The 65,106-nt window shown below is 29.9% G+C and overlaps 6 protein-coding genes and 1 long non-coding RNA gene across 7 annotated transcripts; 3 read left to right on the top strand and 4 right to left on the bottom strand.

Moving 5' to 3' along the window:
* Positions 1-8,631: 8,631 nt before the first annotated feature.
* Positions 8,632-11,105, bottom strand: LOC112689376 (trimethylguanosine synthase-like). Its single transcript, XM_025563069.1, has 8 exons — positions 11,027-11,105; positions 10,817-10,951; positions 10,442-10,698; positions 10,279-10,377; positions 10,096-10,162; positions 9,871-10,002; positions 8,789-8,857; positions 8,632-8,713 (listed from the first exon to the last, which is right to left on the bottom strand). The coding sequence occupies exons 1-8, from the start codon at positions 11,037-11,039 to the stop codon at positions 8,661-8,663; spliced, it is 825 nt and encodes a 274-aa protein (XP_025418854.1). The 5' UTR covers positions 11,040-11,105; the 3' UTR covers positions 8,632-8,660.
* Positions 11,106-24,729: 13,624 nt separating this feature from the next.
* On the bottom strand, positions 24,730-31,316 carry LOC112688969. The gene is made up of 7 exons (XM_025562432.1): positions 30,392-31,316; positions 30,111-30,327; positions 28,916-29,346; positions 28,372-28,564; positions 27,984-28,283; positions 26,675-27,095; positions 24,730-24,860 (listed from the first exon to the last, which is right to left on the bottom strand). The coding sequence occupies exons 1-7, from the start codon at positions 30,856-30,858 to the stop codon at positions 24,730-24,732; spliced, it is 2,160 nt and encodes a 719-aa protein (XP_025418217.1). The 5' UTR covers positions 30,859-31,316.
* A 2,104-nt stretch (positions 31,317-33,420) lies between these two features.
* On the top strand, positions 33,421-35,712 carry LOC112688974. Its single transcript, XM_025562444.1, has 3 exons — positions 33,421-33,607; positions 35,347-35,562; positions 35,626-35,712. Exons 1-3 carry the CDS (start codon positions 33,421-33,423, stop codon positions 35,640-35,642), a joined length of 420 nt encoding a protein of 139 aa, XP_025418229.1. The 3' UTR covers positions 35,643-35,712.
* Positions 35,713-37,168: 1,456 nt separating this feature from the next.
* On the bottom strand, positions 37,169-37,671 carry LOC112689349. Its single transcript, XR_003149120.1, has 3 exons — positions 37,534-37,671; positions 37,364-37,464; positions 37,169-37,302 (listed from the first exon to the last, which is right to left on the bottom strand). It is a non-coding gene; the product is annotated as an uncharacterized LOC112689349 (long non-coding RNA).
* Positions 37,672-47,588: 9,917 nt separating this feature from the next.
* Positions 47,589-49,558, bottom strand: LOC112688983. Its single transcript, XM_025562456.1, has 3 exons — positions 49,079-49,558; positions 48,675-49,009; positions 47,589-47,949 (listed from the first exon to the last, which is right to left on the bottom strand). Exons 1-3 carry the CDS (start codon positions 49,115-49,117, stop codon positions 47,589-47,591), a joined length of 735 nt encoding a protein of 244 aa, XP_025418241.1. The 5' UTR covers positions 49,118-49,558.
* Positions 49,559-54,656: 5,098 nt separating this feature from the next.
* LOC112688990 lies at positions 54,657-55,064 on the top strand. The gene has a single exon (XM_025562469.1). The coding sequence runs from the start codon at positions 54,657-54,659 to the stop codon at positions 55,062-55,064; it is 408 nt and encodes a 135-aa protein (XP_025418254.1).
* A 672-nt stretch (positions 55,065-55,736) lies between these two features.
* On the top strand, positions 55,737-56,549 carry LOC112688998 (ATP-dependent DNA helicase pif1-like). Its single transcript, XM_025562481.1, has one exon. It carries the CDS (start codon positions 55,737-55,739, stop codon positions 56,547-56,549), a length of 813 nt encoding a protein of 270 aa, XP_025418266.1.
* The last annotated feature ends 8,557 nt before the right edge of the window (positions 56,550-65,106 follow it).

Below are 65,106 nucleotides of genomic sequence, written 5' to 3' on the forward strand. Positions count from 1 at the left end.
AAATAAATGATTACCTTTCCAATTTCTGTTAGCAGTTTAGTATTCTTCTGTTCGTTCGTTTTTTGTAGAATGTTTGTCTAATATAATCGATACAATCGTAAATAACTATAACTATATGAAAAAAAATGACTTTTTACCATTAACATTGCCGGCGTTGTAAGTGGTATGAATTGGCTGTTTGCAAGTTTTCCCGTATTCTGTACAGTTTTTGTACTGTTAAACTGCTCTTTGGGACGGGCATTTCTGGGTACCCAATTATTTTCTTTAAGTTCAATAATGTCTTGAATCATGAACCGTATTCTAGTCGGTATCTTAGTTTTATACACTACAGACACATACTCGTTTAGCTTCTTAAAAGTGGCTTTCTGTAATTTTTATTGAACCAAAAATATTACAATATTTGATTTCTATTGCATTTCTACAATCGAACACATGTATTTTAAAAGTGATAAACACAGAATTATCTTACGTGACTTAACGTTTCCCCCGTGTTTTTCAGTATGTTACACGCACATTCAAGTGTTTCTTCTTTTGGCGTTTTTAAAAGATGTTTGATACACGTTTCTAAAGTCTTTTTCGTTAATATTTCTGTCTTATAAAGTTCGCACATAAATCTGAAAATCAACGAATATGTTGTATACAGCCTAAATTTTATTCCTATTTGACATGTTCGTACCTGCAATTTCCAACTGATCTTTTTCTATAGACCCTTTCGTCCTGGTCGTATTTGGTCTGCAGTTGCACTTTAACATTCTGTAATGTTTTATTCGCATTATATTTACCGGTGGACAATATAAGAGATTTTAACGAGATATTTACTTGATCCGGGCAATCGTCTATTGCTTTAAGACTTTTCCCTAATGTCTCTTCGTGGACATGCATTTCATACAACCTGTCTTGGCAGCACTTAGTCAATAGATTTTTGAACGACGTTTCTGACCTCTTGTCGTTCGGCTTGACTTCTTTCTTGTGCATTGCCATGCATATATACGCGTATTGCGGTGTAAAGTTCGGTTCATCTATGGCCTAGAGAGCATTCGAAAATGGTTTAAACTACTAATAATATTCATTTCCAGAAACTGGCGTGTATTGAAATGGTTCGCACGAGGTTAAATCATAAATCAAATGTCTCAGCATGTACATGTACGTCGTACAGTTGATAATTCAACATACTTTTTGAAACAGGAGTTCTATGACTTTTTTCAAGCAATCATCCGTCTTAATTGGTAATGACATAATGGTATCCGTCAACAAAACCATGTTTTCTGGTGTTATTTTGTTGAGGATAGACATGAATTTTTTTCTTATTTCCTAGATTAACATAAAAAAAATTCATAGTTAATCGTGTATACAGTTGTGCAATCAAAATAAAATATCTTGCACGAATAGCAATCCATCTTGAGCTTTGCTAGAAGTGATATTGTTATCGGTTCTTTTATTCTATAAAATTATTATTTACTTCTATCTGCGCGTCTTCCCTGCTTAGTGGCGCGTCTCTCGCTCTCAGACAAGACGGAACCCATGGGTTTTTGCAGGTTTGAAGTTGCGTTGCACCTCCTCTTGATAAGGAATAATGAAACACTTTGCGTTTCATTGGTTCCATACTTGGACCCACTCGGCTAAATGGCGGTGTCTTCGTCTAAAGTAATCGTTTAGAATTAATAATTTCTTTAGTTCAAAGACGCATAACGTGTATATTGACACTATAATACCGTCATCGGTGTTCCTAGCTGAGCCGGTTCAAGTGTTTGCGATTGATTCAAATATTGATCCCGCCACATCGGACGTCCATTGACGGTTCTTTGGGTACCGAATACCTCCCTATGCATGTTTACAGCTCCGCCGTTGTTCAAAGCTTTAGTTGCTGGATTTAAGTTGTACATGAATATTTATTACGTTCATTTTAGCACTCTAATATTGGTGCTTAAAATACTTACCGTTGATTTCCACAAATTGACTCATCTTTTCAGTTTTATTTATTCTTACGAAATAATAAAACTTATATTGATGATATGTTAATCCAACTCAAGTTAATTACTTTGAAAAATTATATGATCAGACAAGAAAAAAATCAAAGTTATTAATTCGTGGCGATTGGACTATAGAAAATTAGATAACTAAAATATTTTTCAAATTACTTATACGAATCGCTTAATTTTTTTATGTCGCATGGTAACCGAAAAAGTAGCAGTTACAACGATATCAGCCAACATTTTTATTCCTTTGTCCTGCCATAACTTACTAGTTCTTAAATTCCTTCAAGGATGTTTTGTACATCGAATATTGGTGGATTAAATAATAATTATCATAAGTTGTACAATGCATTTACATCAAACGTTTAATATATGTAAGTTATTGTCAATACATTTTTTTTTGTATGAATTTCATAAAAGCTATTTTTTGTTACTAAAATACCTACTAAATTTTGCATAGGTGGAAATTAAGAAAATATATCCTTAAAAATATTTTAAAGATTTTTGTAAACACCACATACAATTTGATAAGGTAGTGTAATTAAATGTTGTTTAAAAATTACAATTGTAGTATTGTATTGTGTTTTATATTACCCAATCCATAGTTCAACTTTATATGTACAATATGCTTAATGTTTAAAATGTAAGTACCTAACTTAAAAAGTTTATGGAAATAAAATATTTAGCTTACATAAAGAGATTTGAAATAAAAACGTCATTGCTAAAAGTCATTGGACGGATAATTATTTTACTTATCAGTAATTATCGTTTAACATGACTACTTTGTTTGAATTAAAATATTTTATATTAAATTTAGTTATAAAAATATTGATATTAAAAAGTAAAGAGAAAACAATAAAAAAAACACAGAGTAATTTAGGAAGTTAGACAGATTTAGAGTTAAACACGTATTATTAATATTTAATTTACAGGAGACTGTAATAATATTTCGGATGTAGCATTTACCATATACGATATAGCAGTACCGCATTTAGATATTTTGCGCCCCGGCGCAAAAAAAAATTGGCGCCCCTCTAAGGAGCCTACCCACGGAAAATTTTTAGTGAATTTTTCGTTGAAATCCTCTATAAGCTTTACTCCCCTTTCAGTTGTATCATTAACGATTTGTAACGAATCTATTGTCGTTTTTGCCGACTGGTATGCAAGATTATCATTCCACTTAGTTAGGTCCATTTTTAGGTACTCCGAAGAAATTCCGAATCTTTTAAATATTTTATATGACTTATAACTTAACAAATGTACAGGTAGTTCTTTATTTAAAAATGTATCCACGTCTTCTTACTTCAAACATAATTTTTTCATCCTGACATCCTGATAAAAATTCGTCTTCCACTCCCAGTGTTAATTCTATTTGTTCTTGGTACTTAAGCAATTTATCAGCCATTTTTTTTTTCTGACATCAAATTAAATCCTCTCATCAAATAAAGCAAATACAGTACATTCATCATTTAGATACCATAATTTTGACATCCACCTTGCCTGATGACATGCGCCTGGTTGACGCATTTTCATACCACAAAGTGGAGTTTCTTCAAGTATAATAATGACTAGTTCAATTAATTCTTTGTAATCGTCTCTAGGATGGTCTTCAGTAATTTTTTTTAAACAAAATGAAACAATTTCTTGACGAATTGGGGAAATTATTTTTCAAAATGTTTGTATTCCAAACTAATATTTTTGTTTTATCAATTTTTTTCCATAAATTTTGAAAGCGTTTAAAAATAGGTATAATTGGTCCAGACGATACGTATAATTTCGCCTCGTTAAATTCAGCCTGGATAATCAATTCCAAAACATGATGCCTACAAGCAAAATAAATAATGTCTCTGTTCAATTTATGCTCCAAAAGTGTAGACGACCCATTTAGCCTGCCGGTATTTGATGCAGTAGTATCAAATACAAAACCTTGTACCTTATCAAGCAAAGACCATTTTTCTAAACAATAATATACGTCTGATGATATGTCACTTCCTGTTCCTGATGAGATTTCTGGAACGCTAAGAAGTTGTTCTCCATTTGGCGTTGAGACAATTACTGGAAGACGATCAACTTTTTCTTGATTGGTTAAGCCAGGAAGTAATTTTATATCTCAATGTACAAAAACAAAATCTACATTTAAGCTAACAAAATATGAACTTTTTGAATCTAACTTTTTCTGCGTTTTTTTTTTTTTTTTTTTTAATACTTTCTCGGCTATTTCTAATAGATGTTCTATTAATAATGTATTTAGCCGGATTTAAGAAAAGACTTTCAATACACGCTGTTAATAAATGTACTGCGTCTCTATCACTGACCTTGCACTTATCTAAAGCCGCGGAAAGCCTTGGTGTCATAATTAATTTTTTTACTCTTTGAACTCTAGATGAACAGGGTATATCTTCAATTTCTTCATATTCTGAATTTATACTACATTCTGTGTCCTCCACTTCCTCGGAACTAGTGAATGCCGGTGTTTCAACTATAATATAATAATGTATAATATGATCAATGAATAGAAAGCTACAATAGGTAGTTGAATGTTTTCAGTATTAAAATTGTATTAAAATTATCTAGCTCAATATTTGAAAATTCAGCTTCATACTTTTGTCGTTTGGTTGCCTCTTTATTTTTTCTAATAATTTGTCTTTTTTCTTTTATATATGTTACATGTCAACTCCTAGCAAACAACCTGGGCGATTTGGAATTCTTTGTGAACGTAAAAAATCTTTATCAATTTCGATTTTCATTTTGTCAAATGCATTTGCATGTGCTATGTCAAATAAGTTGTCTAATTTTTTTTTTCAAACTCTTTATTCTGAGATTTGTATGTTTCGCTTTTCCGTTCTTTATGTTTTTCAAGATATCACCATAATTCATACGACTTTTTTAATTTCTTCATACAATCTGCTCGATCTTTTATTGGAATACGTGCTTTTCTCCAAAATATGATACATTCATCAATAACTAAATATGCGCTTTTTCGTTTGATTGGCAGAGTTTACTTATTGCTAATGATGTAGACATATTGGTAGAGAAATTTAACTATAAAATAACTGAATTAATTACTAGTGCTGCTAAAGTTACTACTATTTCAAAAAGTAAATTAAAAAAACCAATAAAATCAAAATATGGATAACTAATGGTCTTCTTATATCAATTAAAAATAGACAAAAACTTTATAAAAAAAAACTTAAATTACCTTTTGATTTAAAACTTAAACAATATTATATCAAATATAGAAATCTTTTGAACCTATTAATTAAAAAGCTTGTTGTTTATATTATAGTGATCTAATACTTTTATCTAAAAACAATATGAAAACCACATGGAAATTAATAAATTAATTCTCATATAGTTCTAAGAAAAAAGAACCTCCAATAAACTGCCCATAGAGTAACGTTTCGAATATTCCTTTAACTAACAAATCTGGTATATTGAATGAATTTAATAATTATTATATTAATGTTGGAAAAAATATTTCTGATGAGATAAGTACTAGTAATTATAATAAATTAAATTGGAATGAATTAAATAAAAATTGCCATATCAATGATTCTATTTATATTGATCCAATATACCCTTTTGAAATTTAAAATTTTGTTCAAAATTCTTCTTATTTTACAAATGATTTGTCTAATTTTATTCTTAAAAAAACGGCTGACACAATTTCAATCCCATTATCTATCATTTTTAATTTTTCAATGGTCTTTGGCAAATATCCTTCTACATATAAAGATAGTATAATTCTGCTTCTTTTTAAATCAGGTGACAAAAAACTATGTAGTAACTATAGACCCATTGCATTAACTTTAACTATATCTAAAATTTTTGAAAAATGTATTAAAAAAAGACTTATTAATTTTCTTAATAAAAATTCATTTTTTCGCCAAATCACTATGGTTTTCGTCCAAATATCTCAATCGCGGACCCATTAGTTAAAACTTCCCACATTATTCATGATAATTTGGTTAAAAAATTCAAAGTTTTGGGTATTTTTCTTGATTTTAAAAAAGCGTTTGACAGTGTGAATCATGAGTTATTAATAAACAAACTTGATTTCTGTGGTATAAGAAGTAGTGCTCTAAACTTAATTAAATATTTTATTTCAAATAGATCCCAACAAGGTAGAATTGAAAGAACACCGATTGATATAAATACCAATAGTTTTTCGGTGCCACAAGGTACTGTTCTTGGCTCAATATTATTTATCATTTTTATTAATGGACTTTTAAATTTAAACCTGAATGCTGATATTTTGTGCTATGCTGATGATATAGTGGATATATATACTCATCCGCATTCAAACTTATTTTCTTATAGGATGAGTTGCAACTATTTTAAATATTTATTGTATATTTAACTTGTTAAATTGATATTGTTGCAATAAACTTTATTATCATTGTTATTTATTATATTTTTCCTAAATTAACTGTAGAAAAAAAGCTAGTTGAAGTTTACAAATTTATCAACCCGATTGAATGCGTAATTCCTTTAAAATATAGAAAATTAACTCCCATAAAGCTTGAATTATTCTGATAAAGTTACACATTTTCAAATAACTTTAGTGGTGTCCAAATCAAGAACTAAAATGACTAAAGATAGATTAAATTAATACTTTTAACTATAGGACAAGGATTGACAATACATTTAAATCCTGAGGATATTATTAATAATTTTTCTTGAGTTTATTTAATTGTTTGTTATTATATGATAAGGTTTTTGTTAAAATTTTATTTTAATCTTTTTTTCAAGTTTTTATTAACAATACACAATCTGTACATTTTTTTTAAATAAGCCATAAGCAGTGATGGGACTTATCTAGATAGATTTTTTGTCATCTTTTATCTTATCTATATAAATAACGCTAAGTTATCTAATTACTTATTTGGATAATTGTCTGAATTCTTGCCAAGATTAGAGTTATATTTATTTTTGTACGGAGACAAATCCAATAAATCAGATATCAAAATCGGTCCAGCCGTCCTTGAATTATAAATTCTGTAACTAACCAGATATTTTTTTTATATATATAGATTTTGTATTCATAATTATAATTCGTGTATTATTAAGTAATTATTATTTCTTGGTATGACATTTTTTTTGTATTTTCATGTCGGTAAAATTTTTTTGGTGTTTTTAAACTTAATTTCTTACTTTTCCATGGAAGTTCCAAATATAGTAGGTATTTGATTTTAGTATACATACATAACTTATACGTTGAATAGTCAATACTTCACTCTTGGAACCCGTAAAATCATAACTACTTATAAAATAATGAAAATCATCAAATTAAGATTATATGGAAAACAATATTGTTAACTTAAAATAATCTCTTCTGTATTCTGTATTCATCATGATACTTACTAAGCAATTTTAATTGTTTTTTTTTTTTTTTGTATGACATTTTTAGTGATTAACTATCATTAAATATTGTCATTTTATATAAATATTGCTTAATTATACACTACATTACTACAATAAACATTAAACACTTAGGTACCTATTGATAATAATGATTATAATTGAGTCTTCGTAGATATTATTATAAATATGAAATATTGACCAAAAAATAACATTTTTTGAAAATATATTTTTTTTTATCTAGATAAATTTTGCATTATCTATTCCCAACACTGGCCATAAGTATAAGTGTATAGAATTGTTGATATACAAATATTGACTGTTAAAAGAAGCCACCCACCACTTTTAAACTTGATTAATTAATATTGTAAGTTAATTTTGATTTATGAGATTGTTTAAACGGTTTTAAAGTTAATTTACTAAAATATCTACGATTTTAATAAGATAAAAATGCATAGTAATCTTTTAAAAGATCCAAAATGTGTCACGAGGCAATCAGGATATAAGAAGAATATCGATTAAGCCTGAGTTCCTGAAATTATTATTGTGTTTATCCTCGCATGTAAATTTCTTATAATTTATATACATTTACTTTTATATACTTTTATAGGGATCAAAATATCTTTATTTATATTTTATATTTTATTCAATACCCAAGATTTGCTAGTGAAGAAACCACTCGCAGTGACCATACTTCCATTAAAGTTATTATTAATTTCATTAGAGTACACGAGCACCAGTTAAATATAAAAAATAATCATAAAAATATAATTTATAATATAAAAAAAAATATAAACATAGGCACAATTTAGGGGGGGGGGGCTTGAGTATGCTTAGCACCCCCATTTTTGAAATTAGACATTAACCTATGCCTACATTAGGCGGAATTCACTGTATTTTAATTGCTTCTTATAAATATTTATATTCAATTGAAAACAAAGATATAGGAACTTATTCAGTTACACTCTGTCTTGAATATTATATGAATTTTCCTCCATGTAAAAATAAAATTACACCCATTATAGTTATTATATTTTATAGTTTTGTAAATTCATCATAATATCAGTTTTTCTTAATCTTAAATATGTTACCTACATTATTAATTATGCATTTTATCATGTATGCGACGATATAAATAAGAAATCAATAAAGAGAAATATACAATAATATAATCATATTATATATTGCAAGAAAAAATATATAAATATTATGTGAACAAAATGTAAAATGTTTTTAAAGTAATGAAATAAATATAGAAAAAATTTTTAAGAAATTAAACATTTATATAATATTTTAAGTCATCTTCAATATCGTTGATTATGTAATTCATCTTCGGTGAGTTGGCGTTAACTTCTTCATTTTGATGTATTTTATTGAATCTATAAAATATTAAAACAGATAAATTTTATTTTATAATAAGAATTCAAAAATATTAATATTTATCCTAAAAATACCATTATCTTTGACAAGTGGTTTGCTTTCAAAAGAAGCTTTTAATCTGATTTGAATGTTTTCAAACAATGCTGCAAGAGTTATCGATAAAACAAAATTAGTTTGATTGTTTTTCAATAAACATATTATAATAGAGGATAACAGTTGAAGAATATATTGTAAATATTAAGATTAAATTATATTTATTTTATGTTGGAATTTAAAATAGGAAACAAAATTGGAGAAAAAAAATTCGTTTACTACTTCTAAATTAATTATTTAATTTAATATTAAATATTAATTCATTAAAATAAATTAAATTATAAATTTTATAATTCTATCGTGATTAAATATTTCGAAATTATAAATCAAAATGTCGATCGAAAATATCGATCGACATCCTCCGTATAAGATAAGTGTATATGTTATATGTATAATATTGTTAATATTACCTATATGTAATAATTATTGTTGCTCGATACGGGTGCTCGTTGAAAATTTAATATTTATATTCAATAAACGGGTCATTAGCAAAATTAAAACAGAATAATCCTAAAAATATTCATACTTCACTTATTGAAACTGTTCTATTTTAAGGAACAGAGGAGTTTATAGAATTATCCCTTTAGAACTCAGAGCTAAATAAAATAAAACATAAAATGAAGTACTTGGAGGTATCCGTTATTTGTTTTAAAAATAGTTATTTTTCTATTATTCCACCTATATCATATATTTATACAATTTTCTTAAATAATATTTTTATTTTTCAGTAAATTATTTTAAGTCATTATTTTGATTACAAACTTGGTCTCATACTGGTTACATATAAAACTACCGAACGATGCTCTTACAAAAATTGTTCATTGTATATTTCATGTAGAAATATAAAAATGTTAAACGATTATCTATTTAATATAATACTTTTATATCTTTAGAACGTTTTTTTCATAAAATTGAGACTGCTTATAATTATTAGTTCTTATAAATAATTTATGAAAATTGAAATGTTCCTTATCTGAAATATGTCCTTATCTATACAATTTATAATTGATTATAATTTATAAATAATATTTACTAACATATATCAATTGTATCATATTCTTACGGTTGTGTTGAGGAATCGTCTGTCGGTTGAGATTTTGGCTCTTCAAGAATTCTTCAACGTTTTTGAGGTAATCGTCGTATGCAAAAAGATTATAACCTCTTATCCAATGCACACGACATTTAACAGATATTCCTATGGAAATTAAAAATAATGTTATCATTGGTATCAAGATCTTCTAAAAAACACTATTTCATCTATATACATCGTACACTTTTTACAACTTACCATCAGAAAACAAAAGCACTTTCTTTTGTATCCTATTCACGTTTCTGTTATAATTATTCGTATTCGTCTAAAACAGATTATTAACATACAAAATTAACTTGCAAGTGTGAATTGGACAATGAACCGATGATTATAGTTATGTCTAATTATTGTAAACGTTTAATGATATAAAAAAATACGTACTCCGGGACCTAGGAAAGCCAAAATTGAATTTGACTCCCTGTCAATACATATTTGTTCTGTATTAATTTTATTAAATATTTTATTCTCTAATTGGTACAGCTATAAAAAAAAAATAAACATTATATGGGTATTGATGCTCTCATAACACGATCTGTGGACTTACATCTGACAATTCATGGTCCTTCGTTAACCTCATTAAGACTTTCGGCGCCACTCTACTTGCCAATTTGGTTAACTTCACCATTTCCTCTTTAGTCATGTTCACTGGTGGTGACGTGACGATGTCGTCTGCCCTCTGCATCGAGTGAGCATTCACAAAGAAGTCACCCGCCAGGAAGGCGATTCGGTCTTCGACCCCGTACACACAAACATTGTTCCGGGCGAACGCGATTTTGACCGGGTCACTGTCCATCGCAATGACTACATTAAAAACGTGAACCGTTACGAGTCCAATGTTAGTATACATTACGATTTAATATACAATTAACGTGTTAAATAATATGATAATAATTGTATTTTCATGTTGTCAGCAATATACCTTTGCGGCAGACCATGGCCAGTTGGATCGCAATCGCACCGGAACCGCAAAACGGATCTATCACAGTACCCAGCGACTTACACCGGGAAGCCATCAGTTTTGCCAAAACTTCTGAAGGTCCGGAGTAAAGGGTCACTGTAAAATCGTAAAATGATGAAAATACAAACGAAGTTGATACTATAAATAAAGACGTTCATCTGTCTAACATACCTGGGTCTGCCATGATGCAGTCGTTGAATTTCGAAAATCGTGCAAACCGATTTTCCCATAATTTATAGGTGACGTTCAATTCCTGGGATAGTACGTCGTGATTAGTAAACATTGGAGAGTTCATTCAGATAATTAGATATATTAGGAGATATATTAGATATATTAGATAATATCCTGTTGATTAGTATCATGTAGTATGTATATGTTCGTTTGGTGTTACCAGGGCTGGGCAGTATCTTAGATACTAGTATTTAAGATACGTATCTGAGATACAATTGTATCTTGTATCTGGTATCGTGGATTTAAATACTTTTTAAACTTGTATCTAGTATCTTTTTATGATTAAAGACTAGATACAATCTATTGTTATGTAATAATAATTATTAATAATTTAGATTAAAGTTTTTTACGTCAAAGGCATTCACTTGATAAATGAACAATATATACAATATTTGCTCATAATAAAGATTATATTTTATATAATATTTATTATGAGAAAATTTTGTAATCAGTAAGTTATATAAATCCAGTTTATCGGCAGAATGTTTTCTTAATTTTATCGCGCTAAGCATTTATTTTAGACTGTGTGATTGTGCGATGATCGGTTCATATTTTCTGTCTACGCAGTATTTGTGTAGTGTCGTCCGATTTTAAGTATCTATTACTAAAAACATAGATAATAATGTAATCGATAATATTCCAAAATCCTTATATGGAACATTCTATACAATATTAAATGTTGATGAAATAATAAATGTAAATTGAAAATTTAAATTATTTACTATTAATAATTATAAATATTTATTAATAATTATTAGGCTTAGGGACTTATAGCTCTAAAAAATACACAAATATGCATGCAAATATGCTTCTAAAATCATTTTAATATGCATTTATATGCATTAAAAAAAAAAATGACCACATAGTACACAAAATAAAACGTGTTTAACGGATGTAAATGTATCTTTAAACTCCGAAACAAAGCTTTGTAGTCGGCTACAAGTAGACTGTTGTACTTTCGGCATTACACAATATTATAAAATATACACGTACGACGTTTTACGTATGATTCGACGTTGTGTGGTTGCGAGATGCAAAAACAACGACAAATATTTTCTTGAGATGAGTTGATGTTGTTGATGGTATTGATAAGTTTACACTTGAGATACCTTGACGCAAAATCGTTCTGCTGTTACGCAAGGCAATGTCGAATGTTATCGTAATCAGTTATTCAACAGTTATTTATTTATTTATTCAAAAGTTGCAATATATTTGCCGGGTAACGTTTAAAGTAGGTTACGTAATCCATATCGTAAATGGCCAGTGCAGAAAAAATACACTACTTGAAATCAAATTTATTAGTTAAATAATAATAAATAAAATGTTCTTCTTTCTGCATATAATACTAATGTATCTATGGAATCTCGTGATCGGAATCACAAAGATATACTAGATGTGTTTGTAAAACAGGATGCAAAAATAATAGATGTACTTATAAAAATATTAATATTTTATGCAATTCAAATTGGCACGGTATAATAATACAATGTTATGTATAATTATTACGAACCTAATTTTAATATTTCGCTAAACAATAATATCTACATTACATATCAGTATTAAATATTAATAATATAAGGTAATTTCCTATTCATAGTTGTAAATGTGCCAACAAAATATTCAATTTTTACAACATTCCCTATGTTGTCAATTAATGCCTAGGGCATTGATGATATCATCTATTAATGTTAAGCATTTAAAATATTAGCTAAACATTTTTGTTATTACCTAATTTACATCTTTTACGATAACATATATAATATATATATACTCAGTATATATTAAATATTAATTGTAGTGTATTATTTTATTTCAACTATTTTGCACAGAGCCCCGCAATTTGTAGCGCCGGTCCTGAATTATCTCTCTAGAAATTATTAGTATCGCTAAACATAAATTCAACAAATCTGGCCAGAGAAATGTAGTCCACATTTTTAATAAAACTGCAGAAACACCAAACCGTGTTAGTAAAATTAAAAAAAATACTAAATAATTCTAAGACTTTAAAACCTATACCGTATAATAATAATAAAAATATTATAGTATAATAAAAATAAAGCTAACGCTTCGTTAGCCTTTTTTATTGAAAATAATTCAACTAAACAACAATATGTTAATATTAGATTGTCCGCAAAAGCACAAATATTATCACTATCAACTTTCGATTTTCAAATGGTAATACCTATTTTCGATAACGATAATTTATAAACATATTGAAAAAATAATTTTAACGTTCTCAGAATTTAATTTCAGTAATCCGTTTGTGACTTATTACCGTTTAAATATTCGTTCAATTGACTGCTACTGGGCCATTTATCAAACTCAACAGTAAAAACCAGAAGTCAAAACGGAATGATATCTCAATTTAACAATACCCATAACGGTTTTAATCGATAATAACTTTTAAGTACTTAATAAGATAGATAAACAATACTGCTAGAAAAAAAAATGTCCTATCAACACTCCCACCAGCAAGGCCTTAACTGGGGGGGGGTCCAGGGGTCCGGACCCTCCCGAAATTTTCAAAAGTAGAAACATTTTAACGGTGAATATAATTTATATATAAAATTATATTGAATAATAATGTTAGACTCCTCCCCACCGAAATATTTTTCCAGTTTAACCTAACGGCCTTGCCCACCAGAACACCGTGTGTCAGTGAGCGACTAGCCTACAGCAACACGGCTGAATCAGCTATAAAGTATAAAAATAATATATTACAATTTACCACCATGGTTACATAATATACCACTGGTTACTGATTCCTGATATACGATCTTATCACGTATTATCTTAGTAGATAAACGATAATAAATGCCGGTTAGCGAAATTTTAAAACATGTCACGGCGAATTTAACCTACAGATATCTATATTATACTAGATAACGAACTACCGATGTTTTCCATTGGGAGAAGTGAAGACCGGGGACGCAAGATTATCATACGTCCGCCATGTTTTCGGTTGGCAAAACAATATTACTTTGCACTATATAAAATAGTTGAACACACTAAATTATTAATTAAACATTTTTCATTACGTTTAATCAAAATTAAATTTCATTACAGAATTGAGAATATTAATTTAAAATTGCACTATTGATTATTTATATAATGTATATAATATATATTGATTATACTCGTAATCAATGAGTATACAATAAATAAAATTACTTATTTAAATACACAAAACCAAATCACTATACTTGCTATATTTGGTTTTAACTATTATATATATATTAAATAAAATATATAAAATATATGTTTATGTACTGATATACTGTAGTAGGGTTTGTTTTCCAAGTTTGGTTACTAACCTTAGCGCAATCGATTGAAAAGCCTGGATCGGCCTGATGTTCGAGAGCTTTGCTGGACCCCAGATTGCTATTCCATAAGACCAGACTGGTCTTATGATTGACTTATATATAATAAGTTTGTTTTGGAGTGTTATTTTGGAGTTTAGGAGTGGTCGGAGGAGGTGAAGTCTTCTGTTCGATGATTTTCTTTTTTCTTTTTGGTGGAGGCCCCAGGTTAGTCTTTTATCAAGCGTTATGCCTAAGTACTTGATTTTGGTTTGGACAGGGATATGGGCGTTGTTCATAATTAATTTAGGGCACTCACAGAGAGATTGTTTTAACGTAAAAGTAACTTGCACAGACTTTTTCGTATTAATTTTTATTTTCCATTTTTTGGCCCATTCTTCAATTTTATTAGCATGATCCTGGAGTTCAGCTGAAGCTAGGATAGGATTTGTACTGGAGGAAAGAATAGCTGTGTCATTAGCGTATGTTGCTAGAATGGTGTTACTAGATTGAGGGATGTCTGCTGTGAATACATTATATAGATCAGGTGATAGATCACTACCCAGTGGAACTCCAACATATACTGGGTGAGTAGATGAAATATTGTTACCCTGTCGTACGACAAACGAACGATTTTGTAGGTAAGATTTGATAATAAGATAGTAGGGAGCTGGCATGAAAAGTTTTAATTTGTATAGTAAGCCATCGTGCCAGACTTTATCGAATGCTTGAGCAATATCTAAAAAAAGTCGAAAACAGTATTCTTTATTTTCGAGAGCAGTTGAGATTTCATCAGTAAGACGATAAACTTGATGGATTGTTGAGTGCCTGTTTCGAAAACCAAATTGATTATTCGGTATGATATGGTTTTTTTGAATGATGGAACGTAATCTTTTCAGGAGGGCCTTTTCGAAAAGTTTACCAATGACTGGAAGTAAACTTATGGGACGGTATGACGAAAATAAATGTTTAGGTTTATTTGGTTTGTGTACAAGTATAAATGACAGCAAATTTCCAAATTTTAGAGAAGTGGGACAATCTTAGTATAGAATTATATATGTGGGTGAGCAATGATAAAGTTTTGAGAGACAGATTTTTCAGAATTTTGTTTGTAATGAGGTCATTTCCAGGTGCCTTGCCGGGAGGTAATTTTTTAATTATATACTGAATTTCACCAGGAGAGAAGGGTGTTTGCGCCGCAAACAGATTTTAAATGTGTTATATTCCCGCCGTTTTGTTAATGTTGTATTCGTTGGTTTTGGTGTACGTAACGTTTGGTATCGTGCGTTTGCTGCGGTGCTGTCAACAACAGCATCAGCTGATTGTGTGCTGACGGCCCGGCGCGTGCGTTCCACCGTTACGTAATTTGTTTTAGTTATCTCGAATCGCGTGTGTGCGTTCGAAATATTGTCAGTTATGTTTTGTAAAAGTTTCAAATCATGCTCTCAGTGCCACAAAGTTCATTAATTTCGAGTGTTTTTCTATTTTGTGTGGTGGCACTGGGGCATTTTATCTTCATTGTGGTGTCCGGCGGCCTTAGCCTTCGTGGTGAATGTCGTCGGCCCCATCTCGCTCTCTTCCGTGTGTCTTCGTGGTGTGCACATCAACATTCGGTTTGTCAAGGTTTTTTTCGTACGTCTGCAGCCATTTTTACTAAACCACGTTGTCTTGTGTTGTTCCTGTTTATTGACCGTCTGCGATCATTGTGAATAAAGTGGTTTCGAATTGTGTTGTGTTTTGGCTGCAGTGTGAATTCGTCGTTCGTCTGTGACTGTGTTTGGGTGGTCGCACGCAGCGGGGACTGTGCTTTTTGAGTTTTGTTATTTTTCTTAGTATATTGTATAAGCACATTCCTCGTTGTGATCGCGTGGGATGCAATCCACCATTCAACGCAATCACACTTGTGAGTATTGGTCGACCACATTCGTTTAATAGTGTAAGGGCCGACGGGCCTTAGCCGACATAGGCACATTATTCACATTATATTGTTATTTTGTATTATTTTGCATTGGCCGACATAGGCATCTATCACATTGTATTTATTCATTATTTATATTATTATTAGTGTGCGCCATGTGGGCCACACATTATTTATATTATTATTAGTGTGCGCCGTGTGGGCCACACATTATTGAATTATTTATTTTGTTGTTTTGATTATAATTGCATATACCACATATTTGGTTTTTATTATTTTTTTGATAGTGTTATAGGTCGGTAAAGCTGCACGTTTGGTGGCCTACTGCCCTGTCGTAAAGGCACCCTTATTTATTTTTATATAAGCGCTGAGCGCGACAAAGGGTTTTGCAGGTAGCGAAGCTGATAGAAATTGTTGAATTTCAATAATTGTGTCGTTTTCGGGATCGGTGCACGAATGAGACTGGACTGTTTCAGCTAATTGAGAATATACAGATACAGAGAATGTACAGAATATACGTTGCAATTAAAAATGTAAATGTTAAGGTGTTTTTAAATCATATTATCTATACATCATACGTACCGAAAAAAATGAATTGAGGAACTACTTTTAAAGCGATTTGAACAACCGTATGCAACACAAGAAACAGGCATATTTAATAAATTTAGTTACTAAATAGTGTATAATTCAGTGGTTCCCAAACTTTTTCCCATCGAGGCACATTATTATAAGTTTTTATAAGTCACGGCACACTTTAGATAAATATTATCTACTTATCGAATAATAGGTATATAATGATCGTTATTAGGTAATAATATCATTATCTCTCGATACCGTTTTCTCGATTACGTTCAAACCACACCATGACAAGCCTAAATTTTATTGAATTTTTGCGACGTTTGTTTTATAATAACTATGGATAAGTTTTTAAATATAAAAAGAAAACTTAACGATTACGATGAAAATAATGGCGATAACAAAAAAAAGAAAACGACAGTTACCGAAACCATCAAATCTGGTACACAATCTTCTAGTGCAAGCCATAAGTACCATGATAATTATTTAAATTTTGGTTTCACTTTCTGTGGATCAGAAACTATTCCTATTTCTCAGTGTTTGGTATGTGGAGAAAAACTTAGGAACGAATGTATGGCAAGTAGTAAATTAAAAAGGCATTTTACTACTAAACACGGTCATTTATTAAATAAAGACAAAACTTATTTTAGCCGCTTATTATCATCAAATGTAAAACAATCAAAACAATTGGAAAAATTTATAAATATATCCGATAAAGCTCAAATTGCTAGTTGTAAAGTTGCTGAATTAATAGTTAAAAAAATACAGCCTCACACTATAGCTGAAAATTTAATATTACCAGCTTGCAAAGAAATTGTAAAATCAATGTTAGGTGAGAGTGCTGAGAAGGAAGTTTCTCGTGTTCCATTATCAAATAACATAATATCTCGACGAATTGACGATATGTCTTCCGACATTCAAAAACACGTCTCTGAAATTTTATGTGATGACCGAAAATGTTCATTACAAATTGACGAATCGACCGATATTAGTCAAAAATGTCAATTATTAAGTTATATACGATTTATTGAAAACAATGAGGCTATTGAACAATTTTTATCTGTTACTGAATTACTAACAACATCGACCGGGCAAGATATGTATAATTGTGTCAGTGATAATCTACAAAAAAATGAACTGTTATGAACAAATTGTATTTCCGTATGCACAGATGGAACTCCTACAATGAGTGACAAATTTAAAGGCTTTGTTTCGAAATTAAAACAAAATTTTCCAAATATTATTTCAACCCATTGTTTTATACATCGTGAAGCTTTGATGATTAAATCGATTCCAGATGAGCTTAAAAATGTTCTTGATTTGGTAATTAAAATGGTAAATTATATTAAATCAAGAGATCTTAAAACACGAATTCTCAAAAAAATGTGTGAAGAAGCTGGTTCTCGTTATGAAATTTTAGTTTTACATACTGAAATTCGATGGTTATCAAAAGGTAAGGTTTTAAACAGATTTTATGAAATTAAAAATGAATTGTTGCAATTGTTCAATAATGAAGACCCAAACAGCGATTTCGTAACTCAATTAAATAATTATGGTCTGCAAAACTTGCTTATCTAGCTGATATTTTTAACCATTTAAATATCCTTAATTCCAATATGCAAGGTAAAGATGAAAACATATTAACATCGTCTGATAAATTAAATGGGTTTTTACGGAAAATTAATCTTTGGATATCACACGCAGAAAAAAACAACTGCAAATATTTCCATTAACAGCAGATGTTGATCCAGATGGAGAAGTAACATCTGATTTGATAATAAATCATCTTATAATTTTAAAAGAAAAAATGACAAAATATTTCCCATCTTTGGTTATTAACGAATATGATTGGGTGCGCAATCCTTTTGCTGTAACATCAGATGTAATATCACATCTAGAATTAGTTGAACAAAAACAATTTTTAGAACTTCAATCTGATAGTTCATTGAAATTAAAATTTAATGAACTTAAACTGTTTCAATTTTGGAGTTTTATTAAAACTGAGTATCCGATAATTACAGAAATTTGCTTATTTATTTTTATACACAGAAATACAGAATAGAAATAATAGGTACAATAAATAATGATGAAACTTATTAAAATAATCAAATAACAGTAGAACATTTATTAGTAAATTATTATAATACAAATTACAAGTTTACAAATAAAATTGATTCAATACATAAAGCTTGATAGTCAATCACATGAAATAGGGACATCAACATATAAATTAACACATTTGATTTATAGTTTACTATAAAAATTAAGAACACAAAAAAAAATACATTAAAATAAAATATACAATTCATATCTAACATTGAATGGTTTGGTCTTAAAAGTTTGTTAGCAAAGTTTTTTGGTTCTCACGTATGTTATATATCTACTATACAACTTAAACTTAAGTATCATGATATATCTACCTATGGAATATACGCTATATTACAGTACGTAGAGAGAAAACATTATGTTGAAGTTGATTGAAAATTTTGGTCATTGCTTAGGTTACGATAGTTTTTGCTACACTGAAAACTAATGGGCAATGATGAGGAGTCTATATATTAAAATACATATTATGGCTAAAATTTAAACTGTGCAAGTTAATTGTTTTTTTTAGCTTATTAAGTTAAGATAACATAGAAAAACATAAACGATAATATTTAGACAGGTACCTTGGAATTTAAACCTCCCATAGTTATTAGTTCTTCGCAAATTAATTAAAATTTAACTATTATTCGATGATTAAACATTCAAATTTCAATGAACAAATTTGATATTTCCATGACATATCATTGTTACAATTTGTTATCAATATTAACTTATTATCATATATCTGATATCTGATGGTCGGATGGTTAAATGCGCCATGACATGTTTTAAAATTTCGCTGTCTGTTAACTGTTTCTGAAAACATGTGGTTATTGGTTAATCTTTAATGTTTGCCATTATCCAACATGGAATACAAATTATTAATTAATTATTATTCTTTGAACATTTAACCACAGAATACGTTTTAAGTAAATACTAAATTATGTATATTATTTAAAATATAAATTTAAGGTTTAAACCAATTATTTCAATGCATATTATATTTTTTGATAGTGTTTTAATGTTGTATTTTGGTTAAAAAATTTGAATTTAATTAAAAATATACTTTTATCCAATCAGCAATATGTATTATTATGTGTACAGCAATTAGATTTCATATTTTGCTGCCAACTTTTTTTATATAACTTATCAGTAAGTTCAATCTAAAATTAATAAATTAGAATTTTTTTTTTTTTTTTTAATGATATATGTATAATATTATTGGCAAATATTAACCATAGGTACTTCAAATATTTTAATTTTATTTACGTCGCAATTCGTATTATTGGTGTAATTAATCAAAAATAACAGTGAACTATATGACTAGACAACTCAATTTGACCAGCAATTAATGAAAATTCATATTGATTTCTACTGGTACCTATCTGATAACTGTGAATTAATAAAATAAAATAAAATTGGAATAAAGGAATAGAATATATACATATTACATATGTATATCTACATTATATTTTAATCTTTCAACAAACTAAACAATCAATTATGTAAGTATTTTTTATTTTTTTTTTTTTAATAAATAATAACCAGGATTAAAATATTTTAATTTTATTTCAATGGCAATTGGTAGAATTTATATAATTAATCAAAGAATACAGTGAACTATATGACTAGACAACTCAATTTGACCAGCAATTAATGCATATTCACATTGCTTGCTACTAATATTTTTTAAACAAACTAAACAATCTATTATGTAAGTATGAATTTTTTTATAAAATAAATAATTAGATTTATTTTAGATTTATATTTTATTAGATAATTTTTGTTTATTTTTTAGGAAATTAATTTTGTTTTCTTTCAAATTTCAATTACATTTAGTAGTACTAACTTTTAATTCAAATATCTATAACAAGATTGGATAAACAAATACAAATTGTTATTATGGTTAGTCTCAGCATAGTACATCTCACCTGATAACTTAATAATTATGTATACATTTTTTTTTTTTTTTGTATAGAATACATCAATTCTATAAATAATTTAATGTTTTTTTTTTTTTTTTTTTTTAGTTGCATTCTGATAAAAAAAAAATAGTATAGCATCAAGACCAACTAACTACTTCTACATTTGTAAAAATTTCTAATGATCACATTAATAGTTAATCTTAATTGTATGTTTAAATAATTAGGTTAAGTTATTGGTACATACCTTAAGTAGGGATATGAAGTTTTTATTAACCTAAATTGGCAAATTAAATTTTTTTTTTAATGTGAGCGTCATTTTCATGTAATATTAAAAGATTTTTATATCATAAAATATTAATTAAAAATTAATATAATTTCAAAAATGAATAATTTTTTAAAACATCCATAGCCCTAAAAATATATTGTACCCTAGAGTAGAAAATGTAAAGTATGTTCAATGTTCATTTAATTTTTATCTAGGGTAGTGGACATATTAAGAGTTAATATTTTTTTATTAGGTATGACCTTACCCAAATCCTGCAAAAATTTGCACTACGGAAATTTGTTTATTTTCTAGTAAAATTATTGATAATTAATGTGTTTATTGCATTTGATAATTTAGTATCAAATTATGTCCATTATTTGGTCTATTCACGCACAAGATAGTTTTAATATAAAATGCAAATCATACATTATACAAAAAATATATCCCAGAATACCTTATAATTATAAATAGAAAGTCGGGTATGCACAATGTACAACAGACTCTAGGCCTATAACCCTGCATCAGATTAAAAATTCAGGACTCACTTCCTCAATGCACAATACATTGTAATACCAGTCTGATGTATGTTATTTTCATATCACTTAATTTGTGTAATCAAAATAACTTACCTATTCTATTATTTTTGTTAGTATACATAGATTGATTTTTAATTATTTATTTTTAATTAAAAAAAAACCTTAAATGGTAGGGGCATTGTAAAAATGTATAATTAAAAAAAAAAGAAGGAATGTGTGAATAGACCTTTAACTACTTTAGTCTTAGCTCTATACCCCGAATCCAAGTATATACTATGTCATATAGATTTGTATCTGCATATTTATGAATTATTTTTCTAAATACATAGGAATTATTGGTTTACTTTGTTTTAAAATGAAAAAAATGTTATCTGTTTATTATAGTTTATTATAATTTACTATAGTAATTAATAATATTAATTTAATAATATAATAAATAATATAATAAAATAATATAATTAATAAATATTTATTTTGTAATTTACTAGTTATAGCTCATCAATCTAATATAGAAATATAAATTATATTAAATAAATACATATGTATTCATAGGCGGCTCTACAGGGTGTGCCGATTGTGCCTTGGCACGCCCTATTTAAATAATGTGTATAAAAAAATTGAATAACTACAGTTAAGAATATATGTTAATAGACATTAATTAAATTTTAGTTTCTTGTAAGTAATACAGCACAAGGGCGTATTTGAAGAGGGCATTTGCCCCTTCCATGTCTTGTATTATTTTGAATATAATACATTGATTTATTTAAAAAATGTAATGTATAAATAATTAATAATATAAATTATCTGATTATCAGATCTGTGATATTGACCTATCTGTTATTAATTGTATGTACCTATACAAACATAGACATATAAAGATATCTTTATATTTTAACAGTGGGACCCTATTGCATTATAATGTGGGACAATTGTCCTAAATATAAAATGGGTGGAAACAGTGGCACCAAAATTTTTTGCTAGGTAGGGCCACCAAAAATGAGATTTCAACAAAAAATAAATAAATAATAAAAAAAAACAATTAAAATGAGCTAATTATTATATTTAAAAACTTCAAATGATTACAGCACTTCACAAAACTACTTTAAAATAATTCTACGATTGCTGTGTGCATCTGCAAACTTATTTATTATTTCATCAATGTCTAATTACTTAACTTTATGTTTTTCAATAGATATGATGCCTAAATCCGTTGATTAAATATACAATATTGTATATTTAATCAATGCTAAATCTAAGTAAACAATCTTTTACTTTATATTATTAAATCATATACAGTGAACAAAATACAAATACCATTATTTAATGTTTTCTGCTTATGAAAACTTACTATATTATTATGTCTTAGGTCAGGTCAGTGGTAAGACCAAGCATTTTCAGGTAGGGTATGTCCCTAACGCCGCTAATAGTTGATAGGTAGGTCATCATCTGCTCGAAGTTTTGTGTTAATATATTATTGACTATTGTCTCAAAAATATTATTTTTTGATTTACAGAAATATTATTTTAGGTATTCAGTAACTACCGTAGAGAAACTATAAATCTCTGTAAATCATTATAACTATGAAACTATACATTTTTTTTATTCAAATGTTTACATATACACACAGATTTATGATATAGATAATGTCATTTGTAGCTCAACTTCTAGAAATTTATGTACACATACAAATTTTTCAATAATGCGCAATTTCAAACAAGCACTATTTTCTTTCAATACTTGTGCAGTATGCATATTCATATCAGACACGCAATAATAAAACGCAGTATAAGATAATGCGTAATATAATTGATCATGTAGAAGCCGCTCTAAAGACCATCATTATTTGGCTTTTAGAGTTATTTTTACCGGTGATATTGGGTTTTTTTATGTTACTAATATACAATACAATACCATAAGTACTAATATTTATAATCAATAAGGGAATAAACTTGTACATAACCCTAAACAGCCACAAAATGGATTAACTAGTATCAATGCAGGTAAAACAGCTACATGGGAATCAACTCAAACGAAACCATTTTTACATTTTGTGAAGTCGAAAATAAACACAACTTACTGATATCTGTTGTTTGTTATAATTATAAACATAGGACTATTAGAAGCAGGGGCATCATTTGGGGGATTCAGACTATACATTAGCAGCTCTATTTTTTTAAATGGTTGGCCCGTATAAAATGTTATAATTGCGCCGTCGTCGATTAAATGTAAGATGCAAACGCGCTGTAATGGTGCGAGTTTTTCATAAGAACCTATTGTCGTATTGAAGAATTTTTTTTAAGTTCCGCTAAATAAACAGGATATATAAATGGCCTGGTGGAGGAAACAATTGGCTTGATTCAAATGTTTGCATCCCTATTGAAAAGTTGAAATGACGCCCCTGATTAGAAGTTGACTGTTTACTAAATGTTATTTATGAATTATTTTTCAACGATCACTGATCCAATGTTGTTCTCTATTATCTTTTTTTAGATTAAAATCATGCCACCTAAAAGCAGTTCTCAAAACGGGAAAAAAAACAAAAAGAACAATTCGGAATTGATGAAATACGAGGTTCTCTTGATACAATTATTCTACCCAAAACAAATCGTAAGTACCTATATAAATATAATAGTAATAATAACGTTTAAGTATATAGTTCTATTGCCTCTTGAAACTCGTTAATTATAATAATATGAATAATAACAAAATAAAATTACATTTTTGAAAATCGTAAAATAACATCACTATATGTTGAGCCTACAAGAGCATCTACACAACCTACATCTTGTTTTACGTAATGTAAAGTATTTATAACAACCTCGTGACATTTTATAACTACATTTAAAGCAGTATAATGTGAACGGCATCTTGTTGTACTAACACTTTTAACAACATGCGATTTTGTAGTTTTGTTACGTTTTGTTGGCATTCTCAAAAAATTGTTGCTCTTTTTTCAGAACACCACAGAAATGTATATAAACTTCTAAGTATCCAACAAATCTATAGTATTTGTATCAACAAAAACTGCTTGTTTAGCAACTAAAGCATGTCAATGAGCATGACACCAATTAAATAATGCTTTTGGACTCTTTTTTTTCTAATGTGAGCTTGTAAGCCATTATAATGTCCACTCATATTACTTCCTCCACCATAGGATTGGCCAATAAGGTCTGTTTTCCAACAAATAAATAGATTCTCATGCAAATAATTTGTTAATTATTAACACTAAACAATAAGCAATGGATGCAAATAATTTTTTCAAGCTTAACTTAGTAAGATAGGGCAAACCCTACGACTTTTGGTATTGTCTGGTAGATAACATTCTAAAATTAAAAGTTTTTTTAAAGCTTCTTTTGTCATTAAATTTTTTGGAAACTTTTTTTTTGGTAAATTATCACTAACAGGTTGACAGGGACTAATTTTAAAATTAAATTTTTAATTTCTGGAGTTTAATGAGAAATTTGCAGAAAGTAAGCTGGGTCATTTTTAAAAGCCATATTATTACAACCAGTCAACAATTCAATCTCTGAAGATATCTATAGCCATAACCCATTAAGATACATGCTTTAATTTGTAATATGGTTAATTTTTTTTAAATAGTATAATATCATTTATTTAAATACATTTTTATAAATTAAATTCACACAATTTACATAATAGATTTTAAAGTAATTATATTGTAAAATGTAAATTAATATTTTTCCTAACTATGATTATTAATTTAAACACTTAAATTTTAAAAATTTCAAACTTGGTGAAATTAATAATTAGTCAATTTAAAAAATTAGTGTCTAACTGCTTAAAATTTAAAATTAATTTTAACTAGTACCTATATAACTTCTATAATGCCTTATTTTTAAGTAATTTTACATACAACTATTCAAGTCTAACTAGGTAGTTTATTGACAGTATATTAAAAAATTGAATAAAAGAAAAGTCATAGATATTATATAATACCTAGTTAAAAGTAATTTTAATTTTTAACCAGTTAGATACTACTTTTTTAAAATGATTATAATAATAATATTAATATATTATATATAATATTTGACATATAATAGTTAAAAGTATAAATTATATATTTTTAACTATTACACATTACTGCTTAGAGCTTACACATTTTCAAAGTTTTAAAAGTTTTTTAAAGTTTCAAAGTTTTATAAAAATTATTTCATTAATCCCATATTCAAATCAATTGTTGTACAGTTATAATACTTATAAATAAACTTATTATATTATTAATATACATTATGATTAAATAACCTTATAAGTAAAAATATGTTTTAATCATATGATTATTATTCACATTTAGCAAACATTAAAAGAATCAAACTGATATAAATAATTCCAATTTAATAATGGTTTTTTTTTTATAAATACATTTTTTTGAATTGTCAGTATAATAAGAAAGTTAGTGTCATTGATGATAGATATATTTTATTAATTTAATACAACTTTTTGTTTAAATCACTTTTTAAATAAAATATAAATTCGATATTTTTTTTTTTTTTTTCATAAAATAATGTTGTTTCAAAAATTAAGAATATTAAAATATAATTATAAAGATTTTTATGTTGATTTAAATAAAAATAAAAACAAAAAACTAGTTAACTGATTAATTTTTTTCTATTAATATGGTGTCTACTAGTAGATGGTAAAAACCTTGGATCTATTTGGGGGTCTGATATTAAGTAATGAAGGGAGAGATGATTGAAACATATGGTTCGAATTGTTACTGTTTTGATGAGGATATGTATTCGAATCTACTGAAGAATTATTTTACTGTGGTTTTTGTTATTGGAAACATGTTGATATAACATCAGAGAATATCGCCCTATTTCTTCTTGTGTCCGTGAAGCTCAATCATTTTTGATTCCCAATGACACATAATTTGAAAATTCAACAGTTTCAGAAGAATTTAAAAATTTTGAAATTTTAGACTTCATTTGATTAATTTTTGCATGATAAGTTCGATCTACAATACTTGTTTGAAAATTAAATATCTTGCCAATGGATGTATTCATATTATTTTTCTTGTTCACTCTAGATTTTGCCTTAAATATTTTTGAATCAACATTTTGGAAGCTCTTTGGATTATTGGATTTATTAGTTATATTTTTACACCGATCAACTTCACTGTTATTATCCGACAAATGCAATCCACTTTGAAATGCTGTACTCAAACATGTTAGTCTATCAGATGAATTAACAATTAGTTTGCTTTTCATTGATGGTTCAACTTCTCCCATTACCAGCCTAAATTTTTTCATTATATTAATTAATGCTTTAAAATAAAACAACATTTCTTCAGAAGGAGTTTCACATGAGTTAGTGGCTAATCTTATTTCATTACAAATAAACTGTGCTAAATTAAACTTTTCCAAGCCAAATGATGATAAGTTATCCTGGAAAAAAATAATTAAAAATTATGTTTTTTTATACCACAAATTATTAATAATTATAATATATATATTTTTATCTTTATTATCTACCAATATCAAAATTATGTAAATAGTATTTATAATATATTGATAAATATTAATGTGATTATTAAATAAAACTATAATTAAACTAATTAAATGTTTTTTTTACAACAATTAGTACAAGAGAAATAATAGTTAAGTGAACTATAGGATCTCATAAGCGGAAATTTTATGAAACTAGTGGGGGGAGGCGGCTGAACATTATTTGTTTATTATACTTATAGGTACTCTGTAGGTACACAATTATTTATTTCACAAGGTAATTTACAAAGTTTGACAATTTGACATATTCAACAATGTAACCAAAAAAACAATTAGATGCCTTATCTTAAACATTTTTGGAGTAGGTATTCTAAACAGAATTTAATAATTAATTAAGTTAAACAACCAATGCAGGTATTATTACATATTATTAATATTACATAAATTACGATCGTTCCAAGTCATGACAACAAGTTTGTAAAATCTTATGAATTAGATTTAATTATTATCACAGAATATTTTTTTTTAATTCAGTTATAAAAAATGCATTTTACAATTATAATAATTATTGTATTTTTAGTCACTTAACAATTTTAGGGCTAGGGAGGCTAAGCCCTGTATTTAAATTCCTGTGGGGGCTTAGTCCCCTCAAACCCTCACCCCCGATTTCCGCCTATGTAGGATCTATAAAATATTTCAAAATAAATATTAACTATAAATGATGAATTGGAATATTTATAAGTAAATATTAATGAGAAAGTTAATTGTGTAATATTAAATTGTTTAGTTGAAAAATACTTTTTAATATTTAAAACAAGATAAGCTTACGATCATTAAATCACAATCTAAAATTATTGGTTCTTCAAGTAACACCAGGAACTGTTCAACTCCAGATCTTAAATTATTTGCAAATAATATTGTATATGAACAAATCTGAGCCATAATTATCACTTTATCACGACCGTTTGATTTATTAAGCATAGCAATTAGATCGGGTAGAGGATCTTTACCATTTTTATGATTATTCATTAAAAAGCTTAATTTTTCAGCTATTTTAGATTTTTTATTTTTGACCGAAGGTTGAAATTGTTTAGAGGCAGTTTTTTTGAGTTCATACGTCTTGTTTGACTACAATTTAAAATGAAAATAAAAATAACAACAAATAAATTAATTATATAATTTTAAATTTAATCAAATTACTACTACTATTACTTACTACACGTTTATAATGTGTAATTGCCTTTTCAATAGAATTTAAAACCGCCACATCGTTTGGTGCCATTTGCATAGCTTTTGTTAGATACATTTTTCCTAAATCAAAATCACGAACCTTAATTGGAAGTGTCATTAATATTTTAGCACATCCGACAATCACTAGAGGATCTTTTGGCTCCATACTAATAACTGTTCTGAAAAAACATAAATAACAAAAATTAATATTTTTATGCTGATAATATGTGTTTACTTAAAAATATTTCTAACGCCCTTAATATGAGTCTAATGTAAATTTAAATAAATTTGAATGTGCAATTTTTAAATTATACCTACCAATACACATGCATAAATAATGGATTACTTAAGTTTCTGTCATAAAAAAAATTGGTAAATATTTGAGGTATACAAACAAATTGTAAATTATAATCTATAATAAATCACAGCAGATATTTCCTTTTAAATAGGATTAATAATATTAAAAACAAAAACATAAATAATCATAAATAAATCAGGATTAAAGTAATGAATTTTTTTATTTGACCTACTTGATCATATCAACAATTTTTTGGTTTGCCTGTAAATTTTTCTCGCTCATATCATTATTTTTTATGTTAATATTATCATGATAGTTTCTATTTGCGGTATCTTTATCTAATAATATTCTATGATAGTTGAAAACTGTATCCTTTCCATCAGATAACATAATTGCGTGTTGGATTGCATTTATTTCATTTTCTGTCGGATGAGATTTATATGAATGTAAAAATGTTCTTTGTTTAGTTAAAGCCACAGCATAAATGTAAAACCAATGTGGAGAACTTGGATCCAAGACACAAGCTTTATTTGCAGAATCACAAGCTTTTTTGTAATATTGTGTATTTGCACCATACTCAGTTAATACAGCAGCATGTATAGCAAATATAGAAGCTTTTGATATACAGTTCAGTTTTTTGAACGGTATAATATCATCTAATAACTGAAAAATAAATATATAACAGTAAATGAAATAGCCATTGGTATCATTTTAAAATCACTAACACTTAAAATATAGGTATAATAATCAAATATAAGATTCTAAAATATAAACCATGTACTTTAAGAATATTGACAGGATTTCTATTATGGAATAGGGTAATATTTCAAAATAATAATTATGATGGTCTTTTTTGGGTCATTTTTAATAAAAAAGATTAGTAAAGCATGCAATCTATAGACATATTATGGATAAGATATGTGACTTGCCATACATTTATAAAGAATATTTTGTTTTTATAATTTATAATTATATTTATTTCAAGTAAAAGTACACATAAAATAATTTTAATGGTCCTGAATACTATTTACATTCAAGATCGCATGTTTAAATTAATTTTTTCTAATTAATTATAACTTTATTTAAATTACAATAGTTTTTTTGTAAAAAAATAATTTTATAATTGTAAAATGAAATAATTAATAGTATGGCTAGGAAATAATTGAAGTACAAACCCTGAACTCCTATAACTTTTTAATTATTTTTGGGCTGCATAAAAAATATATTATAATACAATGGCTTGAACTATTAATCAACTCAATCAAAATCATAACAAATAAACTAAGTAATATATCTAATCAGTGGATAATTTAAATTATATTTTGGTGTTTTTAAATTTGTTAAAACCATTACTCAATACTTTAAAATATAACACCAACAAATAAGCTACAATCATCTAAATAATGAATAGTTAAAAAATATCTTACCCATTTACACTCTTCCAGAAGGTTTGAAGCATTTAACATGTGAATTAAAGTGCCCTTCATCACATAATAAAGGCCAGTTTTAATGGACAAATAAAACTTATCTGAGCCGTTATCTAATTCTTCTAGCCATTTACCAATTTCCAATATTTTAATTTGACCATTTTCGATTTCACCATTATGGAACAACTCATAACCAATAATCAAATTGCCTATAAACCTAAGAATATGTGACAAAAATATGAATTATTTCAACAAACAAATATAATTTCTTGAATATTTACCTTTTCATTGAAAATTCTGGTGAAGAAATATCCAAGTTATAATCACCATATTTATTTAATATTTGTGAGATAATATTTCTTTTATTCGATTTCAATTTCCACGTAAAAATACATTGCAGACTATTAATTTTTTGGACTATATCATTCGTTTGAATTTTATCTTCAACCGTACATTGTACGGTTTCTTCGTCGGAGTTTATTTCACTCTTTAATTCATCCAAATCGTTATCGTTTAAATCTTCAGGCAGATTGCCTGCAAAAGACATAAACTCAGAAGAATCAGCGATGCTCTCTTTGCACGAGGTCCGATTTAAACAATCAATTTCGTTCACTTCGGAGAGCATGTTCTCAACATCCTGTCTCAGGTTGATCACTTTCTTGTTATTTTGTGGTTCGTCATGATTTGGCGATCCACTTATGTTGTCCGATGTTCTCTTGAAGAGCGTTTTGATCAAGGAAGCAAACATCCTTGAGGTTCGATCGAGAACGTTCGCTGGCGGTCAGCGCGAAAAGATTACCACACCGAACGCGTGGTACGGCACGTAAACTTAAGGTTGCAGTTCCGATGAATAACGCGCGACACAAACCGACGGGATGTATGCGCATTCGGCGAACGGCACTCGGTCACAGGGACGGTTGATGTCTGAGGTGGGCAAATGAACGACCGAACAAAAGAACAAGATGGAGGATGGCACGCTCAACACAAAATGCTTACAATAAAATGTTTATCTGTAAAGGTGTGTTTACACCCGGGCGCTCTTTATTGCGTTAGACGCATGCGCTATGCGCACCCCTTGAGTTGAACGAAAATGCTTGCATAGCGCATGCCCTTTTCCCTTGAACGGTTACATTTTCGTGACGCATGCTTCGACGCAAGCCCTCCCGTGATCGACGGGAATCTGTTCAACACGCCATGTTTTTTTGTATTTTACCGATATGCTGATATATTTATTTTATATTTTGTGTGTATTTGTTTTAAATAAACATGACTGAAACCAAAGACCAAAATCAAACAACACGTTTCATTGACGATTACATGTAATATTAATATTACATTTTAATTAAATTAACTAATTAAATTTATTTATTAAGAATTACTTTTAATTAATGAATTGTTTTCATTAATTACATAATATTATTATTATTTTATATTACGTAAATCATTTCCAATACTAAGGGATGCAAACCATTAAGACTACACAAACAAAATTAACAGCAAATAGAATTTGGGTTTGTTTATTTCTGTTTTATTGTGTGTAAATTGATTAACAGATCGAAATATAATACAGTTCACTATATTTAATATTTTATAATACTAAAAACCACGATTATAGATATCAAGTTAGCCAACGAGTTATGTTACATACAAGTAGGGATGGCAAACAAGATATCGATATATCGATATTTTTCCTCCGATAATATCGGCACATCGATATTTTAGGTTAGGTTAGGGAAATTTTCGACAACCCTAAATACAAGGCGGAAGTCACCCATAGACTTAATATTAATGGACGCAGTAAGGGTGTAGTTTGTGTGGTCTTGTAACGCTGCGCTGCTCGACAGGACCCGGTGAACTACGTACATGCGCAGTAGAATTTCAGGTTGTGTGTGTTTATGGGTGTTTTTTAAAAATGTTTTTTATGATAATAACTGTCGACTGATTACAATTATATAATAAAACACCTGCAGTCAATACGCTAATATTACTTATAGGCATGCATTGACTTTAATGCAATAATTATTTACATTACGTTCACTTGTAAATTGTAAAATAAATTTGTATAATTTTATAAATATTTAAAAATAAAATATCAAAAAATTTATCACTGTTAACTTATTTTACTTTGGTTAGGTATAATATATTTATAATGGTTTTTTCTTTAAATTTCATTAGTTTAAATGCTGTCCTTAGAACCAAATACTTGTATAGAAAATTTATTTCCATAAATGTATTAATAATGTTCATTTATTTTTTGTATGCATATAAAAGTTTAATTTATTATGTAAATAATTTAAAAAATTCCTATTTAAAATATGCATTTATAGGAAAAAAAGTTGGAAATAATTTTGCATACCACAAAACAAAATTATTAACGAATCAGATATATTGTATTTACCTTCCGAACATATGTTTTGCAAATTTGAAATTTGCAAATGCATAGTCCCGAGCTCTAATAATTATGTTATAACATAATTATAATAAAATAAATAAATAAACATATTTTATGTCATCAGAAATGACAACACTGCTAAGAGGATTGCTGTGACCGCACCGCCCAACCCCGGCAACCATGGATGCTTCGTCTTTGAAGTCCATCACAGATTTGACTCGTTAAATCTGCTGGCATGGGCTCCAACCACGGTTTAATTTATACAGGTTAATTATTGCTAGTCCGTCACTCGGTCAGACTGCGTTACGGTTCAGTAGTTCATATTTTCACCACACGTGTAAAGCGCTAGTAGTAGGTAGGTTCATATATTACTGATTAACTTACATATGTGATATATTGCATTGTGTTATTATTGATATTATCCTTTGATTTGTATTATATAATGCAATTTAATAATTACTCTTATAAATTTAATAAAGGTAATAAATAGAGCCAGGATTTTTATGCATTTAAAAAGTGTCAAATATGATGCAAATATACAAAGAAAAAGTGCCTTAATATGCAATTATATGCAATTATATGTTACACTTTATAAAATGTGTTTTTATTTTTTAAGAAAAACCTCACTTATACTAAATAAAATTCTAAATATTTTATCAAAAACAAAAAAAATGATAACAACCACTGCACAACTAGCGCTCATAAGGTATAGCGAGTATTATTGATAAGGATGATATTGATTACGAAAAATTGCCGCTTTTTTTTTCAATTGAAGAATAAAAATTTATCTTTAATCAAATTGTATTGAATTATTTAAGGTTTATGTTTATTTGTAGTTCTACTCATATTTGTATATAATTATTTTGCTTTGTTTAAACACGTGTTTAATAGCACAGTAGAGTTTTTTCATAGATTAATATGTCTCATTACATATTTTCTTGTTCTAAAAGTAAAAATAGCAATTTTGGTGTACCAAAAGATGCTGATATTTTTAAGACTTGGCAGAAATCTTTAGGTATGCCACTTAAGCGAAGTTCTAGAGTTTGTGAAATTCACTTTGAACCTCAAGACATTGTAACAGAATGGATGTTAGGCCTGGGTCTTAGTATATATTCAGAGTGATTTATTTATTTCCTCTTAAATGTAATTAATAATTATACGCCGTAGGTTTTAAAAGTAAAATAATTTCCACAGATTCGTTCGAAAAGACCTAAATTAAAAGTAGGAGCTGTGCCAAAAATACCTTTTAGTAATTCTTTATAATTAGAATCTTATTTAAGTGACACATTCAAAAAAAAAAAAAATTATATATCTTGTTGGTTTTATTATATTTCAATATCACTATATTTATGATCATAATTATTGTGCTATAAAAAATAGGTATATTGGTAGTTAATTATAAAATATAAATTATCTGTTTATTAGAGCATAGGTTCCCAAAGTGTGCACCGTGGTGCCCTAGCGCGCCGCGATATATGTATAAGGGCGCCGCGCCATCATGAAATACTATCGAGTCTAAAATTTTCCTTATAATTAGTCATGCTATGACTTAGAGAAGGGCGTAAAAAAAAAAAAAACCTTGGATTAAAAAGGGCGCCTTGAGTCGAAAAAGTTTGGGAAGTACTGTATTAGAGTATAAAAACGATTTTGATTCTTTTGTTAAGCATGATCATAGTTATTTTTTAAAAGAACCAAAAAAAATTTGTATGTCATCATGTTCACCAATTAGCATCAGTTCCGAAATGTCTTCTTCAACTGAATGTTTACCTACTAATAACTCTACATTTACTTCTAACATTGTAACACTGTACAATTTAATATTTATGAAATTAATATTCAATGTTTATTAACTACTATTATAAAAATTTAGTCACTGTATACAAATGATATGCCTTCAAAATTGTTTCAATTTGTTTTGAATAACAATACTTTGATACATGTACCAGTTGGTTGATTCATAGATGTTAGCCAACACAACGATGATATTTATATTTGTTTCCATAAACAAATTAAATTTAATAATAATTTTGTTAGAGCTATAGAAAAACAACTTGTTTTAACCAAAGTTAATAATTTTAAATTCTTTAAAAATTACTTTTGTTTTAATGTTTATCCACTCCAGTATAGAGTAATAAAAAAATTTTAAAACAAAATTTTTTAAGAAAAATAATTTTACAGATTTAGTAATAATACTTCATGTAAATTAAAAAGCCATAGCAGTATCAGCTATTGGTATACAAAAGAATTATAAACCTAATAACATTAAAGATTTAGAAAATATTATTAAACTCTATAATCAAATCAAGATCTATCAAAAAATTGGTTGTACTGATGAAAATCTAAATGTTAAATCTACATTAGGGCCTCAGTTTATAGAATGACATGGAAAGTGGAGTCATACAAAATGTACAACTATACTGAGCAATGAGATGTATCTATTAATTTATTGAACATAATAATTATTAGCTAATAACATTGATTGTGAATTGAAATCAATGGTACTATACATATGTAAACAGAAGTATATTATAAAGTAAAAAATAAAGTAAATTATTTTGTTGTAGTGCATACCAATTATGTGTATGATGCACAAAATTATGGTATAACATGAAAAATAAGAACGTTCGCCAAAACAAAAAAGTATGTGTATAGTTCTGTGTATTTTATCATTTTTCAGATCTAATAATTACGATTTTTTAGGAGATAATAAAATATTACCACTTCCATGTATAAATTCCATAAGAAACCACTTATTGGCCGTAAAAATTGGATGTGGGTTTGATCTTAATTTGTTTAAACTTTTAAAAGGAAAGTTTTTATCTAAATCTAATTTTCATAAAAAAGGTATCCTAATTTTTGATGAAATTAGTTTGAGAGAGAGCCTAAGTGTTAATAGTAAAACTCTAACATACACGGGCCTTGAAGATTTTGGTGGAGATATACAACGTAAAGAAGGCAATGAACATAAAGCTAACCATGGATTTGTGTTCATGTGGCAAAGTTTAACAGAGAAGTTCACTCAATCCATAGCAGTATTTGCCTCCAATGGACCTATAAAAAGTAATAACATAATATGAATGTACTATCGATAATATCAACTTTAAGCAATTGAACTGTTTGTAGGTGTCCATCTTACTTAATTAATTATTAAAGTAATTGTATTGATGGAGAATAGTGGTAGACAAATAGTTGGAATAACAAGTGATGGAGAAGAACTAATCAAAATTTGTGGAGTCACTTGGGGGTAAATACGAGTATGTTTAAATTTTCAACTTTATACTACAATGTAAAAACTTTTTAAATTATCCCAACCTAAAAGTAATAATATTATAACCATATTATCTTAAGTATCAGCAAATAAGAATAATTTCAAATTTTTTTTTCTCAATCCTTACGATTCTTCAAGAAAAGTGTACGTATTTTCGGATGTGTCTCATTTAATTATAAAATTCGTAATCGATTATTTAAGAATAAAGATTTAAAGGTAAATAATAATTTAATAATTTTATTACTACCTCAAAAAAATAATAATAAAACCAATTTTTATTTAGCTGATAAACAGATTGGTCTATTAAAACCAGCTTGAAGTGGGAGCATTATAAAAGTGTATTTGATATTGAAAGTTATTCTCTACTATAAGTTTGTCCAGAGCTGATAAAGCATCACTTTGATGAATTGAATAACCTTTCCATGATGAAAGTCAAATATGCAGTTCAGGTACTTATATTTAATTGATAAATTAAAGTCAAATAGAATCTAGATAAAAATATATATAAAACTGAATATAACATACAAGTAAACTTTCATAAAATTAAAGAATTAATTATTTCTTTGATATATTTATGCTTAGATATTTAACAACTCAATGGCCGTAAGTATTGAATTCTATAGAAAAAAAAACTATAATTGTTTTATAGATTCTGAAGAAACGATAAAATTTACAAACATTATAAATTAATTATTTGATGCTCTTAATAGAAGATATTCTGCTGAAGGAATAACAAAAAAATAGTTGTGATTTAGAGATTTTTAAATGTTATATGTGTGTTTTTTTTTATCGTGTTAATGTTGTGTATTACATGTATCTAGTTTTTATGTTGTATTTTTAAAAATATGCTAGTTGCTCTACTAAATTTGATTTAAGACATCAATTATGTATACAAGCAATATATAGTATACATAATATATTTAATCAATATATAAGATTTAAAATTTTAAATATATTTTATATTATACATAAAATATATCAGGTATTGAGAGATGCTTTAAAATGGCTAGATAGGTGGACATTAAATTTAGAAAATGGCCTTATAAAAGAAAATTAATTTTTGAATCATCCAACTTTTGATGGGATTAAAATAACTATCAATTCAGCAATTTATTTGACTAATTACTTGTTAGTGTAAAATGTAAATTTTTATATGTTTTCACATCTAAATTTAATCAGGATTCATTAGAAGTAATATAATGTTTATGAATTTATGTTACGGCTACTTTGTTATCACCCAATCAGTACACCATATAAAATGTATCGCCCTTTCATAAATAAAAAAATATTTCAATGTAAAATATTATTTTATTTTATTCAAAAAATGTATTGGATTTTTAAATCTAAAAAAGTATATAAATGTTAGATAAAACAACAAACAAGTACCATGATATGATATACAATTTATTCTTTACATTTTTTTAGACATTTTTAGAATAATTAGACTATAAACGGATCCAACGATCATCCCACCAGTCCTACATTCCTTCAACTATATCGAATGTTGTCTATTTATTCTGTTGTTAGACCACCTAAAACAGGATATTGCACAGTGTTAGAAGGTTTGTGATTAATAATAAATTATAAACTTACCATTTAAATTATCTGATGATAACCAAAAACTATTTTAGATACAATAACTGTTCTTTCAATTAATGCTTTGATAGAAATTATTAAAGATCCACAAAATATATCTGAAGAACAAAAAAAATTCAAACATTAAAAAATAAAATTATAGAAGAAGAGTGCTAGGACTTGATTACCACGACTCTACCGTATTTGATTGTGTGGTTAATTCTTTAGCTGGGTAAGTTCTTTACATCTAAAGATAGTTAAATTGGAACCGGGTCAATATTGTTCAAATAAAATATATATGTACAATTCATTGAATCCAATGTACCTATTTACTTATTTAAAACAAAAATTAATTAATTAGTTACTTATTTTATAGATACGTATCCAGGCGGCTAATAATGAATATAAAATGCAAGATGTATATTTTAAATTTAAAAAATATTAATAACTTTGCAGTAGGTTTTCTGCTAACTTGGCAAATGATAAACCAGAGGATATCTCACTCATCCTGACAATCATCTGTATATTATTCTAATACATTTAGAAATGTGTTTTTCTAAACATGCAGATTCATCTGATGCATTTGAAGACACATGCAATGAATTTTTTAAAACCCGGGTAGGTTTGAAATTCATGTGCCTTAAACACCAAATTAAAATGTTGACCATAATTATTGTGTATTATATAACAATGTGGATGAGACAATATACTTACATGTTAAATCAGAAAACAAAAAACCAGTATAAAACCAAAAAAAAAATTGTCAAAATTAGTTAAAACTCAATTTAAAATCAGAAAATCACATAAAAAAATTATAAGTTGTTATGAATAAACTAATTACTAAATACTAACTATACTAAAAAGAAATGTTACCTTTAGGCTTCCACAATAAAACACAATAATACTAAAATTTATATTATATATTATATTATAACCTTTATTCCATGATATTGTATACGCGTCAATAGTTTATTCCATTGGGCCAGCGACGCGTTTACGTTTCAATAACATGTACGTTTGTATCTGCCATAATTTAATAGGTTTTATTTTATTTAATAATTTCTGAAATATGTAAAAGTTGTAGACATTAAGCTAATTAAATTAAATTTATTTGAGTTTTCGTTATTTTAAGATACGAATTATCGTTATTTCTGAAAAACTTTCTCCAAAACAATGTATATGAACGTAAATATATAAATATATTTCACATATTTGTACTGATATTTAATCGTTTACAAATTTAGAACTACTTTGTCACTAGTTAAATTTAATTTGTTTCTTTTCACATTATCTCAGCGTTGCCGATGATGTGGTAATTACCACATACGGTGATAATTTAATCCACTTGTGGTACATGGTGTAGTATAGTATAAAATGTGGTGTTGTGGTATTTTTGAAAAAAAAAAAGTTGGATTAGAGAATTATATTGCAATATTACACTGAAATTAGCAAATTTTTTTGTTAAATTACCATCTGTGGTTATATAAAATATTTACAGACTTCAGCTGTAAACTGTTCTGTGATAATATTCTAAATTATAATCATAACCATGATTACCATTACCAGTTATCAAGTTCACATCATTCGTCGTGTAATTACAACTAGGTACTATCCACCATAAATATATTAAATTTTTATATTATATTATCCAAGTTGTGATAGTTTTCTTTTTATTCAAAAAATATAGTTATAGTTAAATATATTAAATTATTATTTATTCTAATATATTGTTTGTTTATTCGTCTTACAATAACAATTATATTTCGTAATTTAAAATACATATTGTTATATCAAGTGAACAAAAGGTAAACATGTAAAAACTGTACAAGGTAGCGTAGGTAGTAATAATAAACTTATAAAAGTTCTATAAAAAAAAATATAAGTGTGGTAGTAATGTACAGTGGCGTATCTGGGAAAAAATCTAGGGGGGGCAATATAATATATTTATTATAACCAAAACCTTGACACCCCTCCCCCTCACCAGTTAAAACATATTTTATTGTATTTATTTTATACATTATATCTAATTGTTTGATTTTACATAAGTCTTTTAACTCATTTTATGGTTTAGATAAACATAAATTGTAAGTAGCAGGAACTAGGTACCAATATTGTTAAATAATACCCATAAGAGTTTATTAATAAAAGGTGCTATTTGTACTGTTGGATTATCTGGAGGGGGGGCGAAATTATACCATTATCTCTCAAAAAATTGTCAGAGGGGGCACTTGCCCCCCCCCTTCCCCTCACAATTACGCCACTGGTGATGTAGTATACGATATTAATACTCGCGAGCGAAGCGACGCGTTATATTTCTAAATTCTAATGTGGTAATTTTGTTATCATGAAATGCTAATATGACATTTTGAATTCGACAATACTGCGTTATCCACAGAACTATATTGGACACCTATATTCATATATTATTTATATATTGTGGCGACCCACAATATGGTCGTGATAACCGTGGTAACGCGTCAGCTGCGGGTCCCTCTCCTTTTACATTATATACCGTCGTCGGCCTCCAAAAGTTATACCTTTGTCCAACAGGTCTCACTCTCTCGCGACACATGTTTACGATAACCTATACTTTCTTTTCTGTATATTGCCTTTTGTTTTCATAAACGTTTTATTAATATTATTTAAAACCTGACAGTTTTAGTTTTTTTTTAATTATTGGAATCGATGATATCGAAACCAAATTGGTGACCTCGACGTGATTTGTTAGACCTTCTACATCTGTACAACGTTTTTATTTTTTATCTTTTTTACCTCCACGCGTTATGCAAGATTGGGAAGACGTTTGGTCGCTCGGCACCACCAACGCGAGTACCGACAATACGAACTCGAATACGAAAGCGAGTGCGAATTCGGACATCGCGGGTGCTAATACAAATGCCAGTGATTTGCCGTGTCCCCTCGCGCCTACCGCTCCGTCGGGGATAATGCCGTTAGACATTAACGCATTCGCATCCGTAAGACTACTCGGATTTTGGCGTCATTCACCACAGCAATGGTTTACACACGTGGAAGCAAGTTTTCATAACCAACGCATTAGGTCTAACTTGTCGTGTCGCGCGTTAACTATATGCTCGCCGCGCTTGGCGAAGACGACGTGCGCACTATCTGAGATTTACTCAGCTCCAACGTTCAATATTCTGCAGTTAAAAACCGTTTAGTTACCGCATATGACGTCCCACAAGCCACGCGATTCCGTTCGATCATTCAACACGAAGGCATGGGTGATCGACGCCCCTCAGATGTAGCGCGTTACCGAGTGGAATCGGCGAATCGACGCTAAAAGAGTTTTGGCTCCAGAAGCTACCGCCAACCATCATTGCTATCATCTCCGGACTCGACGGTTCGCTAGAGTCACTGGCCGAATGTGCTGGCCGAGTCGCGGACGCAAGCGCTGGTCATAACTTAGCTGCTGTGTCGCACGAACCCGACCGTCTGCACGCTATGGAAAACACGATTTCGGTACTCACCACACAGATTGCCGCGTTAGTTTCGGTACAGACCGCGCAAAGTCGACCTGCTCACACACAGGAAAGATCGCGTTTAAAATCTCGTAATCGTTCCAAATTCCGTACACACAATGACACGTGGTGTTTTTACCACAACGTCTACGGAGCTGAGACACGGAATTGCCGTGAACCGTGCGCATACAAGTCGGAAAACTGATGGAAGCGGCGAAAACCAGTCCATCTCCCCCCCGTGCATCACGCCTACAGACTGTCGGTCAACGATGTCCATTCCGGCAGACGCTTTCTCATCGATTCCGGTGCCGAAATCCGTTATACCCCTGGGCAGCGGCCCACGCTGCATATCAGACATAGTGTTGAGCGTCGCGAACGGCTCTCGTATTGCGACATAAGGGCCAAAAGTACTGCACCTCAATCTCTGTCTCTCAAGCGAATTCGTTTGGACTTTCGAGACAGCGGACGTCGCCCGACCGATAATCGGCGCAGATTTTTTACATCACTTTGGTCTTCTGGTCGACATGCGACGCAAACGCCTGATCGACGCCGTCACCGACAAGTTCGTGAAACTACCTCCGTCGTCGAAACCGTTGTAGATGTCGTTAAAGCCGTGCCTTTACCTCAAAAATAGACTGATATTTTAAAAAGTTTCTCTAGTGTTACACGTGAGTCACCGGTCCTTCGTTATTTTCACGTCCGCGCCGTCTACCTCCGGATCGACACCGCATTGCGTGTCAAGAATTCGAGTACATGTGTCAAAAAGGTATTTGCTAATCATCTGCCAGCGCTTGAGCTAGTCCACTACTGTGTACCAAAAAAGGACGGTATCTTCCGACCTTGTAGAGATTATCGACGACTAAATGAAGTAACGAGAACGGACAGTTATCTATAACCCCACCTCCATAATTTTACCGCAAATATAGCAGGGAATATGGTGTTTATTAAGCTTGACCTAATTCGAGCTTATCATCAAATACCGGTCGCCAAACCAGACATACCGAAGACGGCCGTAACGACACCGTTCGGTTTATTTGAATTTCCCGTAATGTGTTTCGGTTTGCGTAATGCCACCAGATTTTCCAGCGCTTAATCAACGACATGTTGCGCGGATTAAATTTTGCGTTCGCCTACATTGATGACATATTAATTGCGTCACGTAATCACGAGGAACATGAGCAGCATGTCCGCACGATCCTCGGACGTTGTCAAAGTTACGGTATCGCCATTAATCCTGTAAAGTGTATTTTCGCTGTAGACTCATTAATTTTTTTAGGCCACAACATCAACAAGAATTCGTGCCGACCGACGTCAGAACGCATCATGGCAATCAACGAATGACCACTATCAGCAACAAAAAAAAAGTTTGCTGAGATTTCTGGGTTCTCTAAACTTTTACCGATGTTTTATCCAAAACGCCGCGAAACTGCAAGCACCTTTTTTCGACCTTGTCACGCAGTTAAAAAAATGCGATGGACCGTTTTCGTGGACAGATGAGACGCGAAAAGCGTTCGATTTTTGTCGCGCCGCCCTGGAGGATACGGCAGAGCTGGCCCACCCGCTACCCGACGTACCACTCCGTTTAAGAACCGATGCTGTTAATACGGCCATAGGAGCAGTTCTCGAACAACTGTCCTACAAAGGCTGGCAACCACTGGGCTTCTATTTCGAAAAAAGGTACAGCACATATGATCGCGAACTGCTCGCCGCATACACTAGTACACGTCATTTTCTACACGCGATCGAGGGACGACTCACCACTCTGCTTACTGATCACAAACCGCTAATTTATATATTCATTTATAAAACTGAAAAAATTATCGACCGTCAGATACGGCACATCACATTTTTGTCACAGTACATAAACCGCATCGAATATCTGCAAGGCGACAAGAACATAGCCCCGGACGCGTTATCAAGGTTGGAAGTTTCGACAACGCAAGTCATGTTGCTTAGTCTTAAGCAATGATCTACCGACCAAGCCAACGACCACGAACTTCAAGACATCTTGTCTGGTACCGCTAAAAGTTCGCTCAGACTTGAGCCACGTAGCACCCCCGAAGGCACTATTTACCTAACCTCGACAAAACAGACGCGTATGTACTTACCGCTACAACACCGTCGCATCGTGTTCGACGGGCTACACGGCCAGGCCCACGGAGACTCCAGCGCTACGTCAGACCTAATTAAAACACGATACTGTTGGCCAGGTATGAATAGACGAATCAAGTACTGGACCAAATGCTGCATAAAATGCCAACGCACTAAGGTATTTAAACACACCGTTTCGCCTATAAAACCTTTCGCGCCTCCAGACCGCCGCTTTGGACACATACACGTCGATTTAGTTGGCCTATTGCCCCCATCTGACGGTTCCAAGTACTTGTTAACGTGCGTGGACCGATACACGCGCTGGCCGGAGGCATGGCTTATCGACAATATGTGAACATACACTGTCGCAACTACCCTAAGACGCTCTGGATTTCCCGTTTCGGCGTCCCCGACGTGGTAACGACAGACCAGGGGCGCCAGTTCAAGTACGAACTGTTCACCGCCCTCACGACGAAACTCGGCATCCAGCATCTTAGGACATCACCTTACCACCCCTAGGCCAATGGTATGGTAGAGAGGTTTCACAGGACTTTAAAGACTGCACTGACAACACAAGACCCCGTGAAATGGAGTTTACCACTCCCTATCGTGTTTCTGGCACTCCGGAACATGATCAAGCCGGATATAGGTCACTCACCCGCAGAGATGGTATACGGTATGTCACTTGGACTTCCAGACGAGATGTTCCCCCCCCCCCCCCCCCGAACCGAAGACAGCACCGGAACTCGTCAAGAACCTACGTGACGCGATGACACAACATCAGCCGACACCCGGATTGAATCACGCAATGAAAAGATCGATTTTCGTACCTCCAGACCTGAATAAAGTCACGCACGTCTTTCTCCGAGTCTACGCTGTGCAACCGCCTTTGCTATCACGATACGAAGGCCCCTATGCAGTACTGGAACGCAACGACAATAATTTCAAATTATAACGGCACAGTTTTGTTTTCTATCGACCGCCTGGAACCAGTTTTCGTACTCAGGGAGGATCCCATAGCCGCAGATTATACCTATTCAACACTTGCCGAAGTCGCTAAGCCCGAAAAACACGTACGTTTCTGTTTTTCTCTTCGTTCTTAGGGGGAGTAATGTGGCGATCCACAATATGGTCGTAATAACCGTGGTAACGCGTCAGTTACGCGTCCCCCTCCTTTCACATCATCATATACCGTCGTCGGCCTCCAAGAGTTATACCTCCGTCCGACATGTCTCTCTCTCTCTCTCTCCCGTGACACGTGTTTGCGATAACCTATACTTTCTTTCTGTATATTGTCTTTTGTTTTAATAAACGTTTTTTTAATATTATTTAAAACCTGACAATTTTAGTTTTTTTTTAATTATTGAAATCGATGATATCGAAACCAAAATATCATTGATTATATATTACTATAGATTGCTCACTGCAATAGAAATTGCGTAAAAAGTAATAGTAAAGTAAAAAATAAAAGTCCCAATTTAGAAAAATAATATTTAATTTTTGTTTGCTAACCGATTATTAATCATCCGATTTTCGAAGTATCCGATTATCAGTATTCAGTTCTGAAATATTATTTTTATCGTCGTGTAGCTGACCGCGGCCGTTTATTTATTATTATATTTATTCGTATCGTACGTACGTTTTTGATTTACATGAATTAAGTTAATACGCGCCAAATGTACGACGTGTGACGATTTGTGCGATTGGAGCGTGTGAACTTTTTGACGACCTCCTAGTTGAATTGCAGTTAAAATATACACATTTATCCCCAGACATAAAATAATAAATTTCAAACAGAAAATTGCAAAAATAATAAGACTCTAGAAAAATATCTGACGATAGTATATAGTATTGATTGTTCAATAGTTGTGTAGGTAATTTTTTAGATTTGTTGTGATTACTAATGAATTTTATATTTTTGTTAAAACTAGTTAAAATAGATTTATAAACATTTAGGCTAGGGTCACACGAGCGTTGGAAAAACGGACGTAATATGCTCTGGTCAAATGAACGTCGAACGTGTATTGACCGTAAATATAAAATTTTATAATTTCTATTACATATAATGATATCTCTCGAATATTATAGTTCGTCATTTTTGACAACAACATTTGCAACACTCATCCATTCAATATTTTTTTATTTCTATCCTTGTACAACACATAACTTACATCCTACAATAAGAGACGTTTTTCAATTTCGGTAATTAATAACTCTATATCCATTCTAAAAATGTTAATATTATAAGTTTTTTGTTTTTAAAATATTATTATTAAAAAATTATTAAATTATACAAAATCAAATTATTAAAATATGATAACGTAGCATTCAACGTCGACGAGAAAACAGCGGCCGTGTGACCAGTGATGTTTAAAATAATATTATACATCAACGGACGTTTAAACGCCCGTTGTTATGTCCGTTTTTCCAACGCTCATGTGACCCTAGCCTAAACGTCACCAAAAGTATTTATGAATATTTTCGGTGCACATTAGTTTGGCACCACTTGACGTCCTAACCTTTATTTATGATTTTTTTCTGTAATTTATATCAAGTACAAACGCAATATTATTATTTAACGCGATCGGTAACGTCCGTCATTACCTCAAAGTAGCGACTGATCCCCACTCCTGTGAACTACTCTAGCGATTTTGACGGCACCCGCCATTTAACGCGCAAAGTATTTCTTACTGCAGTGAGCAATATATAGTTATATATAATCAATGATATATATATAATATATAATTTGTTTATATATAAAAAAGTAAGAATAAAGTTGTTCATAAGAAATATTAAATATATTACATTATACATTAATATGGACTATGTATGATATGACTATAGCACGATTATAGTTATATGTTTACACCTTTATATTTATAAAACGTTTATAATAGTGGTTTATAGTAATTATCACGAATAAATCCGCATTAGCGCTATTAGAATATTTAATTTTCATCAAATACTTTTTTTTAAATTTGAATACGTGATAGTTTTAATTTTTTTTTTTATTATAGAATATAATACCGTTTTTATTTTATTATTATTTGTTTAAAAATAAACAATAATAAAATAAAAATTAACAATTAAGGACTAACATTCTGGAGATAGTTCCTTAATTGTTCTAATCATTTGGGTCTTTACTTGTTGATCCAATACAAAATCGTCATAAGGCCAATCTTTATGACATTTTTTACACCTTTTAATTAGTTTAACCACTATATTACAAAGTGATAACGGACGAATAATGACGATAACAATAAACTAAAAGATTTATCAATTATTATCAATACCAAATTGCAGTATTCCACTTAGTTTTACGGTTTCCATTTTTAAAATTAATCTGCAGTGGTATAATGATATTTAAAAAAATTTAACAAATTTAAACATTTAACAATCAAATATTCAAATAGACCAAGTCATGTTCCTCTGGAGAGAAAATAATAAATGAAAATATTTTGAATGATATGAAATAAAAATGTACAATAATTAAAAATAGCCCGATAAAAAATTATGTAAAAATAAATACAGAATTATTAATGCTATGTATTGTTGTCTAGAATTAAGTAAAGTTCACAATTATTATTTTTAGCAATATAACGAATTAATATAAATAAACTGAAAACTCCAGTTATCGACGTTAAACAATTGCATAACAATTGAATCGAAATAATTTTCGAATGTTGTAGTGATAAAAATAGCATCTATTGTTGAAGACGATCCGATAAAGCATGATGGTCTAAGAAACGACCAACACTAGGTCCATTTCCCCAGCCCCGCCATATTGGAATTTTGAAATTTTTTTTTTTTGCATTCGATTGTGCTACGTTAGTGCCGTTTGTTCTACTTGGTCCCGCATTTGTGCTGACTTCCTAACCCTGGAAAATCAAATTCTAAGTTTGGCGGGGCTGAAGAAATGTTAGTCCCGCCATATTGGAATTTCGAAAAAAAAAAGAAAAAAAATAGTTGATTTTTGATACACAAATCAAATTAGTTGTTTAGTAAGAATCACTAAAAAATGAAGTTTCCTAATTAAATGAATAGCAAACCTCATTATAGTTTAGTATAGTGTTAATACCTATTATTATTATTATTATTGTATTATTTCCCCATTTTCATGTCCTGATATCAATTGCTTATTTAATTTATTATAGTAATTTCTAATTAAATATAGCTTTCTATACCTATATAATACAAAAAAAAAAAAAACTGAAATGCATAATTAGCTAAATCTTCTAATACTTGGTGGTGTCTATTTTTTTTTTTAATGATAATGAATTATTATCATCCAACATAGCCGAGAAGAAAAGCTATCCGCATTAGTAATTTTATGATTAAGTATAAAAGCTGATGTTACTACAGTATTAAGCTATAACGATGTTATTCAAGGATTTGCTCAAGACCATACATGACAAATAATATAAGAGTATTTTTATAAATTTTTTGTTGAAATATATTTTTATTGTCTGCAAAAAACATTTACCATTAATGTATATTTCTTGAGTGAGTAACATAGAATAATAATCGAAAAAAAAACAATAGTAATTTAATACTAATTTTAGGGCTTCCATAAAATAGTAATAGTAAATAAAAATAAAAATAATGATAATTTCTTTCATATATTAATATTATAAGTAATATATAGTAAATTTATATATTATTATGCATTGCATTTAAATAGTATAAATAATCATTTCTGCATTAACAACTATAGTGCCTTTACATTTTTGTGGGATATCGTTATAATCATCATACAATTCCCATTTGTTTAATCCTTCTCGATAACAATATGAAGTAAAATGACCAATACTATTCACAGTTATATGTGTTGGTTTTAATAAATGTACGACCCCACGAAGCTTGTAAATTTGACGTTTAATTGTCATAAAAGCTGGAATATCTTTTAATTTTATTTGTATTCCTGAAACATAAGCATTTTGGTCTTGAATTAGCTCAACATTTTGGATGTCGGTGACAGGAATTTTTTCAAAGTCTATGTTGGGCGTGGTCATTATTAAAATGTGTTCTCCGTACCTGTAACACGTAAATCAAATTACATTAGTAATTATTTATAGTAAAACACTAATTCTAAAACAAGTATCAGATAATATTCTATATACCTATTCTATTTAAATATTCCCTATCAAATTGTCAAATTATCTCGTATAATATTGTGATTTATTATCGTGATTTTTTATGGATATGAAATGTCTTAGTGTTTTACTTATTTATAAACTCCCGAAAGCTTAGAGTATCAAAGACGAGATACATTCTTTTTTTTTATTTAGAACTTCCAGTAAAAACTATGATAGTTCGATGATTACAATATTAAATTTATACAATTAATGTATATGATAATATAAGATGAGATATTATGTATAAATATAATATATAGATAGAGAAATAAAAGTATAGTTAAATGTACACTGAATATAAAAAAAAAATAAAAAAAATATAAGTATTTTTTATAAGCAGAATGAGGTCAAGGATATTGTAGTCCTCTAGAATAAATTAAGACTTCTTTGAAAATGTATATTTTTTTGTATTAACTATCTTTAGATGAATAACTATATTACTACCCATGTATATTAGATATTTTGCCTTCCTACAGCATAAGTATATGTACGCCTAAATTATCATAATAATTTATTAAATAAATGTGAAGTACTCGACTTGAATACTTTATACTAGAAGTAAATTCAATAATTTTTAAATGGCTGTAGTTAACTATATTATTTCATAAGAAAAAAAATTATTACTTGTATGGATTAACCAAACGACGATTACATTGGTAACATTTGTTCACATTTCCGTCAGTCATCAACAGCACGTTTAGATTCTGAATATCATTTACATTTATTAGAATTGGCTGCTGGTTAATTTGCTGACGTGGACAACTGATACAATTCTGGGTGACCACACGAGATGGCCAAGTTTCTAATAAATTTCTCGCCATGACTTCAATGGTGGTGTCAGCTTGTATGCAGATCAACTGCTCTGGAAGTTCTTTCAGGCTACATATTTCCTTCAATATTATTGACCGTTTTCGGTATGTCTGTACATTAATTCCATCTTTAATAGCTTTGATTATAAGCTTAAAAATAAGATAATCATTATTGGAATTCACAAACTGGGCATATATTGGAAGAAATGTAAAATTTACCATCAATCTGGATACTTTTGAGATTTGAGCGGTTTCCATTTTTAAGGATTCCAATTACAGGAGATTTTGTTTTGCTGGAATCATTATATAACAATATTGTTGGATCTTTTTGTAAATAATTTGATCTCTTTTTATTTTTTTCTGTCTCTCTTCTCTAGTTTTCTTCTGCGTTTAGTTCAATTCTCGTTTGATTGAAAGACTTGTTCTTACATTGGTGACAAATCCGTTTCTCATCAAATCCTTCTTCTTCCCCAAGTATATTATAAGAACATCCGTCTATTATGTGCACAGCTTTCTTGCATAAGTCACATCTATGTGCACCGGTTGGTTTATGACCGTTAATACAAACCACACAAATATTTTCATTTCTAGTACTCAATTTTTGTATTGGCTGGTCTTTTTTATGGTGTAAATATTGAGTTGACTTAGATTTTCTTCACTTTGAATAAGTAAATTTTTGTCAACATTGTTTGTACGTACATTTTCTTGTATTTCCATTTGTAAGATTTCATCAACATTTTCGTCACCAATATTTCCTTCATTATTAATATTTGATCCAATTAAGTTCATTGTACCTGTAAAGGAGTTGATGTGGGTTGTTAAAAATCGATCAATTCTTAATGGAAGTGTCGTATGTTTAAAAACCCTATTCTTTAAGTCATTGAATTGACTTTCAGATGATGCACTTGTTTGTGTAATATTTCCAAAACCAAAAAAAAGGAACCATTATAGCTGTCCAACATGGCAAAAGTTTACAAAATTGCAACAATCTTTTAGCAATTTTAATATTGTGTTGATGATTATCTCGATCTCCGTGATCATGTTTTTTGGATAAATTAACACAATTATTATATATAACTTTAATATTTTTGAAGTATTCGGGATCAGAACTTAAAATACTTATACCTGAATCTGCTTCACTCTCGTTTATTTCCAAATTTTCAGCATTATTTTGGTAATTTGGTGTATCTTCAATTGACGCAATTTTTATTTTTAATTCATTTTTATACCGTTCACATAAGTTCATTTCTCCGGTAATTTCATTTATCCCTTCTGTTTCAAATAAAGCGACAATAAAAATGGATTTAAGTAAATACTTTATTGTTTCAAAATCATTTGACTGAATAACGAGAGCAATTGATCGTAGATAAAAATTTTTAATTCTATATGAAGATGTCTTAAATTCTGGCCATGAGCTTAATGACTTCATTATATGGTTAAAATCGTTCCTGATCATAGTTGTCGGAAGTGGATACTTAGTATCACCGATAATCCAAGATGAACAAACATCTAAATACATATTAAGCGAACTATACTGTGTAAATGATTTCACTGAGGCTGACATTAATGCCAATGATTGATCCATAACTACAATTTTTGGACATGGTGCACCATCTTTAACCCATTCTTGTAACCAATGTGATATACTATTAGTATCATGACGCTCGGATAACATATGAGCAACTCCATATTGTTTTTTGATAGTATGATCCATAACAACAACTTCGTACAAATAAATGTTTGCCGTTTTTCTACCAGAAATAAGTACAGGACGCTGAACTACTCCTCCGGTTGCATCAATACTAATAACTGAGTTAATATTTTGTTTGATATATTGCCTGTAAACATTTAATTCATTACCAGACCAATAATGAATGAAAAAACGGTCATATCCTATATCACGTATAGTGGAGTTTAAATTATTTGTTTGCTTTAAAATAGAAATCGAAATTATTGGATCTTTGTGGAGATTTTATTTTTGTAATGCTTTAGATCACGAGTTCTCAACCTGGGAGGCGCGCCCCCCTAGGGAGGCGTGACAAAATTTCAGGGGGGGCGTGAAAATGTTGAAAAAGAATACGAAAAATGAAAACGTTGCCGTTTTCTACGCCGTGTATTGCCGGTGTGTTGATCGCCGCCGGGGTCGATGAATAGGCATACACCGAGCGATTATTATGATTTTATAAGATTATACAAATCATATATTTATGCTCTTTAGTATTCTGGATATTAATAGAAGCATTGTTTCGGCGAAAAACCGACACTCGACGCGATAAGAACAAGTTTTGGTGACCCGCAAAAAATATTACGATTTCACATCAATCTTATACCAGTGAAGAGGGGGGGGAGGGGCCATGAACTCATAAAATATTTTGAAAGGGGGCGTGGACCTCAAAAGGTTGAGAACCCATGCTTTAGATTTTAATATTCTAAGAGAATTTAATGTTGGTAGATGACTGGGTTCTTTTTCTCCAAAATGCATAATTTCTTTTGCTTCCATTCTTTGTATGTAGCTAGCAGACATATTTTCTTTTAACAATTTATTTTTCAGCTCGTCTCGTCTACTCCCAATAAGTCTTCTTTTATTTTTTCCTTTGCATTCTTTATACATTCCTTGATAATCACATGAAATTATAATAAGTTCATTTTCACCCGGTTGGTTTTTAATTTTTCCAGTGAACCTACTATTACAAGAAGTGCAACTCCCAACAATTTTTAGATAAGTATTTCCTCCAGGATGTACATTAGCTCTTTTGTATGATATTGCACACGGAACGCCACAATATGCATAATAACTTTTTTGATTTATTTTTGAACATTTGTTATTCTGGTAGTTGTATTTCGTTAGTTTAGGTCCAATCTCTTTCCATTCATCTATAAATAAAACTATATTAAAATTCTTGATTTCTTCACATTCATTGATTTCGATTTAAGACTCTTCGGATGATATGTTCTCAATCGTTAGCTCTGGTTCTTTTGCTAATACTTGTTGTACATTGTATCTATTATTGTTGACAATAGTATATAAATGTTTTGGTGTTAAAACGTTATTTAATGTGTTGGCTATTTTTGTCCAACTTGAATCACTTGGTATAGGTATACCACCTTGAAAAAAATATTTATTGTCTTCAATAGCTTTAATGATATCCGCAGGTAATACTGAAGGAGATCGAGGCATGGTTATGTCCTAAGAAAATGTGTTAATTTTTATTAATTTATATAAACAACACTAAATCAAGAAACAAAAAAGTGAGAAAGTAAAAAGCCTAGTGAATAAAAAATCTAAAATAAAATTTTAATTGATTAAAAACATTTAAAATTATAAAAATAGACATATTGAATAAAAAATACTAGCTGAAAAAAAGTGATAGTTCACATAAATAAAGCTTATTTGAATATTAACAAAATTTCTCAGGTCTGGTTCTGTTTTATTGGTGGTCTCGTATATTTATACGGTTTTTATACACATTTTTCTTTCAGTCATTTATAATCTTTATAAATTTGAGTAATGAATAATAATTTAATAATATAAATAATGTGTTCTTTACATTGCAATTGTTATAACTTAATTTTTTTTTCTCCAAATTTGAGCAAATTGACAGTCGTTGATTCTTTATTATCAATAATCATAATGTACACCAATTCACATCTCATATGGTAAACACAAAACGCAACACTGAAGAGCTAAATGACTAAATTAAACTGTTATTAATTTATATCATATACAAGTATATTATAAATACAAGTAAAATACATACTATCGGATATTTCTAAAGAAAATAAAAATAATTTCTATATTCATCCCATGCCATTATTATCTAACATACATATAATTAAAATAGAAATAGTATGTTTACAGTATGCCTTTGTATAAATATTAATAATACAATTATGAATATAATAAGAGGTTTTAAGCATACAGAATTCTTCTAAAAATAATTAATACTAATTATTACGAGTATAACACTTTGCTAATCAATAAAAGTGATGAAATGGACGTACAAATTCATACAAATTACGTACTAATTTTAAACATGAAAAAAATCTCACATTTCTAGGTGGGGTGGGATGGACATGGCAAACTACTATATTATATAGTTATATAGACACTATTGGTATTATAGGTACACTGGATTTCCGCGAATCAACCAAATGTAAACAGCTGCCATGTGTTAACCGTTAATAATATAGATTATAATGTGATTGAGTGTTTATTTACCCATGAGATTATATTACTTTAATTATTTATATTTTTATAGTTTCCATAACATGCTACACAACGTTATTAATCGGACTCACACATTTCGCCGCCGGACTATTCGCCGAAACTTATACTTCTTTATACCCTAAGTGTATAAATATTACCATAGAATAGAATATTATTATATTATTAATAATATTAATAATATTTATCTCAAATTATGACATTTATATAGGTAGTTTGTACCAAGTACCATAGTCCAAAAATTTGATTTTATATTATAATGATTATTATCTGTGAATCATAGTTAACAAGGGTACAGATTTCATAATATGGAAAAGTATTGTAATGCGCACAATAATATAATTAATATGACCAAAAAACCTTAAAATATACTCTACCTTAAAAACATAAAAAGAAAATAAAAATAAATAAAAATTTAATTAAATTTCTTGTCTTTAATTGAAAGTTTTTTTTTTATATTTTTGATTAGTATCTACCAGTGGCGGATTTAAAATTTCAAATGAAATCGTCAAATCCAAAAATAGAAAATGGTACATTAAAAATAACGTGATGCAACGAAACTGATAATAAAATCATTGTTCATATACTCGTATATTGTGTATATTGTTCATAATCGGAAATTATATATTATATATTATATATTATAATTCTATAATCAATGAAAATAGAATTTCTAACTTTATTTATATTCGATCTTTTCTACTTTGTTCAGTAATATAATGTTCTATTTTTGAAGTATTCGGAGTATTCCTGAATATTTCCCGTATATTTAATTTTGTTATAAACAAAAATGGTAATTATAAACGATATGACAGTTTGTACTATAATTTTTTTTTTTAGGTAAAATTTAAAAAAATTAACTTTAATTTTTTTGGGCCTCAGTAAACATTTTAGGAAGGGGCCCTGTCGGCATTCACCAACTAAACGACCGTTAAATCCATCAGTGGTATCTACAATAATAATTTTATGAATATTTATTAAAAAAAAATATATATCTTCTATTAACAATATAAAAAAATCGGGACAAAAAACAAAAAAGTGGGAATTTTTCTTATAATACATAAATAAATACTATTTTTCAGTCAGTATAAATAATATTTATGATACATTTTACATAAAGCATTATATTATTATGTTTATTGGCAAATAATAGCACCAAAACTTCGAAATTGATACATAAAATCTAAAATACTTTAAATATACAAAAAATAACATAATTATTAATTATTATTATTGTTAATGATTATATTACAATATTACGCAAATATATTATAAATATATATATTATGTTATAATCAATTCATTATCAATTTTACACATCTATTATATAAAAATAAGTCCGGTTTTCCTCCCTGACGCTATAACTCCAGAACGCACGAACCGATTTCCACGGTTTTGCATTCGTTGGAAAGGTCTTGGGCTCCGTGAGGTTTATAGCAAAGAAAATTCTGGAAAATTCAGGAAAAATTCAACAGAAAAGTGGGGAAATCGTTTTTCACATACAGCGCCATCTATTATACATAGCATGTACTTCAAACCAATAGCAACGGTGCGTGATAAAGTGTGTATCGTATGTACACTGTTCATCCTAGAAACGATGAATGTTTTTATTTGCGACTGCTGTTAGTAAATGTACGTGGACCGAAATCATTTGCGCATTTGAAAACTGTGAATGGCCACCAATGCCAAACATATCGAGAAGCATGTCAACTATTGGGTTTGCTGGAGAACGATTCTCATTGGGATTTAACACTTGCAGATTCAGTTGTTTCATCAAATGCGTACCAAATACGAACGCTGTTCGCAATTATCATCACCACATGTTTTCCTTCACAACCAATTCAGTTATGGAACAAATACAAAGACGCCATATGTGAAGATATCTTGCATCGCTTGCGTATTCAAACGAATAATCCTGACATCCAAATAACCGATGAAATCTACAATGAAGGATTGATTCTGATTGAGGATACTGATTGAAGTAGGAATGATTGCGCCAAATCGATCGATGCACGATGCATTCAACCAAGAATTAAATCGAGAGCTGCAATACAATGTTGATACATTGCAGGAATTCGTTAGAAATAATGTTCCGTTGCTGAATGAACAGCAAAAACAAGTATACAAAACATTAATGCAAGCGGTGGACAATAATACTGGTGGTCTATTCTTCCTGGATGCACCTGGAGGAACAGGGAAAACATTTGTCATTTCATTGATTTTGGCCACTATTCGATCAAGATGTGACATAGCTTTGGCGTTAGCATCATCTGGAATTGCGGCGACTCTTCTAGATGGCGGTCGTACTGCACATTCTGCGCTTAAGTTGCCACTCAATTTAAACACAATTGATACTCCAACGTGCAATATTTCCCGATCCAGTGCAATGGGAAAATTGTTAATGCAATGCAAGCTCATTGTTTGGGATGAGTGCACAATGGCACATAAGAAATCACTTGAAGCACTTAACTTCACACTGAAGGATCTTCGGAGAAATAACAACATCTTTGGCGGCTTGAGATATTGTTGGCAGGCGATTTCAGGCAGACGTTGCCAGTAGTTCCCCGTGGAACGCCTGCAGATGAATTGAATGCTTGCCTAAAGGCATCACCTTTATGGAATAACGTAAAAACATTATCGCTAACCACTAATATGAGAGTTCAACTTCAAAATGATCAAAGTGCTGCACAATTTTCCAAACAATTGTTAGATCTTGGAAATGGAAAAGTCCCAGTTGATGCGACATCTGGATTAATTACTCTTACCAACGACTTTTGCCGATTTGTAGACACTCAATTAGTTCTTATTGAAAATGTTTTCCCAAACATTAGTGAGAATTATAAGAATTATGCTTGGTTAAGTCAACGAGCAATTCTTGCAGCAAAGAATAATGATGTCCACGCACTGAATTTCACCATTCAATCAAAAATTGCTGGCGATTTGGTGACATACAAATCCGTTGATTCAATAACAAATCCCGATGATGTAGTAAATTATCCAACGGAGTTTTTGAACTCTCTGGAGATACCAGGATTTCCACCACATAACTTGCAACTGAAAGTTGGTACAGTTATTTTGATACTGCGTAATTTGAATCCACCGCGACTTTGCAACGGTACTCGACTTTCGGTAAAGAGACTTATGCCGAATTTAATTGAGGCAACCATTATTAACGGAAAGTACGCAGGTGAAAATGTATGTATTCCTCGAATACCAATGATTCCGACTGATCTTCCGTTTGACTTCAAACGATTGCAATTCCCAGTTCGCCTTGCGTTCGCAATGACAATTAATAAGTCGCAAGGCCAATCGCTTAGTGTTTGCGGGATAAATTTGGAAAATCATTGTTTTTCACATGGACAGTTATACGTTGCGTGTTCACGAGTTGGGAAACCATCCGCTTTGTTTGTGTTAACGTCAGACCAAAAAACAAAAAATGTGGTTTACCAAAGAGCACTACAATGAAACAATTAAATAACACTTCATTTTAGTAGGTAATTGAAATGAATTTATTACTGTTGTGAAATGAAATAAATATTTTCCTTTTCAAATATATAACAAAAAAAATTTTTTTTCTTTATCTTTTAATCACCAAACGAAATGTTACATAAAACGAATCTGGTGGCGAAACGGAGTTCGCCGGGTCTGCTAGTTTCTAATAAAAAATTAATTCAAATGAATTCGGATAGTTTAGTTAATTCACGATTTTGGATTTTATCACGGAAACAGCAGAAACACTAGATTTCATCAAAATATAATTTTCTAACGCATATAACATTTTTTTTGCTTTGTTCCGGTAAACATTTTTGGTTCGCTGGAAAGAGTAACTTCTCTAGTACATTATATTACATTTTTAAATCTTACATTAGTATACATATTGGAATGTTAACTACTAAGAATAGGCAGATTTCGTGATTTTTATTAACATTTCAAATTCAAACGCTTATTTTTAACTGTGGATTTTTGATATTTTTTCATACGAGTATAAACAGTGTGTGAAAAACATTGTATCGAAATTTCAAAATTTTATGACCAACCAATATTTTTTTATTTACGTTTTACGAAAAAAAATAGAATAGCGGAGAAACGATCGCGGCAAATGTATGGTGGCGAAACGGTCGCGGCTATATGGATGGCGGCGGATAGTCCGTCGGTGAATTGGTCGCGGCGAAATATACTAGACTTAATGTATTATGTTCATTATTACGTTCTCATATTTTATTTACTTATTATTTATTATTTATTTATTAATAATAATTAAAAGACGGTGACCTTTAAATGCAATATATATTACATATGAAGTTTAACTAAAGAATGAAGTGACTGCACCACCGATAACCGATTGTGGGGGAACAGCATGCGCGATCACGACCAGTTTTCGTCCGCCGCCTGGTGTACTCTTAAATTGAATAGAGTATAGTCATAACATAAATATTAAATATAATACCTGCATTTCGAACGATTATAAGTTAATTAGAACTATTAACTAGGGACAGTGGCGTAGCCAAGGGGGGGGGCTAAGGGGGCTATAGCCCCCCCTCATGGGCCGTGTTTATATGTATAATGTATCTTGATTAATAGAATCAATGGATGCTCGTTTTAATCAAAGGCTTATTGATGTTATGCCACTTGAAGGACTTATTACGGCCAATTTAAATATGTATGACGATAAAAATATTATAGCTGCTAAAATATATGTCCAAGATCTCCATGATGATACTTCATCTACAATCAGAGCTGACCTGTTCATATGGAGGCAACAATGGAGTTAAAATACTATTCCAAAACCGAATTCTGCTCTTGATTCACTCTCTCATCGCACCAATCTTCGACCTAACATTAAAATACTTTTACAATTATTCGCCACGTTACCAGTTACCTCTTTCACTCCGGAAAGAACGTTTTCAGCACTTAATCGCTTAAAAATTTTTTTAAGAAGCAATATATCGGAAAACAGACTGAATGGGTTAGCTATGGCTTATATTAATAAAAAAAGAGCAATCGATGAAAATGAAATAATCACTGAATTTGCCAGAAATTCGCCTAAGAGGATGCAGCTGTCAGAGTGGAGCAACAGACTGAACACTAAAACCAAAATTATTATTATTATTATTATTATAAATTATATATTAATAAATATTTTTAAAACTATACTAAAATGCTTGAATTAAGTTTAGAAACTTGGTGGTAGATGGTGGGGGGGTTAAGGGTGAATTCTCATATCCTCTCTTATCTTACTTATCCAAAAAAGTGGGTAGCCCCCCCCCCATTTAAAAATCCTGGCTACGCCACTGACTAGGGAAATGAAATAATAATGTATTGTAATAATTACAATTATTTTAAAATATAAAATATATCGTGATAAGTAAATTTATGTTAGCACAAACCAAATAGAATTAGTTGTTTTCAACTATTCAGCCAACCAAGTTCAATTTTTCTTGTTAGTGATTATTTTTTTGAAATTTTAAATGAACAAAGACTGGCGTTTGAGTAAAAAAGCACGTCTCAGGCTGTTGTGCACCACGGAAGATATCTAATTTGACCAATTTGAAACGTTTAAAGGGATTGTCTAATGTACGCACGCGGCGTAGTACACAGGCGAATCACGTGCCACTCACAGTGGGATCGCACCTTCACTTTTACCAGTAGCGAAGCATCATAGGAGACAATGACACAATGTCTACACACTTTTAATACGGATACATAATTTGGTTTTATTATATTTTATTTATTTTTATATAATATATACTTCAATATTTATCATAGTTTTACTTTGTGTCGTACCGTATTAGTATTCTTAAAATATATTAGTTGCGAACTATGTACGCGAGCTGTCGTCCGTTGAGGCGTACTGGTTAATTCTATAAACATCCAAAAACAGATATAAAAATTAATATTATGAGACGACGCGTTAAGGTACTCATACACGGTCAGTTATGAATGTCAATTTTTATGATTGTCACTCTTATGAATGACATACATGGCCAATCATGGTTAGAACATGGTTAGAACATGGTCAATCATGAATGACAATCGTTTAATAATTCTTCACTTTTAGGTTAAAGATAAAAACAAGGGTCACCATCTAAATCTATCGTAGCCTATGCCCTATATAGTAATTGTACATCCAAATTTAAATATTCCTGAAAAATGGAAGAAGCTTGCATTGCAATTATTGTTGCTTTGGCTACAGATAATGCAGACGAAGGAAGAAAACGAAAGAAAAAACAAAGAATATGGTCAAAAGAATGGTTTTTAAAAAGAAACAAATACACACATCATAACCTAGTAGATGAACTTTTATTGACATCAAATGAAGATTATACAAATTTATAATCATCACTTTTTATTTTCCAAACTGCAGGTAGTTCGCGATATAGGTTTATAAATTCACGCCAGAATTCTATGTTTTTAGTAATAACCATAATTATCCTAGGTACATACAAAAAAAAAAAATTAAAAAATATTATAACTTTATATTAATACTTAAAATAACAATATGTTTAGTTAAAATATACTCACTTTATTAATGAATAATGATTTTGAAAGTGAAAAGTATTGCACGTATAAGCACGTGGTTCAACTATGATAATGTTTTTGTTATTGTTTTGAATGATAACGAGTATAAATCATTACCACACATGGTCAGTCATGATTGTCAATCACTCTGATTGACAACAAAAAATCAAACTTGTTTGAAATTCATGAGTCACAAAAAAAGATTGACATTTAACAATATACACGGTCAATCACGAGTGACAATCACAAAAACTGACATTCATAACTGACCGTGTATGGGTACCTTTAGGCTAGGGTTGCCATACGTCCCGGTTTGGCCGGGACAGTACCGGTTTTGAGTATGACGTCCCGGTGTCCCGATAATGTGTTTCGGGACAACATATTGTCCCGGAATGAGACTTTAATTAATTATAAGTGTCTTTTATTAGACATTTGATGAAAAAAAGTATTAAGTAAGATCTCAGATAATTATGAACAAATATAAAACTATAAAAGGTATAGTTATAAAATAACAAGTTGAATAATTGACAAAATCTATTTTTAAATTATTTTCCCGACTCTGTGACGCACGTTCGTCGTATTTCAGTTGCGTCGACCGTCACGATAATAAGGTATGTCCACACTAGTGCGTTTTCGTTTTCACCTTTCGATTCCACTTGCGTTTCAACTTGCTCTTCGTCATTCGATAAGCGCATGCGATTGTTGAGTGCTTTAAATGCATGCTTCTTTCTGTCCACATCTGTGTCTACGCCAGCAGTCGTTTTTCACCGTGCGGTATAGTTAAAACTAAAAGTATGTCAGATTCAAATTTACTTTTAGGTATTTCTGCAGCGTACTATATTATCGCGAATGCGAAAAAAAAACGTGAGAAAAAGCGTTCCAAATGGATAAAAAATTATTTTAAAACAAGAAACTTCAGTATTATTAACGATTTGCAATTGGACGAAGACTTCCTGTTTGGAAACTTTACGCGAATGTTCAAAACAAATTTTTTTTCGTTATTAAAAATGATCGAGCCCGAAATTGTAAAACAGAATACCAAATTTAGAGAGGCAGTACCGCCTAACATAAAATTGTTAATAACACTTCGGTATTTAGCTACTGGTGATTCATTTTCATATCTTATGTACCTATTTAGAGTTTCCACACACTCAATATAAACGAAAAAATCAAAATGATATAAATCAAAATACTGAAATAAAAAAATAATTACAAAAGTCGCAATCAAATCGCACGAAAAATCCACTGGGCTTGGAAACACGTGCTTTGTCGCATGCTGAACAAAACTTTTCTCCGTTCAACTCGATAGACGCATGCGTTATTAAATGCGCTTCGTTCGTCATCGCATGCTCTACGACGCATGCGCTTATCGCAAGCAAAAACGCACTAGTGTGGACGTACCTTAATGTTGACCATAGTCTGTGTTTGCCGTACGGTATTTCGTGAAAACAGTGCGATATGGCCCCAAAACGTCTATGTAAATTTAACAAAACATTTCAAAGTGAATTTAATTTTATTAAAAAAGTTAAAGCAGATAACGACTATAACGTTTATTGTACAATTTGTTCAAGTTCGTTTTCGGTTAGCCATGGTGGGCGATCTGACATAAATGATCATCTCAAAACAAAAAAACATAGAACATGCAAACATGCTACCAATAGCTCGGTACGTACATTTTTACTCCATTAAAAGCAGACGAAAATGCGTCAAAACTTGCGTCTAAAGAAGTTACATTTGTTTATCATACAATTGTCAAAGTTTCAACTCTATGACTTGTACTTCTGAATTAATCAGAAAAATGTTTGATGAAAAAAAATTTACTGCTGCCCGTACAAAAACTAGAGATATTGCAGTAAACGTTATTGCACCGTATGCTGTAGAGTTAATGAAAACCGAATTAGAAAAAGCTAAATTTGTTTCAATTTTTGTAGACGCATCAAATCATAAAGCTATTAAGTTAGTTCCTGTAATTGTTCAACCACTGCAGGCGTAAAAAACAAAATTCTTGAATTTTCCAATTTACCTGGAGAAACTGCAGAATTAATACATAATCATATTATAAAAGTTATTAATAATTTTGATCTTAAAAACAAAATTATCAGTTTTTCTGCCGACAATACAAATACAAATTTTGGAGGAATTATTAGACAGGGTAAAAATAACGTTTTTATCAAGTTGAAAAAATCATTAGAACGTAATATACTTGGTATGGGATGTTTTGCACACATAATTCATAACGCTATACAACAAGCTGCAGATTCACTCCCAATTGATGTCGAAAGCGTTGTTTGCAAAATATATGGATACTTTCATATCTATACTGTTCGTGTAGAAAGTCTAAAAGAGTTCTGTGATTTTGCAGATGTACAATATAATGATTTGTTATCGCATTCCAAAGCTAGGTGGCTTTCATTATACCCAGCTATAGATAGAATTATATCTATTTATAGTGGGTTAAAATCGTATTTTTTGTCCCAAAATACATGTCCAACTGTTCTAAAATGTTTTTTTGAAAATGAAACTTCTTTCTTGTGGTTCAAATTTGTATCATGCCAACTTAAGACTATTACTAGTTACATTAAGAAAATTGAGAGCCAAAACTTATCAGCTATTGAAATTATGATGCTTGTTGAAAATTTATTAAATATAATTAAGAATAAAAGGGAAGAAAAATTTTTGACAACTGAAGTTGAAAACTTATTGGAAGCAATTGAAGAAGAAGTACACATAACTAAACGAAATTTTGACAGTAAATGTGATCGTTTTTATGAAATCTGCTATAACTACATTTACAATTGGTCTGAATCGAACAATCATAATTCCGGATTAAAGGACTTGTTATGGGTGACACTCACTCCAAAAACAACTGTCACATGGAGTAATGCAAAGAATTCAATACGATTTTTAACTACAACTTGTAATACGATTTGTATTGACGAAATAATTTTTTTGATCAATTTAAAATGTTCGAAAAATATTTCAAAGAACAAAGTGAAGAATGGCATAACATATCACTCGAAGAACATTGATTATCAGCAATTAAACATTTTATAGGACTTAATATAGAATTTGATTGTCTATTAATAGTTGAATTTTTTTTCTCATTACCTGGTTCAAATACAGCAGTGGAACGTGTGTTTTCATTAATGAATAGCACATGGACAAAATCGCGAAATAAATTGGATATAACCACCGTTGAGGCTTCGTTAATAATTAAAACAAGTTTTGATAACATGTCTTGTTGTCAATTTTATGAGTCAATATTTGCCAACAAAACATTGCTTCAAAAAGTACATAGTTCAGCCAAGTATCAAACAACACAAACTTTTATACCGACGGAGAACACATCAGACACAGATTAAAAATTGTGTATTTTATTGTGTATTCTTTAATTTTTAAAGTGTCAAATATTATTATCTATATAATGTGTATTAAAAATTATATTGTATAATCAGAAATCAATAAAAAAAAAATGAAAAAAAGTTTGTCCCGGTTTTTGCTAAATAAAATATGGTAACCCTACTTTAAGCCCATTTCACACAAGACGGTTTTGTCCGTGCGGATTTTATTCGTACGATTTTTCTCCGCACGGACGTTGTTTTCACACAATACGGTTTTTCCCCGTGAATCGTCTACATTTGGTTATATTTTATCTTTTTTAACTCAGTTAAATTTCAACATGAGTCGAAAACGCATCATTGCCATGTGACTTTTGTACCGTCGTTTGCGATTACGTAGAAAACAACGTGTTCGTAAGTACTGGGTGCACCCAATTAATGAACGAAGAAATGTCATGGGCACATTTAACTCGCTATTTGAAGATTTACTTGCAGATGAAAATAAATTTTTCAACTATTTTCGCATGTCTATTTCATCCTTTGACGAACTCCATAACCGGCTGAAATGTAGTATTCAGCGGCAGAATACTAAAATGAGGGACTGTATTCAACCTAAGGAAATGTTAGCTGTGACACTGAGGTTAGTTCAACACACACTTCTTCCCAAGCCTTTTTTGTTCCATTCCTATCCCTATACGGTTCTTGGGATTTATCCCATAAGATGGGTCTGCATTCCACAGCAGAGATTAAAATGTTTGTGTCAATATCCATGTTTATTTTATTATTTCTAAAAAAATAGACAACAAGTACCTTTGACAACAGACGGTAGACGACTAAAAACCGTGAAGTATGAATACGCGTGTCTAGTCACGTAGGCCACTGATTAGATGGCGACGGCACGGCGCCGTGATTTTCAGTCGTTGACACGGCTGTATCACGGCGACCGTACGGATAAAATTCGCCCACCGTCCCGTGTGAAAGCCACAATTAATTTTATTTGTTTACTACCAAATAAAATCCGTACGATTAAAATCCGCACGGACGAATCCGTCCTGTGTGAAATGCAGTGGCGTATTTACGGGGGGGGATATGGGGGATAGATCCCCCCCCTTGACCTTTTTTTTTTTTCCTAGGTAGCTATAAGTTGTCTCATTTTCTCTAATATTCTTAATATGATATTACTTTCAAGCATGTATGTTTTATGTTTTCTAAATGTTCTAGTCGCGGTAATTGTACCGCTCTGATAGTCTGGTATACTAATCGCCACTAATTAGCAATAATTAGCAAGATTAGCTGGTAGTTTTTTTGTTCTAACTAATTTTTGAGTTTCTAAATTTTTAATGTTACTATTTTTAGCAGTTAAATTAACTTCTTTTATGAGTATACTAAATTTTTCAATATCATTTCTATATTCATTTAAATGTAAAATCAATGCATTAACAAGACTAGAGCTAGAACTTAAATCAGAATCAGATTTCTGTAAGTAATCTGAAACAATTTGTAACTCATGTAAGGTTTCACAAAAAAGGTGTAAACAAAATAGAAATTCAAAATTAATATGGTCTAAAAGTGAACTAGCTTCTAAACTTTTTTCACATTTTGTTTCTAAGCTAACTTTATTAAGTAAAAGCAATATGATTGGTAGTGTTCTTTTAACAGCTATACAAGCAGCTATTTGGCAGATCCATCTTGTTTCTGAAATACTTTTTAGTTCCACACATTTAGATTTTGGACAATGTTTTTTTGAAGTTCAATAAATTGAGTGTGCACCGTTGATCTACTTATAAAATTATATATTTGTTGAAGCAATATAAAAAACATTTTTACTTCTGGAATATTCTTACAAATATCAACAACAACTAAATTTAATCTGTGATTATAACAATGAGTATAAATAGCTTGAGGTACTTGACGTTGGAATATTGCTTGAACACCATTAACATTGCCACTCATTACCGCAGCCCCGTCATAGATCTGTGCTATACAATTATTAATATCGATTGAACAATTAGCCAATGTACATTCGATGTAATTAAAAAGTGCTTGAGCATTTAATAAAGAACAAGGTACAAATCCTAAAAATCGTTCATTAATTATATTGTTATAAAAATACCGAACCATGATAGAAAGTTGTTCAGTTTTTGATACATCTTTAGTTTCATCTG

This window comes from Sipha flava, unplaced genomic scaffold (assembly GCF_003268045.1).
Source record: "Sipha flava isolate LNK unplaced genomic scaffold, YSA_version1 111_pilon_pilon, whole genome shotgun sequence".
Lineage (NCBI taxonomy): Eukaryota > Metazoa > Arthropoda > Insecta > Hemiptera > Aphididae > Sipha > Sipha flava.

Excerpts from the sequence above, each read along its gene's own strand:
- LOC112689376 (XM_025563069.1), bottom strand. Across the intron at positions 10,378-10,441 it reads AGGACCATGAATTGTCAGAT|CTGTACCAATTAGAGAATAA; the intron begins GTAAGTCCACAG and ends TTTTTTTTATAG. Across the intron at positions 10,163-10,278 it reads TGGCTTTCCTAGGTCCCGGA|ACGAATACGAATAATTATAA; the intron begins GTACGTATTTTT and ends AATCTGTTTTAG.
- LOC112688969 (XM_025562432.1), bottom strand. The coding sequence starts at position 30,858 with ATGTTTGCTTCCTTGATCAAAACGCTCTTCAAGAGAACATCGGACAAC. Across the intron at positions 30,328-30,391 it reads CCAGAATTTTCAATGAAAAG|GTTTATAGGCAATTTGATTA; the intron begins GTAAATATTCAA and ends ACATATTCTTAG. Across the intron at positions 28,284-28,371 it reads TTACACATTATAAACGTGTA|TCAAACAAGACGTATGAACT; the intron begins GTAAGTAATAGT and ends TTTAAATTGTAG.
- LOC112688974 (XM_025562444.1), top strand. The coding sequence starts at position 33,421 with ATGTCTCATTACATATTTTCTTGTTCTAAAAGTAAAAATAGCAATTTT. Across the intron at positions 33,608-35,346 it reads GATGTTAGGCCTGGGTCTTA|GTATCCTAATTTTTGATGAA; the intron begins GTATATATTCAG and ends TTCATAAAAAAG.
- LOC112688983 (XM_025562456.1), bottom strand. The coding sequence starts at position 49,117 with ATGGAAACCGCTCAAATCTCAAAAGTATCCAGATTGATG. Across the intron at positions 49,010-49,078 it reads CAAAAGTATCCAGATTGATG|CTTATAATCAAAGCTATTAA; the intron begins GTAAATTTTACA and ends CTTATTTTTAAG. Across the intron at positions 47,950-48,674 it reads CGTTTGGTTAATCCATACAA|GTACGGAGAACACATTTTAA; the intron begins GTAATAATTTTT and ends TACGTGTTACAG.
- LOC112688990 (XM_025562469.1), top strand. The coding sequence starts at position 54,657 with ATGTACACTGTTCATCCTAGAAACGATGAATGTTTTTATTTGCGACTG.
- LOC112688998 (XM_025562481.1), top strand. The coding sequence starts at position 55,737 with ATGAGAGTTCAACTTCAAAATGATCAAAGTGCTGCACAATTTTCCAAA.